Raw genomic sequence first — 72,089 nt, forward strand, 5'->3', positions numbered from 1 at the left:
TATTGGGGAAGCAGCGTGGCTCAGTGGAAAGAGCCCGGGCTTGGGAGTCAGAGGTCATGGGTTCAAATCCCAGCTCTGCCACTTAGCTGGGTGGCTTTGGGTGAGTCGCTTCACTTCTCTGGGCCTCAGTTCCCTCATCTGGAAAATGGGGATGAAGACTGGGAGCCCCCCCGTGGGACAACCTGATCGCCTTGTAACCTCCCCAGCACTTAGAACAGTGCTTTGCACATAGTAAGCGCTGAATAAATGCCAACATTATTATTATTATTATCTGGACAATGGGGATGAAGACTGTGAGCTCCCCGTGGGACAACCTGGTCACCTTGTAACCTCCCCAGTGCTTAGAACGGTGCTTTGCACAGAGTAAGCGCTTAATAAATGCCATCATTATTGGGGAAGCAGCGTGGCTCAGTGGAAAGAGCCCGGGCTCTGGAGTCAGAGGTCATGGGTTCAAATCCCAGCTCTGCCACTTAGCTGGGTGGCTTTGGGCGAGTCGCTTCACTTCTCTGGGCCTCAGTTCCCTCATCTGTCAAATGGGGATGAAGACTGGGAGCCCCCCCGTGGGACAACCTGGTCACCTTGTAACCTCCCCAGCGCTTAGAACAGTGCTTTGCACAGAGTAAGCGCTTAATAAATGCCGTCATTATTGGGGAAGCAGCGTGGCTCAGTGGAAAGAGCCCGGGCTTGGGAGTCGGAGGTCATGGGTTCAAATCCCGGCTCCTCCAATTGTCAGCTTGGCTTTGGGCAAGTCACTTCACTTCTCTGGGCCTCAGTTCCCTCATCTGGAAAATGGGGATGAAGACTGGGAGCCCCCCGTGGGACAACCTGATCACCTTGTAACCTCCCCAGCGCTTAGAACGGTGCTTTGCACATAGTAAGCGCCTAATAAATGCCAACATTATTATTATTATCTGGAAAATGGGGATGAAGACTGTGAGCCCCCCGTGGGACAACATGGTCACCTTGTAACCACCCCAGCGCTTAGAACAGTGCTTTGCACAGAGTAAGCGCTTAATAAATGCCGTCATTATTGGGGAAGCAGCATGGCTCAGTGGAAAGAGCCTGGGCTTTGGAGTCAGAGGTCATGGGTTCAAATCCCGCCTCCACCACTTGTCAGCTGTGTGACTTTGGGCAAATGGCTTCACTTCTCTGGGCCTCAGTTCCCTCATCTATAAAATGGTAATTAAGACTGTGAGCCCCCCGTGGGACAACCTCATCACCTTGTATCCTCCCCAGCGCTTAGAACAGTGCTTTGCACATAGTAAGCGCTTAATAAATGCTATCATTATTATTATTATTATCAGTCCATCACCGGCCCCCCCTTGGCGGGGCTCACCCGGCCAGAAGCCGCCTCTTACAGGCTGCCCCGTCCTCTTCTAATAATAATAATGGCATTTGATTAAGCGCTTACTATGTGCAAAGCACTGTTCTAAGCGCTGCGGAGGTTACAGCGTGATCAGGTTGTCTCACGGGGGGCTCAGAGTCAATTCCCACTTTACAGATGAGGTAACTGAGGCCCAGAGAAGCGAAGCGACTTGCCCAAAGCTAAGCGCTGGGGAGGTTACAAGGTGATCAGGCGGTCTCACGGGGGGCTCGCAGTCAATTCCCATTTTACAGATGCGGTAACTGAGGCCCAGAGAAGTGAAGCGACTGGCAGTCTCACTGGGGGCCCAGAGTCAATTCCCACTTTACAGATGTGGTAACTGAGGCACAGAGAAGTGAAGTGACTGACAATCTCACGGGAATCTCAGAGTCAATTCCCACTTTACAGATGCGGTAACTGAGGCCCAGAGAAGTGAAGTGACTTGCCCAAAGCTAAGCGCTGGGGAAGTTACAAGGTGATCAGGCTGTCTCACGGGGGGCTCACAGTCAATTCCCATTGTACAGATGCGGTAACTGAGGCACAGAGAAGTGAAGCGACTGACAATCTCACGGGGGGCTCAGAGTCAATTCCCATTTTACAGATGCGGTAACTGAGGCCCAGAGAAGTGAAGTGACTGACAATCTCATGGGGGGCTGAGAGTCAATTGCCATTTTACAGATGCGGTAACTGAGGCCCAGAGAAGTGAAGTGACTGATAATCTCACGGAGGGCTGAGAGTCAATTCCCATTTTACAGATGCGGTAACTGAGGCCCAGAGAAGTGAAGCGACTTGCCCAAAGCTAAGCACCAGGGAGGTTACACGGTGATCAGGCTGCCTCACGGAGGGGGGCTTGCAGTCCATTCCCACTTTACAGATGCGGTAACTGAGGCCCAGAGAAGTGAAGCGACTAGTAGTCTCATGGGGGGCTGAGAGTCAATTACCATTTTACAGATGCAGTAACTGAGGCCCAGAGAAGTGAAGTGACTGGCAGTCTCATGGTGGGCTCAGAGTCAATTCCCACTTTACGGATGCGGTAACTGAGGCCCAGAGAAGTGAAGCAACTTGCCCAAAGCTAAGCTCTGAGGAGGTTACACGGTGATCAGGCTGCCTCACGGTTGGGGGGGGGGCTCGCAGTCCATTCCCACTTTACAGATGCGGTAAATGAGGCCCAGAGAAGTGAAGCGACTGACAATCTCACGGGGGGCTGAGAGTCAATTCCCATTTTACAGATGCGGTAACTGAGGCCCAGAGAAGTGAAGCGACTGACAATCTCACGGGGGGCTCAGAGTCAATTCCCATTTTACAGATGCGGTAACTGAGGCCCAGAGAAGTGAAGTGACTGACAATCTCATGGGGGGCTGAGAGTCAATTGCCATTTTACAGATGCGGTAACTGAGGCCCAGAGAAGTGAAGTGACTGATAATCTCACGGAGGGCTGAGAGTCAATTCCCATTTTACAGATGCGGTAACTGAGGCCCAGAGAAGTGAAGCGACTTGCCCAAAGCTAAGCACCAGGGAGGTTACACGGTGATCAGGCTGCCTCACGGAGGGGGGCTTGCAGTCCATTCCCACTTTACAGATGCGGTAACTGAGGCCCAGAGAAGTGAAGCGACTAGTAGTCTCATGGGGGGCTGAGAGTCAATTACCATTTTACAGATGCAGTAACTGAGGCCCAGAGAAGTGAAGTGACTGGCAGTCTCATGGTGGGCTCAGAGTCAATTCCCACTTTACGGATGCGGTAACTGAGGCCCAGAGAAGTGAAGCAACTTGCCCAAAGCTAAGCTCTGAGGAGGTTACACGGTGATCAGGCTGCCTCACGGTTGGGGGGGGGGCTCGCAGTCCATTCCCACTTTACAGATGCGGTAAATGAGGCCCAGAGAAGTGAAGCGACTGACAATCTCACGGGGGGCTGAGAGTCAATTCCCATTTTACAGATGCGGTAACTGAGGCCCAGAGAAGTGAAGCGACTGACAATCTCACGGGGGGCTCAGAGTCAATTCCCATTTTACAGATGCGGTAACTGAGGCCCAGAGAAGTGAAGCGACTGACAATCTCACGGGGGGCTGAGAGTCAATTCCCATTTTACAGATGCGGTAACTGAGGCCCAGAGAAGTGAAGCGACTGACAATCTCACGGGGGGGCTGAGAGTCAATTCCCATTTTACAGATGCGGTAACTGAGGCCCAGAGAAGTGAAGCGACTGACAATCTCACGGGGGGGCTGAGAGTCAATTCCAACTTTACAGATGCAGTAACTGAGGCCCAGAGAAGTGAAGCGACTGACAATCTCACGGGGGGCTGAGAGTCAATTCCCATTTTACAGATGCGGTAACTGAGGCCCAGAGAAGTGAAGCGACTGACAATCTCACCGGGGGGGGGGCTCAGAGTCAATTCCCATTTTACAGATGCGGTAACTGAGGCCCAGAGAAGTGAAGCGACTGAGAATCTCACGGGGGGGCTGAGAGTCAATTCCCACTTTACAGATGCGGTAACTGAGGCCCAGAGAAGTGAAGCGACTTGCCCAAAGCTAAGCGCCGGGGAGGTTACACGGTGATCAGGCTGCCTCATGGAGGGGGGCTTGCAGTCCATTCCCACTTTACAGATGCGGTAACCGAGGCCCAGAGAAGTGAAGCGACTAGCAGTCTCACGGCGGGCTGAGAGTCAATTACCATTTTACAGATGCAGTAACTGAGGCCCAGAGAAGTGAAGTGACTGGCAGTCTCACGGTGGGCTCAGAGTCAATTCCCACTTTACAGATGTGGTAACTGTGCTTGGTCCCCTTCTGTTCTCAATCTACACTCACTCCCTTGGTGACCTCATTCGCTCCCACGGCTTCAACTATCACCTCTACGCTGATGACACCCAGATCTACATCTCTGCCCCTGCTCTCTCCCCCTCTCTCCAGGCTCGCATCTCCTCCTGCCTTCAGGACATCTCCATCTGGATGTCCGCCCGCCACCTAAAGCTCAACATGTCGAAGACTGAGCTCCTTGTCTTCCCTCCCAAACCTTGTCCTCTCCCTGACTTTCCCATCTCTGTTGACGGCACTACCATCCTTCCCGTCTCACAAGCCCGCAACCTTGGTGTCATCCTCGACTCCGCTCTCTCATTCACCCCTCACATCCAAGCCGTCACCAAAACCTGCCGGTCTCAGCTCCGCAACATTGCCAAGATCCGCCCTTTCCTCTCCATCCAAACCGCTACCCTGCTCATTCAAGCTCTCATCCTATCCCGTCTGGACTACTGCACTAGCCTTCTCTCTGATCTCCCATCCTCGTGTCTCTCTCCACTTCAATCCATACTTCATGCTGCTGCCCGGATTATCTTTGTCCAGAAACGCTCTGGACATATCACTCCCCTCCTCAAAAACCTCCAATGGCTACCGATCAATCTGCGCATCAGGCAGAAACTCCTCACCCTGGGCTTCAAGGCTCTCCATCACCTCGCCCCCTCCTACCTCACCTCCCTTCTCTCCTTCTCCAGCCCAGCCCGCACCCCTCCGCTCCTCCACCACTAATCTCCTCACTGTACCTCGCTCTCGCCTGTCCCGCCATCGACCCCCGGCCCACGTCATCCCCCGGGCCTGGAATGCCCTCCCTCTGCCCATCCGCCAAGCTAGCTCTCTTCCTCCCTTCAAGGCCCTGCTGAGAGCTCACCTCCTCCAGGAGGCTTTCCCAGACTGAGCCCCTCCTTCCTCTCCCTCTCCCCCCTCCATCCCCCCCGCCTTACCGCCTTCCCCTCCCCACAGCACCTGTATATATGTATATATGGTTGTACATATTTATTACTCTGTTTATTTATTTATTTATTCATTTTACTTGTACATTTCTATCCTACTTGTTTTATTTTGTTGGTATGTTTGGTTCTGTTCTCTGTCTCCCCCTTTTAGACTGTGAGCCCACTATCGGGTAGGGACTGTCTCTATGTGATGCCAATTTGTACTTCCCAAGCGCTTAGTACAGTGCTCTGCACATAGTAAGCGCTCAATAAATACGATTGATTGATTGATTGATTGAGGCACAGAGCAGTGAAGCGACTGGCAGTCTCATGGTGGGGCTCAGAGGCTGCCTCACGGTGGGGGGGGCTCGCAGTCCATTCCCACTTTACAGATGCGGTAACTGAGGCCCAGAGAAGTGAAGCGACTGACAATCTCATGGGGGGGCTGAGAGTCAATTCCCACTTTACAGATGCGGTAACTGAGGCCCAGAGAAGTGAAGCGACTTGCCCAAAGCTAAGTGCCGGGGAGGTTACACGGTGATCAGGCTGCCTCACGGAGGGGGGCTCGCAGTCCATTCCCACTTTCCAGATGCGGCAACTGAGGCCCAGAGAACCCTGCCCAACGGGCGGCGCCGGGATTTGAACCCACAGCCTCCGACTCCAAAGCCCGGGCTCTTTCCACCACGCCGCTTCTCCTCCCCCCCGTCCCCCTCCCCGGTTCCCTCGGCGCTGTTGGGGCCTGTTTCGGTCCCCACCCCGGGGCCCCGGGGCCAAGCGGGTGCCGCAGGAAAACCAGCCGGGCAAGTGTAAAACAGACTTTACTGGACGCCGGGTGGGTGGGGTGATGGGGTGGCCTCCCCCGTCAGATGGGGGTGGTGCTCTGGCCCGAAGCGGGGGGCTGCAGGGCCTCCAGCTGGCTGAGGAGGGGCCGCACGTGGGGCCGGGCCTGGGGGTCCACCGTCAGCATGGACGACAGCAGCCGGCGCAGGGGCGGCGAGTACCTGCGGGACGGACGGACGGTTGAGGCGGGCCGGAGCCGGGGGGGCGTCTCCCCCATCCCCCACTCCGCTCTCTCATTCTCCCCTCCCATCCAAGCCGTCACCAAAACCTGCCGGTCTCAGCTCCGCAACGTTGCCATGATCCGCCCTTTCCTCTCCATCCCAACCGCTCCCCTGCTCATTCAAGCTGTCATCCTGTCCCGTCCGGACTACTGCATCAGCCTTCTCTCTGATCTCCCATCCTCGTGTCTCTCTCCACTTCAATCCATACTTCATGCTGCTGCCCGGATTATCTTTGTCCAGAAACGCTCTGGGCCTATCACTCCCCTCCTCAAAAATCTCCGGCGGCTCCCAATCAATCTGCGCATCAGGCAGAAACTCCTCACCCTGGGCTTCCAGGCTGTCCATCCCCTGGCCCCCTCCTCCCTCACCTCCCTTCTCTCCTTTTACAGCCCAGCCCGCACCCTCCGCTCCTCCGCCGCTAATCTCCTCACTGTACCTCGTTCTCGCCTGTCCCGCCATCGACCCCCGGCCCACATCATCCCCCGGGCCTGGAATGCCCTCCCTCCCAACATCCGCCAAGCTGGCTCTCTTCCTCCCTTCAAGGCCCTGCTGAGAGCTCACCTCCTCCAGGAGGCCTTCCCACACTCAGCCCCTTCCTTCCTCTCCCCCTCGTCCCCCTCTCCATCCCCCCATCTTACCTCCTTCCCTTCCCCACAGCACCTGTATATATGTTTGTACATATTTTTTACTCTATTTGTACATATCTATTCTATTTATTTTATTTTGTCAGTACGTTTGGTTTTGTCCTCTGCCTCCCCCTTTTAGACTGTGAGCCCACTGCTGGGTAGGGACTGTCTCTAGATGTTGCCAATTTGTACTTCCCAAGCGCTTAGTCCAGTGCTCTGCACATAGTAAGCGCTCAATAAATACGATTGATGATGATGATGATCTGCGCATCAGGCAGCAACTCCTCCCTCTGGGCTTCCAGGCTGTCCATCCATCCATCCATCCATCCCCTGGCCCCCTCCTACCTCTCCTCCCTTCTCTCCTTCTCCATCGCAGCCCGCACCCTCCGCTCCTCCGCCGCTAATCTCCTCCCCATTAGGCCTCGTTCTCTCACCTGTCCCACCATCGACCCCCAGCCCCCGTCCTCCCCGGGGCCTGGAAAGCCCCCAATCCCTGCCCCTCTGCCAAGCTAGCTCTCTTCCTCCCTTCAAGGCCCTGCTGAGAGCTCACCTCCTCCAGGAGGCCTTCCCACACTCAGCCCCTTCCTTCCTCTCCCCCTCGTCCCCCTCTCCATCCCCCCATCTTACCTCCTTCCCTTCCCCACAGCACCTGGATATATGTATGTACATATTTTTTTACTCTAATTTATTTGTACATATCTATTCTATTTATTTTATTTTGTTAGTACGTTTGGTTTTGTTCTCTGTCTCCCCCTTTTAGACTGTGAGCCCACTGTTGGGTAGGGACTGTCTCTAGATGTTGCCAATTTGTACTTCCCAAGCGCTTAGTCCAGTGCTCCGCACATAGTAAGCGCTCAATAAATACGATTGATGATGATGATGATGATGATCCCCCCCGTGGCCCGCGGCTCACCTGGGCACCTGGGGGACGTCGAGCGGGCTCTGCACGGCCAGGGCCACGCTGTCGCCCTTCTGGAACACGGGGTCGAAGGGGCCTTCGCCGAACATCATGGCGTACAGGACGCAGCCTAGGGACTGGGCGGACGCCCCCGCCGCCGCCGCGCCCCCCGTCACGTCTTCCCGGGGCCCGGGCGGGGAGCGGGGCCGCCTCAGACACGGGAGAACCGTCCCCCCCCCAACCCCCAGTCCCCCCCGGGGGGGGGTCCTCCACATCCCCCCCACCCTTCCACCTTGGGGGGGGGGGTCCTCCACACCGTCAGCTCGCAGGGGGCCGGGGACGTGTCTGGTACTACTCGGTCAATCAGTCGTATTTATTGAGCGCTTACTGCGCGCAGAGCACCGGACTGAGCGCTTGGGAAGTCCAAGTTGGCAACATATAGGCAGTCCCTATCAATCAATCAGTCGTATTTATTGAGCGCTTACTGTGTGCAGAGCACTGGACTGAGCGCCTGGGAAGTGCAAGTTGGCAACACATAGAGACGGTCCCTATCAATCAATCACCAAACAATCATATTTATTGAGCGCTTACTGTGCGCAGAGCACCAGACTAAGCACTTGGGAAGTCCAAGTTGGCAACATATAGAGACGGTCCCTATCGATCAATAGTATTTATCGAGCGCTTACTGCGCGCAGAGCACCGGACTGAGCGCTTGGGAAGTCCAAGTTGGCAACGTATAGAGACGGTCCCTATCAATCAATCATCAATCAATCGTATTTATTGAGCGCTTACTGTGCGCACAGCACCAGACTATGCGCTTGGGAAGTCCAAGTTGGCAACATATAGAGACGGTCCCTATCGATCAATCAATCGTATTTATTGAGTGCTTACTGTGTGCAGAGCACTGGACTAAGCACTTGGGAAGTCCAAGTTGGCAATGTATAGAGATGGTCCCTATCGATCAATCAATCATATTTATTGAGCGTTTACTGTGTGCAGAGCACTGGACTAAGTGCTTGGGAAGTACAAGTCGGCAACACATAGAGACGGTCCCTATCAATCAATCATCAAACAATCGTATTTATTGAGCGCTTACTGTGTGCAGAGCACTGGACTAAGGGCTTGGGAAGTACAAGTTGGCAACATATAGAGACGGTCCCTATCAATCAATCAATCAATCGTATTTATTGAGCCCTTACTGTGTGCAGAGCACTGGACTGAGCGCTTGGGAAGTACAAGTTGGCAACATAGAGAGACAGGCTCTATCAATCAATCGTATTTATTGAGTGCTTACTGTGTGCAGAGCACTGGACTAAGCGCTTGGGAAGTCCAAGTTGGCAACATCTAGAGACGGTCCCTATCAATCAATCGTATTTACTGAGCGCTTACTGTGTGCAGAACACTGGACTAAGCGCTTGGGAAGTCCAAGTTGGCAACATATAGAGATGGTCCCTATCAATCAATCAGTCAATCGTATTTATTGAGCGCTTACTGTGTACAGAGCACTGGACTAAGCGCTTGGGAAGTCCAAGCTGGCAACATATAGAGACGGTCCCTATCAATCAATTGTATTTATTGAGCGCTTACTGTGTGTGGAGCACTGTACTAAGCACTTGGGAATTCCAAGTTGGCAACGTATAGAGACAGTCCCTATCAATCATATTTATTGAGCGCTTAGACTTACAGCGGTAAGCGCTCCGTAAATACGACTGGATGAAGTCTTCTAGATTGTGAGCCCACTGTCGGGTAGGGACCGTCTCTATATGTTGCCAACTTGGACTTCCCAAGCGCTTAGTCCAGTGCTCTGCACACAGTACGTGCTCAATAAATACGATTGATTGACTGATTGATTGATTGGGGAAGTCACAACTTCTCTGGGCCTCAGCTACCTCATCTGGAAAATGGGGATTAGACTGTGAGCCCCACGGGGGACAACCTGATCACCTTGTAACCTCCCCAGCGCTTAGAACAGTGCTTGGCACATAGTAAGCGCTTAACAGATGCCATCATTATTATTATTATTACAACAGAACAATAGGCGGTGACATTCCCTGCCCAGGACGAGTCATACTAATGATAATAATAATAATAATGATGGTATTTGTTAAGCGCTTACTATGTGCAAAGCACTGTTCTAAGCGCTGGGGGGGATACAAGGTGATGAGATCGTCCCATGTGGGGCTCACAGTCTTAATCCCCATTTTACAGCTGAGGGAACTGAGGCTCAGGGAAGTTAAGTGACTTGCCTTAATGATGGTACTTCTTAAGCGCTTACTCTGGGCCAAGCACTGTTCTAAGCACTGGGGTAATAATAATAGTAATGATGGCATTTATTAAGCGCTTACTATGTGCAAAGCACTGTTCTAAGCGCTGGGGAGGTTACAAGGTGATCAGGTTGTCATTCATTCATTCAATCGTATTTATTGAGCGCTTACTGTGTGCAGAGCACTGGACTAAGCGCTTGGGAAGTAGAAGTTGTCACACGGGGAGCTCACAGTCTTCATCCCCATTTTCCAGATGAGGTCACTGAGGCCCAGTGAAGTGAAGTGACTTGCCCAAAGTCACCCAGCTGACAATTGGCGGAGCCAGGATTTGAACCCATAATAATAATAATAATGATGGTATTTGTTAAGCGCTTACTATGTGCAAAGCCCTGTTCTAAGCACCGGGGAGGTTACAGGGTGATCAGGTTGTCCCACGGGGGGCTCACAGTCTTAATCCCCATTTTACAGATGAGGGAACTGAGGCCCAGAGAAGTGAAGTGACTTACCCAAAGTCACCCAGCTGACAATTGGCAGAGCCAGGATTTGAACCCATAACAATAATAATAATAATAATGGTATTTGCTAAGTGCTTACTATGTGCAAAGCACTGTTCTAAGCGCTGGGGAGGTTACAGGGTGATCAGGTTGTCCCACGGGGGGCTCCCAGTCTTCATCCCCATTTTACAGATGAGGGAACTGAGGCCCAGAGAAGTGAAGTGACTTGCCCAAAGTCACCCAGCTGACAGTTGGCAGAGCTGGGATTCGAACCCATGACCTCTGACTCCAAAGCCCGGGCCCTTTCCACTGAGCCATGCAGTGATTGTCAGACAGTAAGCGCTCAATAAATATGACTGAATGAATGAACAATAATTGTGGTATTTGTGTGCTTACTCTGGGCCAAGCACCATTCTAAGCGCTGGGGTGATCATAATAAGCGCTTAGTACAGTGCTTGGCACACGGTAAGCGCTCAATAAATACGATTGAACGAATGAACAATAATTGTGGCATTTGTGTGCTTACTCTGAGCCGAGCACCGTTCTAAGCGCTGGGGTAATAATAATAATAAGCGCTTAGTACAGTGCTTGGCACACGGTAAGCGCTCAATAAATACGATTGAATGAATGAACAATAATTGTGGCATTTGTGTGCTTACTCTGAGCCGAGCACCGTTCTAACCACTGGCGTAATAATAATAAGTGCTTAGTACAGTGCGTGGCACACGGTAAGCGCTCAATAAATACGATTGAATGAATGAACAATAATTGAGGCATTTGTGTGCTTACTCTGAGGCTGAGCACCGTTCTATGCACTGGGGTAATAATAATAAGTGCTTAGTACAGTGCTTCGCACACGGTAAGCGCTCAATAAATACGATTGAATGAATGAACAATAACTGTGGCATTTATGTGCTTACTCTGAGCCGAGCACTGTTCTAAGCGCTGGGGTGATAATAATAAGTGCTTAGTACAGTGCTTGGCACATAGTAAGTGCTCAATAAATACGACTGAACGAATGAATGAACAATAATTGTGGCATTTATGGGCTTACTCTGAGCCGAGCACCGTTCTAAGCGCTGGGGTAATAATAATAATAAGTGCTTAGTACAGTGCTTGGCACACGGTAAGCGCTCAATAAATACGACTGAATGAATGAACAATAATTGTGGCATTTGTGGGCTTACTCTGAGCCGAGCACTGTTCTAAGTGCTGCGGTAATAATAATAAGTGCTTAGTACAGTGCTTGGCACACAGTAAGCGCTCAATAAATACAACTGAATGAATGAACAATAATTGTGGCATTTGTGTGCTTACTCTGAGCCGAGCACCATTCTAAGCGCTGGGGTAATAATAATAAGCGCTTAGTACAGTGCGAGGCACAAGGTAAGCGCTCAATAAATACGATTGAATGAATGAACAATAATTGCGGTATTTGTGTGCTTACTCTGAGCCGAGCACCGTTCTAAGCGCTGGGGTAATAATAAGCGCTTAGTACAGTGCTTGGCACACGGTAAGCGCTCAATAAATACGATTGAATGAATGAACAATAATTGTGGCATTTGTGGGCTTACTCTGAGCCGAGCACCGTTCTAACCGCTGGGGTAATAATAATAAGCGCTTAGTATAGTGCGTGGCACACGGTAAGCGCTCAATAAATACGATTGAATGAATGAACAATAATTGTGGCATTTGTGTGCTTACTCTGAGCCGAGCACCGTTCTAAGCGCTGGGGTAATGATAATAAGCGCTTAGTATAGTGCTTGTTGCCAACTTGTCCTTCCCAAGGGCTTAGTCCAGTGCTCTGCACACAGTAAGCGCTCAATAAATACGACTGAATGAGTGAATGAATAAATACGATTCAATGAAGGACTAATAATTGTGATATTCATTAAGCGCTTACTCTGGGCCAAGCACTGTTCTAAGCGCTGGGGTAATAATAATAAGCGCTTAGTACAGTGCTTGGCACGTGGTAAGCGCTCAATAAATACGATTGAATGAATGAACAATAATTGTGGCATTTGTGGGCTTACTCTGAGCCGAGCACCGTTCTAAGCGCTGGGGTAATGATAATAAGCGCTTAGTACAGTGCTTGTTGCCAACTTGTCCTTCCCAAGCGCTTAGTCCAGTGCTCTGCACACAGTAAGCGCTCAATAAATACGTCTGAATGAATGAATGAATAAATACGATTCAATGAAGGACTAATAATTGTGATATTCGTTAAGCGCTTACTCTGGGCCAAGCACTGTTCTAAGCGCTGGGGTAATAATAATAAGCGCTTAGTACAGTGCTTGGCACACGGTAAGCGCTCAATAAATACAACTGAATGAATGAATAATAATTATGGTATTTATGTGCTTACTCTGAGCCAAGCACCGTTCTAAGCGCTGGGGTAATAATAATAAGCGCTTAGTACAGTGCTTGGCACACGGTAAGCGCTCAATAAATACGATTGAATGAATGAACAATAATTGTGGCATTTGTGTGCTTACTCTGAGCCGAGCACCGTTCTATGCGCTGGGGTAATGATAATAAGCGCTTAGTACAGTGCTTGGCACACAGTAAGCGCTCAATAAATACGACTGAATGAATGAATGAACAATAATTGTGGCATTTATGGGCTTACTCTGAGCCGAGCACCGTTCTAAGCACTGGGGTAATAATAATAATAAGCGCTTAGTACAGTGCTTGGCACACGGTAAGCGCTCAATAAATACGATTGAATGAATGAACAATAATTGTGGCATTTGTGGGCTTACTCTGAGCTGAGCACTGTTCTAAGCGCTGGGGTAATGATAATAAGCGCTTAGTACAGTGCTTGTTGCCAACTTGTCCTTCCCAAGCGCTTAGTCCAGTGCTCTGCACACAGTAAGCGCTCAATAAATAAGATTGAATGAATGAATGAATAAATAAGATTCAATGAAGGACTAATAATTGTGATATTCATTAAGCGCTTACTCTGGGCCAAGCACTCTTCTAAGCGCTGGGGTAATGATAATAAGCGCTTAGTACAGTGCTTGGCACACGGTAAGCGCTCAATAAGGGAAGCAGCGTGGCTCCGTGGAAAGAGCATTGGAGCCAGAGGTCGTGGGTTCGAATTCCGGCTCCGCCCCTTGTCAGCTGGGTGACCTTGGCCAAGTCACTTCGCTTCTCTGGGCCTCAGTTTCCTCAGCTGGCAAGTCACTGAACTTATTTGTGCCTCAGTTACCTTCTAGGCCGTGAGCCCGCTGTCGGGGAGGGACCGTCTCTAGATGTTGCCAACTTGTACTTCCCAAGCGCTTAGTCCAGTGCTCCGCCCACAGGAAGCGCTCAATAAATGCCATTGAATGAATGAATGAACGCCGGGGGGGCTCCCAAGGAGATCGGGTTGGACGAAGGCCTCGTCCCGCAGCGGGCTCTTACCATGTGTATTACTTTTCTTTTTCTTTCTTTCTTTCTTTTTCTTTCTTTCTTTCTTTCTTTCTTTCTTTCTTGCTTGCTTGCTTGCTTGCTTTCTTGCTTTCTTGTTTTCTTTCTTTCTTTCTTGCTTGCTTGCTTTCTTTCTTTCTTTCTTTTTCTTTCTTTCTTGCTTTCTTTCTTGTTTTCTTGCTTGCTTTCTTTCTTGCTTTCTTTCTTTTTGCTTGCTTTCTTTCTTGCTTGCTTGCTTGCTTTCTTGCTTTCTTTCTTGTTTTCTTGCTTGCTTGCTTGCTTGCTTTCTTTCTTGCTTTCTTTCTTTCTTGCTTGCTTTCTTTCTTTCTTTCTTTCTTTCTTTCTTTCTTGCTTTCTTTCTTTCTTGCTTTCTTGCTTGCTTTCTTGCTTGCTTTCTTGCTTGCTTTCTTTCTTGCTTTCTTGCTCTTTCTTGCTTTCTTTCTTTATTTCTTTCTTGCTTTCTTTCTTGTTTTCTTGCTTTCTTGCTTTCTTGCTCTCTTTCTTGCTTTCTTTCTTGCTTTCTTTCTTGCTTGCTTTCTTGCTTGCTTGCTTGCTTGCTTGCTTGCTTGCTTTCTTACTTGCTTGCTTTCTTTCTTGCTTGCTTTCTTGCTTGCTTTCTTGCTTTCTTTCTTGCTTTCTTTCTTTCTTGCTTTCTTTCTTTCTTGCTTTCTTTCTTGCTTTATTTCTTTCTTGCTTGCTTTCTTTCTTGTTTTCTTGCTCTTTCTTGCTTTCTTGCTTTCTTGCTTGCTTTCTTACTTGCTTGCTTTCTTTCTTGCTTGCTTTCTTTCTTGCTTTCTTTCTTGCTTTCTTTCTTGCTTTCTTTCTTTCTTGCTTTCTTTCTTGTTTTCTTGCTCTTTCTTGCTTTCTTGTTTGCTTTCTTGTTTTCTTGGTTCCTTCCTTCTTTCTTCTTTCTTTCTTTCTTTCTTCTTTCTTTCTTTCTTTTTATTTATTTATCTATTTATTTATCTATTTATTTATTTATCTATCTATCTATCTTATATTACTCTTTATTTACTTATTTTATTTGTACATGTTTATTCTATTTATTTTATTTCGTTAATATGTTTTGTTTTGTTCTCTGTCTCCCCCTTCTAGACTGTGAACCCACTGTTGGGTAGGGACCGTCTCTACCTGTTGCCGATTTGTCCTTCCCAAGCGCTCAGTACAGTGCTCTGCACACAGTAAGCGCTCAATAAGTACGATTGAATGAATGAATAAATACGACTGATTGATTGATTGATCTGTAAAATGGGGATGGAGACTGTGAGCCCCCCCGTGGGACAGGGACTGTGGTCCAACCCGATGGAGGCCCAGAGACGGGAAGCAACTTGCCCAAGGTCCCCCAGCAGACAAGTTGTTGGGTAGAGAAGCAGCGTGGCTCGGTGGAAAGAGCCCGGGCTTTGGAGTCCGAGGTCGTGGGTTCAAATCCCGGCTCCGCCAACCGTCAGCTGGGTGGCTTTGGGCAAGTCACTTCTCTGGGCCTCAGTTCCCTCATCTGGAAAATGGGGATTAAGACTGTGAGCCCCCTGTGGGACAACCTGATCCCCTTGTAACCTCCCCAGCGCGTAGAACAGTGCTTTGCACATAGTAAGCGCTTCAAAAATACCATCATTATTATTATAAGTCACTTCTCTGGGCCTCAGTTCCCTCATCTGGAAAATGGGGATTAAGACTGTGAGCCCCCGTGGGACAACCTGATCACCTTGTAACCTCCCCAGCGCGTAGAACAGTGCTTTGCACATAGTAAGCGCTTAATAAATGCCATCATTATTATTATAAGTCACTTCTCTGGGCCTCAGTTCCCTCATCTCGAAAATGGGGATGAAAGCCTGTGAGCGCCCCCCGGTGGGACAACATGATCACCTTGTAACCTCCCCAGCGCGTAGAACAGTGCTTTGCGCATAGTAAGCGCTTAATAAATGCCATCATTATTATTATAAGTCACTTCTCTGGGCCTCAGTTCCCTCATCTGGAAAATGGGGATGAAAGCCTGTGAGCGCCCCCCGGTGGGACAACTTGATCACCTTGTGACCTCCTCAGCGCTTAGAACAGTGCTCTGCACGTAGTAAGCGCTTAATAAATGCCATCATCATTATTATTAGTATTAGGGACCGTCTCTATCTGTTGCCGATTTGTCCTTCCCAAGCGCTTAGTCCAGCGCTCTGCACCCAGTCAATGCTCAATAAATACGACTCGATGAATGAATGAAAGCGGCGGGGCCGGGATTAGAACCCGGGTCCTTCTGGCTTCCGGGCCCATGCTCTGTCCACTTGAGAAGCAGCGTGGCTCAGTGGGAAGAGCCCGGGCTTTGGAGTCAGAGGTCATGGGTTCGAATCCCGGCTCCGCCACTTGTCAGCTGGGTGACTTTGGGCAGGTCGCTTCTCTGGGCCTCAGTTCCCTCATCTGGAAAATGGGGATTAAGACTGTGAGCCCCCTGTGGGACAACCTGATCACCTTGTAACCTCCCCGGCGCTTAGAACAGTGCTTTGCACATAGTAGGCGCTTAAAAAATACCATCATTATTATTAAAAGTCACTTCTCTGGGCCTCAGTTCCCTCATCTGGAAAATGGGGATGAAGACTGTGAGCCCCCTGTGCGACAACCTGATCCCCTTGTAACCTCCCCAGCGCATAGAACAGTGCTTTGCACATAGTAAGCGCTTAATAAATACCATCATTATTATTATGTCACTTCTCTGGGCCTCAGTTCCCTCATCTGGAAAATGGGGATGAAAGCCTGTGAGCGCCCCCCGGTGGGACAACTTGATCACCTTGTGACCTCCTCAGCGCTTAGAACAGTGCTCTGCACGTAGTAAGCGCTTAATAAATGCCATCATTATTATTATTATTAGGGACCGTCTCTGTTGCCGATTTGTCCTTCCCAAGCGCTTAGTCCAGCGCTCTGCACGCAGTCGATGCTCAATAACTACGACTGGATGAATGAATGAAAGCGGCGGGGCCGGGATTAGAACCCGGGTCCTTCTGGCTTCCGGGCCCATGCTCTGTCCACTAGAGAAGCAGCGTGGCTCAGTGGGAAGAGCCCGGGCTTTGGAGTCAGAGGTCACGGGTTTGAATTCCGGCTCCACCACAAGTCTGCTGTGTGACCTTGGGCAAGTCACTTCATTTCTCTGGGCCTCAGTGACCTCATCTGGAAAATGGGGATGAAGATTGTGAGGCCCCCGTGGGACAACCTGATCACCTTGTAACCTCCCCAGCACTTAGAACAGCGCTTGGCACATAGTAAGCGCTTAACAAATGTCATCATTATTATTATTATTATTTTTTTTTTTACTGTAAGCGCTTAATAAATGCCTTCATTATTATTATTAGGGACCGTCTCTGTTGCCAATTTGTCCTTCCCAAGCGCTTAGTCCAGTGCTCCGCACGCAGTCGATGCTCAATAACTACGACTGGATGAATGAATGAAAGTGGCGGAGCCGGGATTAGAACCCGGGTCCTTCTGGCTTCCGGGCCCATGCTCTGTCCACTAGAGAAGCAGCGCGGCTCAGTGGGAAGAGCCCGGGCTTTGGAGTCAGAGGTCACGGGTTCGAATTCCGGCTCCACCACAAGTCTGCTGTGTGACCTTGGGCAAGTCACTTCATTTCTCTGGGCCTCAGTGACCTCATCTGGAAAATGGGGATGAAGACGGGGAGCCCCCAGAGGGACAACCTGATCACCTTGTAACCTCCCCAGTGCTTAGAACAGTGCTTTGCACATAGTAATAATAATAATAATAATAATGATGGCACTTGTTAAGCGCTTACCAATAATAATAATAATGATGGCATTTGTTAAGCACTTACTACTAATAATAATAATGATGGCATTTGTTAAGCCCTTACTACTAATAATAATGACTGCATTTATTAAGCGCTTACTACTACTAATAATAATGATGGCATTTGTTAAGTGCTTACTACTACTAATAATAATAATGATGGCATTTATTAAGTGCTTACTACTAATAATAATGGCATTTGTTAAGCGCTTACTACTACTAATAATAATAATGATGGCATTTATTAAGCGCTTACTACTAATAATAATGATGGCATTTGTTAAGCGCTTACTACTACTAATAATAATAATAATGGCATTTATTAAGCGCTTACTACTACTACTTCTAATAATGATGGCGTTTGTTGAGCGCTTACTACTACTACTAATAATAATAATGGCATTTATTAAGCACTTACTACTACTACTAATAATAATGATGGCATTTGTTAAGCGCTTACTACTAATAATAATAATAATGATGGCATTTATCAAGTGCTTACTACTAATAATAATGATGGCATTTGTTAAGTGCTTACTAAAAATAATAATGATGGCATTTATTAAGTGCTTACTAATAATAATAATATGATGGCATTTGTTAAGCGCTTACTAATAATAATAATGATGGCATTTGTTAAGTGCTCACTAATAATAATAATAATAATGATGGCATTTATTAAGCGCTTACTACTACTAATAAAAATGGTGGCATTTGTTAAGCGCTTACTACTACTACTAATAATAATAATGATGGCATTTATTAAGCGCTTACTGATAATAGTAATAAAGATGGCATTTATTAAGCGCTTACTACTACTAATAATAATGATGGTGGCATTTATTAAGCGCTTACTACTACTACTAATAATAATAATGGCATTTGTTAAGCGCTCACTAATAATAATAATGATGGCATTTACTAAGCGCTTACTACTAATAATAATAATGATGGCATTTGTTAAGCGCTTCCTAATACTAATAATAATGATGGCATTTATTAAGCGCTTACTACTACTAATAATAATGATGGCATTTGTTAAGCGCTTACTACTACTAATAATAATGATGATGGCATTTATTAAGCACTTACTACGTGCAAAGCACTGTTCTAAGCGCTCGGGAGGTTACAAGGTGATCAGGTTGTCCCACAGGGGGGCTCACAGAATTCATCCCCATTTGACAGATGAGGTCACTGAGGCCCAGATAATGATAATAATAATAATAATGGCATTTATTAAGCGCTTACTACGTGCCAAGCACTGTTCTAAGTGAAGTGACTCGCGCAGAGTCACCCAGCTGACCACTGGCGGAGCCGGGGCTTGAACCCACGACCTCCGAGTCCAAAGCCCGGGCTCTTTCCACCGAGCCACGATAGTAGGCGCTTAATGAGTGCCATTATTACAGGCCACGCTCCTAAGCGCTCAGTACAGTGCTCGGCACGCGGGAAGCGCTCCCTAAGTACGACCGACTGGGAGTTGAGCGCCGAGGACGCGGCGCCTTGGCTCTGCCCCATTTCCCCCGCCCGGCCGTCGGCGTCCCGCGGTCGTCCAGCCCGTGAGCCCGCTGGCGGGATGGACGTCCCAGGCGCTTAGTCCAGTGCTCTGCGCAGCGTAGGCGCTCAGTAAGTACGACTGAATGAAAGAGGGGGCTTCGGGGGGTGGGGGGGTCGGGGTCCCAGGCCGCCCGGGGTCCTCACCCACACGTCGGTGCGCTCGTCGACGACGCAGTGGCTCGGCACGCAGAACAGTTCCGGGGCCCGGTAGGAGATGGTACAGCGCTGGGCCGCCCAGTCCTGGAAGGTGATGAGGATGATGAGGGCATTAATAATAATAATAATAATAATAATAATAATAATAATAATATCAATCAATCGTATTTATTGAGCACTTACTGTGTGCAGAGCACTGGACTAAGCACTTGGGAAGTACAAGTTGGTAACATATAGAGACAGTCCCTACCCAACAGTGGGCTCACAGGCTAATAATAATAATAATAATAATAATAATATCTATCCATCAATCAATCGTATTTATTGAGTGATAATAATAATAATAATAATATCTATCCATCAATCAATCATATTTATTGAGCGCTTACTGTGTGCAGAGCACTGGACTAAGCACTTGGGAAGTACAAGTTGGTAACATATAGAGACAGTCCCTACCCAACAGTGGGCTCACAGGCTAATCATAATCATCATAATAATAATGATAATAATATAATAATAATAATAATATCTATCCATCAATCAATCATATTTATTGAGCGCTTACTGTGTGCAAAGCACTGGACTAAGCGCTTGGGAAGTCCAAGTTGGCAACATCTAGAGACAGTCCCTACCCAACAGTGGGCTCACAGCTTAATCATAATCATCATAATAATAATGATAATAATAATAATAATGATAATAATAATAATAATATCTATCCATCAGTCAATCGGATTTATTGAGCGCTTACTGTGTGCAGAGCACTGGACTAAGCGCTTGGGAAGTCCAAGTTGGCAACATATAGAGACAGTCCCTACCCAACAGTGGGCTCACAGTCTAATAATAATAATGATAATAATAATAATGATAATAATAATAATAACAATAATAATATCTATCAATCAATCAATCATATTCATTGAGCTCTTACTGTGTGCAGAGCACTGGACTAAGCACTTGGGAAGTACAAGTTGGCAACATATAGAGACAGTCCCTACCCAACAGTGGGCTCCCAGTCCAATAATAATAATAATACTAATAATAATAATGTCGCCAACTTGCACTTCCCAAGCGCTTAGTCCAGTGCTCTGGATAATAATAATAATCATCATAATGTTGCCAACTTGGACTTCCCAAGTGCTCAGTCCAGTGCTCTGCACACAGTAAGCGCTCAATCAATCAATCAATCAATCAATCGTATTTATTGAGCGCTTACTGTGTGCAGGGCACTGGACTAAGCACTTGGGAAGTACGAGTCGGCAACACATAGAGACGGTCCCTACCCAACAGCGGGCTCACAGTCTAGAAGGAAAATACGATCCGATAAGTAAAAACCATTTATAAATAGGTATAAATACGTATATTTATAAATATAAATCGTATTTATAAAAATGATTGACTGATTGATAATGACGACATTTGTTAAGCGCTTACTATGTGCGAAGCACTGTTCTAAGCACTGGGGGGGGACACAAGGTGATCAGGTTGTCCCACGGGGGACTCACAGTCTTCATCCCAACTTGTACTTCCCAAGCGCTTAGTCCAGTGCTCTGCACACAGTAAGCATTCAATAAATACGATTGATTGATTGATTGATTAATAATGACAGCATTTGTTAAGCGCTTACTACGTGTGAAGCACTGTTCTAAGTGCTGCGGGGGGGGACACAAGGCCATCAGGTTGTCCCACATGGGGCTCACAGTCTTCATCCCCATTTTATGGAAGAGGTCACTGAGGCTCAGAGAATAATAATAATGATGGCATTTGTTAAGTGCTTACTATGTGCAAAGCACTGTTCTAAGCGCTGGGGGGGATACAAGGTGATGAGGTTGTCTCACTGGGGGCTCACAGTCTTAATCCCCATTTTACAAATGAGGGAACTGAGGCTCAGAGAAGTTAAGGGACTTGCCCAAGGTCATACAGCAGACATGTGGCAGAGCCAGGATTCAAACCCATGACCTCTGACTCCAAAGCCCGGGCTCTTTCCACTGAGCCGCGCTGCTTCTCTGAGCGCTTACTATGTGCAAAGCCCTGTTCTAAGCGCTGGGGAGGTTACAAGGTGATCAGGTTGTCCCACGGGGGGCTCAGTCAATCCCCATTTTCCAGATGAGGTCACTGAGGCCCAGAGAAGTGAAGCGACTTGCCCCAAATCACCCAGCTGACAGTTGGCGGAGCTGGGATTCGAACCCATGACCTCCGACTCCAAAGCCCGGGCTCTTCCCACTGAGCCACGCTGCTTCTCTAGTGGACAGAGCATGGGCCCGGAAGCCAGAAGGACCCGGGTTCTAATCCCGGCCCCGCCGCTTTCATTCATTCATCCAGTCGTATTTATTGAGCTTCGACTGGGTGCAGAGCGCTGGACTAGGCGCTTGGGAAGGACAAATCGGCAACAGATAGAGACGGTCCCTAATACTAATAATAATGATGATGGCATTTATTAAGCGCTTACTATGTGCACAGCACTGTTCTAAGCGCCGCGGAGGTCACAAGGTGATCAAGTTGTCCCACCAGGGGCTCACAGTCTTTAATTTTTTATTACTCTGTTGTTTATTTATTTATTTTACTTGCACATATCTATTCTATTTATTTTATTTTGTTAATATGTTTGGTTTTGTTCTCCGTCTCCCCCTTCTAGACTGTGAGCCCGCTGTTGGGTAGGGACTGTCTCTAGATGTTGCCAATTTGTACTTCCCAAGCGCTTAGTACAGTGCTCTGCACACAGTAAGCGCTCAATAAATACGACTGATTGATTGATTGAATCCCCATTTTCCAGATGAGGGAACTGAGGCCCAGAGATGTGAGAAGCAGCGTGGCTCAGTGGAAAGAGCCCGGGCTTTGGAGTCAGAGGTCATGGGTTCGAATCCCAACTCCCCCATATGTCTGCTGTGTGACCTTGGGCAAGTCACTTAACTTCTCTGCACCTCAGTTCTCTCATCTGTAAAATGGGGATTAAGACTGTGAGCCCCATGTGGGACAACTTGATCACCTTGTATCCCCCCCCCCCACCGCGCTTAGAACAGTGCTCTGCACATAGTAAGCGCTTAACAAATGCCATCATTATTATTATTATGTGAAGCGACTTGCCCGAGGTCACCCAGCTGACAGTTGGCAGAGCAGGGATTCGAACCCGTGACCTCTGACTCCAAAGCCCGGGATCTTTTCCCCACCTAGACTGTGAGCCCACTGTTGGGTAGGGACTGTCTCTATATGTTGCCAACGTGGACTTCCCAAGCGCTCAGTCCAGTGCTCTGCACACAGTAAGCGCTCAATAAATACGGCTGATTGATTGATTGATGGGGACCGTCTCTAGGCGTTGCCAACTTGGACTTCCCAAGCGCTTAGTACAGTGCTCTGCACACAATAAGTGCTCAATAAATACGATTGAATGATTGATTGATAGGGACCGTCTCTGTACGTTGCCAACTTGGACTTCCTAAGCGCTCAGTCCAGTGCTCTGCACACAGAAAGCGCTCAATAAATATGACTGATTGATAGATTGATAGGGACCGTCTCTATATGTTGCCAACTTGGACTTCCCAAGCGCTCAGTCCAGTGCTCTGCACACAGTAAGCGCTCAATAAATATGATTGATTGATTGATTGATAGGGACCGTCTCTATATGTTGCCAACTTGGACTTCCCAAGTGCTCAGTCCAGTGCTCTGCACACAGTAAGTGCTCAATAAATACAATTGATTGATTGATTGATAGAGACCGTCTCTATACATTGCCAATTTGGACTTCCCATACACACAGTAAGCGCTCAATAAATACGACTGATTGATTGATAGGGACCATCTCTATATGTTGCCAACTTGGACTTCCCAAGGGCTTAGTCCAGTGCTCTGCACTCAGTAAGCGCTCAATAAATACGATTGATTGATAGGGACCGTCTCTATATGCTGCCAACTTGTCCTTCCCAAGCGCTCAGTCCAGTGCTCTGCACACAGTAAGCGCTCAATACAATTGATTGATTGATAGGGACCGTCTCTATACATTGCCAACTTGGACTTCCCACGCACACAGTAAGCGCTCAATAAATACGATTGATTGATTGATTGATAGAGACCGTCTCTATATGTTGCCAACTTGGACTTCCCAAGGGCTTAGTCCAGTGCTCTGCACACAGTAAGCGCTCAATAAATACGATTGATTGATAGGGACTGTCTCTATATGTTGCCAACTTGGACTTCCCAAGCGCTTAGTCCAGTGCTCTGCACAAAGTAAGCGCTCAATAAATACGATTGATGATTGATTGATAGGGACCGTCTCTATATGTTGCCAACTTGTACTTCCCAAGCGCTTAGTCCAGTGCTCTGCACACAGTAAGCGCTCAATAAATACGATTGATGATTGATTGATAGGGACCATCTCTATATGTTGCCAACTTGGACTTCCCAAGCGCTCAGTCCAGTGCTCTGCACACAGTAAGCGCTCAATAAATACGGCTGACTGATTGATAGGGACCGTCTCTATACGTTGCCAACTTGGACTTCCCGAGCGCTCAGTCCAGTGCTCTGCACAGAGTAAGTGCTCAACAAATACAATTGATTGATTGATTGATAGGGACCGTCTCTATATGTTGCCGACTTGGACTTCCCAAGCGCTCAGTCCAGTGCTCTGCACACAGTAAGCGCTCAATAAATACGATTGATTGATTGATAGGAACCGTCTCTATACGTTGCCAACTTGGACTTCCCAAGCGCTCCGTCCAGTGTTCTGCACACAGTAAGTGCTCAATAAATATGATTGATTGATTGGTTGATAGGGACCATCTCTATCTGTTGCCAACTTGGACTTCCCAAGCACTCAGTCCAGTGCTCTGCACACAGTAAGCGCTCAATAAATACGATTGATTGATTGGTAGGGACCGTCTCTATATGTTGCCAACTTGGACTTCCCAAGTGCTTAGTCCAGTGCTCTGCACACAGTAAGCGCTCAATAAATACGATTGATGATTGATTGATAGGGACCGTCTCTATATGTTGCCGACTTGGACTTCCCAAGTGCTCAGTCCAGTGCTCTGCACACAGTAAGCGCTCAATAAATACGATTGATTGATTGATTGATAGGAACCGTCTCTATATGTTGCCAACTTGGACTTCCCAAGCGCTCAGTCCAGTGCTCTGCACACAGTAAGCGCTCAATGAATACGGCTGATTGATTGATTGATAGGGACCGTCTCTATATGTTGCCAACTTGGACTTCCCAAGCGCTCAGTCCAGTGCTCAGCACACAGTAAGCGCTCAATAAATATGATTGATTGATTGATTGATAGGGACCGTCTCTATACGTTGCCAACTTGGACTTCCCAAGCGCTCAGTCCAGTGCTCTGCACACAGAAAGCGCTCAATAAATACAATTGATTGATTGATTGATAGGGACCGTCTCTATATGTTGCCAACTTGGACTTCCCAAACGCTCAGTCCAGTGCTCTGCACACAGTAAGCGCTCAATAAATACGGGTGATTGATTGATTGATAGGGACCGTCTCTAGATGTTGCCAACTTGGACTTCCCAAGCGCTCAGTCCAGTGCTCAGCACACAGTAAGCGCTCAATAAATATGATTGATTGATTGATTGATAGGGACCGTCTCTATACGTTGCCAACTTGGACTTCCCAAGCGCTCAGTCCAGTGCTCTGCACACAGAAAGCGCTCAATAAATACAATTGATTGATTGATTGATAGGGACCGTCTCTATATGTTGCCAACTTGGACTTCCCAAACGCTCAGTCCAGTGCTCTGCACACAGTAAGCGCTCAATAAATACGGGTGATTGATTGATTGATAGGGACCGTCTCTAGATGTTGCCAACTTGGACTTCCCAAGTGCTCAGTCCAGTGCTCTGCACACAGTAAGCGCTCAATAAATACAATTGATTGATTGATAGGGACCGTCTCTAGATGTTGCCAACTTGGACTTCCCAAGCGCTCAGTCCAGTGCTCTGCACACAGTAAGCGCTCAATAAATACAATTGATTGATTGATAGGGACCGTCTCTAGATGTTGCCAACTTGGACTTCCCAAGCGCTCAGTCCAGTGCTCTGCACACAGGAAGCGCTCAATAAATATGATTGATTGATTGATTGATCAAATGCCATCAAAAAAAATGCCATCATTATAATAAGCGCTTAACAAATACCAACATAATTATCTTCTAGACTGTGAGCCCATTGTTCGGTAGGGACCATCTCTGTTGCCGATTTGTACTTCCCAAGCGCTTAGTACTGTGCTCTGCACACAGTAAGCGCTCAATAAATACAATTGAATGAATGAATGAATGAATTGATGGGGACCATCTCTATACGTTGCCAACTTGGACTTCCCAAGCGCTCAGTCCAGTGCTCTGCATGCAGTAAGCGCTCAATAAATACGATTGATTGATTGATTGATAGGGACCGCCTCTATACGTTGCCAACTTGGACTTCCCAAGCGCTCAGTCCAGTGCTCTGCACACAGTAAGTGCTCAATAAATGATTGATTGATTGATTGATCAAATGCCATCAAAAAAAATGCCATCGTTATAATAAGCGCTTAACAAATACCAACATAATTATCTTCTAGACTGTGAGCCCATTGTTGGGTAGGGACCATCTCTGTTGCCGATTTGTACCTCCCAAGCGCTTAGTCCAGTGCTCTGCACACAGTAAGCGCTCAATAAAAACGACTGAATGAATGAATGAATGAATGGATAGGGACCGTCTCTAGATGTTGCCAACTTGGACTTCCCAAGCGCTCAGTCCAGTGCTCTGCACGCAGTAAGCGCTCAATAAATACGATTGATTGATTGATTGATAGGGACCGCCTCTATACGTTGCTAACTTGGACTTCCCAAGCGCTCAGTCCAGTGCTCTGCACACAGTAAGCGCTCAATAAATATGATTGATTGATCAAATGCCATAAAAAAAATGCCATCATTATAATAAGCGCTTAACAAATACCAACATAATAGACTGTGAGCCCATTGTTGGGTAGGGACCATCTCTGTTGCCGATTTGTACCTCCCAAGTGCTTAGTCCAGTGCTCTGCACACAGTAAGCGCTCAATAAAAACGATTGAATGAATGAATGAATGAATGGATAGGGACCGTCTCTATACGTTGCCAACTTGGACTTCCCAAGCGCTCAGTCCAGTGCTCTGCACGCAGTAAGCGCTCAATAAATACGATTGATTGATTGATTGATAGGGACCGTCTCTATGTGTTGCCAACTTGGACTTCCCAAGCGCTCAGTCCAGTGCTCTGCACATAGTAAGTGCTCAATAAATGATTGATTGATTGATTGATCAAATGCCATCAAAAAAAATGCCATCGTTATAATAAGCGCTTAACAAAGACCAACCTAATTATCTTCTAGACTGTGAGCCCATTGTTGGGTAGGGACCATCTCTGTTGCCGATTTGTACCTCCCAAGCGCTTAGTCCAGTGCTCTGCACACAGTAAGCGCTCAATAAATACGATTGAATGAATGAATGAATGAATGGATAGGGATCGTCTCTATACGTTGCCAACTTGGACTTCCCAAGCGCTCAGTCCAGTGCTCCGCACGCAGTAAGCGCTCAATAAATACGACTGATCGATTAATTGATTTTCCACTGAGTTACGAGGGGACGATTGGGTGGTGGGGGGGACGCCCCCCGGCCGCCCGCCACCCCCTCCCGGGCCCGGTTCCTACCTGGAGGGCCAGGGCCTGACGTGAGTCGTCCACCTGGATGCGCGCCCGGTTCATGGAGCCGAGGTCCATGAGCACTGGCTGACCCGTCTCCCCGAGCAGGATGTTGGTCGGCTTCAAGTCCCTGGGAGGGAGCGGGGAAAAGTAGGGAAGGGGGCACCGGGTGAGGACTATTCTATTTATTTTATTTTGTTAATATGTTTGGTTTTGTCCTCGGTCTCCCCCTTTTAGACTGTGAGCCCGCTGTTGGGTAGGGACCGTCTCCTCCTTCCCCACAACACCTGTAGATATGTATATATGTTTGTACATATTTGTTACTCTGTTTATCTTGTGCATATCTATTCTATTTATTTTATTTTGTTAGTATGTTTGGTTTTGTTCTCGGTCTCCCCCTTTTAGACTGTGAGCCCGCTGTTGGGTAGGGACCGTCTCTAGATGTTGCCAGCTTGTACTTCCCAAGCGCTTAGTCCAGTGCTCTGCACATAGTAAGCGCTCAATAAATACGATTGATGATGATGATGATGACTGGGGGCGTCTCCCCTCGCCCGGGATGCCCCCGAGAACGACCCTCGGCCGGGTGGTCAGTCGGATTCAAAATCTAGCCCGTGAGCCCGCTGTTGGGTGGGGACCGTCTCTAGATGTTGCCGACTTGGACTTCCCAAGCGCTTAGTCCAGTGCTCTGCACACAGTAAGCGCTCAATAAATACGATTGAATGAATGAATGAATGAATGGAGGAGGCAGGATTTGAACCCGTGACCTGTGACTCCAAAGCCCGGGCTCTTTCCACTGAGCCACGCTGCTTCGCTGCTTCTCGGGATTAGAGGGATTATAGAGAAGCAGCGTGGCTCAGTGGAAAAGAGCCCGGGCTTTGGAGTCAGAGGTCGTGGGTTCGAATCCCGGCTCTGCCAATTGTCAGCCGTGTGACTTTGGGTAAGTCACTTCACTGGGCCTCAGTTCCCTCATCGGTAAAATGGGGATTAAGACTGTGAGCCCCACGTGGGACAACCTGATCCCCTTGTATCCCCCCCAGCGCTTAGAACAGTGCTTTGCACATAGTAAGCGCTCAATGAATACGATTGAATGAATTGTCAGCTGGGTGACTTTGGGTAAGTCACTTCACTTCTCTGGGCCTCAGTGACCTCATCTGGAAAATGGGGATGAAGACTGGGAGCCCCCGTGGGACAACCTGATCACCTTGTAACCTCCCCAGCGCTTAGAACAGTGATTTGTGTATAGTAAGCACTTAATAAATGCCATTATTATCATTATTATCCCGGTGCTTAGAACATTGCTTGACACTTAGTAAGCACTTAATAATAATAATAATTGTGGTATTTGTTAAGCGCTTACTATGTGCCTAGCACAGTTCTAAGCTCCAGGGGAGATACAAGGTTATCAGGTTGTCTCACGTGGGGCTCCCGGTATATATTTATACCATGTATATGGGCCATATATTTACGGGCCTCAGTCACCTCATCTGTCAAATGGGGTTGAAGACTGCGAGCCCCCCGTGGGACCACCTGATCACCTTGTATCCCCCCAGTGCTTAGAACAGTGCTTTGCACATAGTAAGCACTTAATAAATACCATCAGTATTATTATTATTATTGTAACCTCCCCAGCGTTTAGAACAGTGCTTTGCACATAGTAAGCACTTAATAAATACCATCATTATTATTATTATTATTGTAACCTCCCCAGCGTTTAGAACAGTGCTTTTCACATAGTAAGCACTTAATAAATACCATCATTATTATTATTATTATTGTAACCTCCCCAGCGCTTAGAACAGTGCTTTGCACATAGTAAGCGCTTAGCAAATACCATCATTATTATTATTATTGTAACCTCCCCAGCGCTTAGAACAGTGCTTTGCACATAGTAAGCGCTTAACAAATTCCATCATTATCATTATTGTAACCTCCCCAGCACTTAGAACAGTGCTTTGCTCATAGTAAGTGCTTAACAAATACCATCATCATTATTGTAACCTCCCCAGCGCTTAGAACAGTGCTTTGCACAGAGTAAGTGCTTAATAAATACCATCATCATTATTGTAACCTCCCCAGCGCTTAGAACAGTGCTTTGCACAAAGTAAGCGCTTAATAAATGCTATCATTATTATTATTAGATGGGGGGATAATAATGATAATAATGATGGTGTTTATTAAGCGCTTACTATGGGCCAAGCACTGTTCTAAGCGCTTGTGGGGGGGGGTAACAAGGTGATCAGGTTGTCCCATGGGGGGCTCACAGTATTCATCCCCATTGATAGATAGATAGATAGATAGATAGATAGATAGATAGATAGATAGATAGATAGGCAGACAGATAGATATTGGTATTTGTTAAGTGCTTACTATGTGCCAGCACTGTTCTAAGCACTGGGGGAAATACAAGGTGATCAGGCTGTCCCACGTGGGGCTCACAGTCTTCATCCCCATTTAGATAGAAAGATAGATAGATAGATAGATAGATAGATAGATAGATAGATAGATAGATAGATAGATATTGGTATTTGTTAAATGCTTACTATGTGCCAAGCACTGTTCTAAGCGCTGGGGGAGATACAAGGTGATCAGGTTGATCCCACATGGGGCTCACAGTCTTCATCCCCATTTAGATAGATAGATAGATAGATAAATATAGATAGATAGAGAGATAGATAGACAGATAGATAGATATTGGTATTTGTTAAGTGCTTACTATGTGCCAAGCACTGTTCTAAGCACTGGGGGAGGTTACAAGGTGATCAGGTTGTCCCACGAGGGGCTCACAGTCTTCATCCCCATTTAGATAGAGAGATAGACAGACAGATACATATTGGTATTTGTTAAGTGCTTACTATGTGCCAAGCACTGTTCTAAGCACTGGGGGAGATACAAGGTGATCAGGTTGGCCCATGGGGGGCTCACAGTCTTCATCCCCACTTAGATAGATAGATAGAGAGACAGATAGATAGATGATAGATAGACAGATAGATAGATATTGGTATTTGTTAAGTGCTTACTATGTGCCAAGCACTGTTCTAAGCACTGGGGGAGATACAAGGTGATCAGGTTGTCCCACGGGGGGCTCACAGTCTTCATCCCCATTTAGAAAGATAGATAGATAGATAGATAAATAGATAGATCATCATCATCATCAATCGTATTTATTGAGTGCTTACTGTGTGCAGGGCACTGTACTAAGCGCTTGGGAAGTACAAATTGGCAACATATAGAGACAGTCCCTACCCAACCGGGGGCTCACAGTCTAAAAGATAGATAGATAGATAGATAGATAGATAGATATTGGTATTTGTTAAGCGCTTACTATGTGCCAAGCACTTTTCTAAGCACTGGGGGAGATACAAGGTGATCAGGTTGTCCCACGTGGGGCTCACGGTCTTCATCCCCATATAGATAGATAGATAGATAGATAGATAGATAGATAGACAGATATTGGTATTTGTTAAGTGCTTACTATGTGCCAAGCACTGGGGGAGATACAAGGTGATCAGGTTGTCCCACGTGGGGCTCACAGTCTTCATCACCATTTAGATAGATAGATAGATAGATAGACAGACAGATAGATATTGGTATTTGTTAAGCGCTTACTATGTGCCAAGCACTGTTCTAAGCACTGGGGGGGATACAAGGTGACCAGGTTGTCCCACATGGGGCTCACGGTCTTCACCCCCATTTTAATAATAATAATGATGGTATTTGTTAAGTGCTTACTATGTGACAGACACTGTTCTAAGCACTGGGGGAGATACAAGGTGATCAGGTTGTCCCTCGTGGGGCTCACGGTCTTCATCCCCATTTTACAGAGGAGGGAACTGAGGCCCAGAGAAGTGAACTGATTTGCCCAAAGTTCCCCGGCTGACAAGTGGCCGGGCCAGGATTAGAATAATAATAATAATAATCATAATAATAATAACAATGATGGCATTTGTTAAGTGCTTACTATGTGCACAGCACCGTTCTAAGGGCTGGGGAGGATACAAGGTGATCAGGTTCTCCCACGGGGGCTCACAGTCTTAATCCCCATTTTACAGATGAGGTCACTGAGGCTCAGAGAATAATAATAAATGCCAAATAATGGCATTTGTTAAGCGCTTACTATGTGCAACGCACTGTTCTAAGCGCTGGGGGGGATACAAGGTGATCAGGTTGTCCCACGGGGGGGGGGGGGGAGGCGGTCACAGTCAATCCCCGTTTTCCAGATGAGGTCACTGAGGCTCAGAGAAGTGAAGTGACTTGCCCAAAGTCACCCAGCTGACAAGTGGCGGAGCCGGGATTTGAACCCACGACCTCTGACTCCGAAGCCCGGGCTCTTTCCCCTGAGCCACACTGCTTCTCTCATTCATTCATTCAGTTGTACTTATTGTGCAGAGCACTGGACTAAGCGCTTGGGAAGTCCAAGTCGGCAACAGATAGAGATGGTCGCTACCCGACGACGGGCTCACGGTCTAGCTCACAGTCCAGTGCTCTGCACAGAGTAAGCGCTCAACAAATACGACTGAATGAATGAATGAACGAACACCAACATTATTATTAGTACTGTGTGCGGAGTAATAATAATAATGATGGCATTTATTAAGCGCTTACTATGTGCAAAGCACTGTTCTAAGTGTAATGTAATGTAATAATGGCATTTGTTAAGCGCTTACTATGTGCAAAGCACTGTTCTAAGCGCTGGGGGGGATACAAGGTGATCAGGTTGTCCCACGTGGGGCTCACAGTCTTAATCCCCGTTTTACAGATGAGGGAACTGAGGCTCAGAGAAGTTAAGTGACTTGCCCAAGGTCACACAGCAGATATGTGGCGGAGCCGGGATTCGAACCCATGACCTCTGACTCCCAAGCCCGGGCTCTTTCCACTGAGCCACGCTGAGGTTATAAGGTGATCAGGTTGTCCCACGGGGGGCTCACAGTCAATCCCCATTTTCCAGATGAGGTCACTGAGGCCCAGAGAAGTGAAGTGACTTGCCCGAAGTCACCCAGCTGACAAGTGGCGGAGCCAGCATTTGAACCCACGACCTCTGACTCCAAAGCCCAGGCTCTTTCCCCTGAGCCACGCTGCTTCTCTCATTCATTCATTCAATCGTACTTATTGTGCAGAGCACTGGACTAAGCGCTTGGGAAGTCCAAGTCGGCAACAGATAGAGACGGTCCCTACCCGACGACGGGCTCACGGTCTAGCTCACAGTCCAGTGCTCTGCACATAGTAAGCGCTCAACAAATACGACTGAATGAATGAACTCCAACATTATTATTAATAATAATTATTATTATTAATTATTATTAATTATTATTAATAATACTCCGTATTAATAATAGTACTCCGTACTGTGTGCGGAGTAATAAGAATAATAATGATGGCATTTATTAAGCGCTTACTATGTGCAAAGCACCATTCTAAGCGCTGAGAAGCAGCGCGGCTCAGTGGAAAGAGCCCGGGCTTTGGAGCCAGAGGTCATGGGTTCGAATCCCAGCTCCCCCACGTCTGCTGTGTGACCTTGGGCAAGTCACTTCACTTCTCCGAGCCTCAGTTCCCTCATTGGTAAAACGGGGATTAAGACTGTGAGCCCCATGTGGGACACCCTGATCACCTTGTATCCCCCCCAGCGCTTAGAACAGTGCTTGGCACATAGTAAGCACTTAACAAATGCCATCATTACCATTATTACAAGGTCATCAGGTTGTCCCCCTTTTAGACCGTGAGCCCACTGTTGGGTAGGGACTGTCTCTCTATGTTGCCAATTTGTACTTCCCAAGCGCTTAGTCCAGTGCTCTGCACATAGTAAGCGCTCAATAAATACGATTGATGATGATGATGATGTCAATCAATCAATCAATCAATCAATCGTATTTATTGAGCGCTTACTATGTGCAGAGCACTGTACTAAGCGCTTGGGAAGTACAAACTGGCATGTCCCACGGGGGGCTCCCAGCCTTCAACCCCCTTTTCCAGATGAGGCCACTGAGGCCCAGAGAAGTGAAGTGGCTCGCCCGAAGTCACCCGGCTGACGAGTGGCGGAGCCGGGATTTGAACTCACGACCTCTGACTCCAAAGCGCGGGCTCTTTCCACTGGGCCACGCTGCTTCTCTGTACTATACTGAGCGCTTAGGGGAGGACGATAGGAGAATAAGGGTCTCCCCCCGGGGTCTCCCGGCCACCCGGTCCCCCGGGGCCGCCCCCCGGCCGCCCGGGCCGGTGCCCACTGACCTGTGGGCGTAGCCCTGGGCGTGAATGGCCTCCAGGCCTCGGCAGATGCCCAGCAGCAGCAGCAGGATGCGGTCCTCCGACAGGAAGCTGCCTCTGTCCCTCAGCCCCTCCACCTCGCTCCACAGCGTGCCTCCCTGCAAGACCCCCCGCCCCGGGCCGGACCGTGAGCCCGCTGGCGGGCAGGGACCCTCCCTAGATGGTGCCAACTTGGACTTCCCAAGCGCTCAGTACAGTGCTCTGCACCACTGATTGATTGACCGACCCCCGGCCCCCGTCCTCCCCCGGGCCCGGAATGCCCCCAATCCCTCCGCCCATCCGCCAAGCTGGCTCTCTTCCTCCCTTCAAGGCCCTGCTGAGAGCTCACCTCCTCCAGGAGGCCTTCCCAGACTGAGCCCCTTCCTTCCTCTCCCCCTCATCCCCCTCTCCTTCCCCCTATTTATTACTCTATTTATTTTACTTGTACATTTCTATCCTATTTATTTTATTTTGTTGGTACGTTTGGTTCTGTTCTCCGTCTCCCCCTTTTAGACTGGGAGCCCACTGTTGGGTAGGGACTGTCTCTATGTGTTGCCAATTTGTACTTCCCAAGCGCTTAGTACAGTGCTGTGCACATAGTAAGCGCTCAATAAATACGATTGACTGATTGATTGGTTGATTGACTGACTGAAAGTCTCAGGGCCCCCTCCTCTCCCCCACCCCGACAGAGGGGGGCCGGCCGGACCCCGCTTCAGTGCCCGCCTTCTGGTCACCAGCCCCAGTCTGTCACCCCCCAGATGGATGGGGGTCCCCCCCCCAACCCCTCTTCAGTGACCACCACCTGCTCCCCAAGCCTGGCCTGTCCCCCCTGGACCCCTCTTCAGTGACCACCATCTGGTCACCAGCCCCGGCCCGTCACCCCCCACAAAGAGGGGGTCCCCCCAACCCCCCCTTCGGTGACCACCATCTGCTCCCCAAGCCTGGCCTGTCCCCCCTGGGATGGAGGGGACCCCCGGATCCCTCTTCAGTGACGGGCATCCGATCACCAGCCCCAATCCATCACCCCCCGGATAGATGGGGTTCCCCCCAATGCCCCCTTTAGGAGACCACCATCCGCTCCCCAAGCCTGGCCTGTCCCCCCCAGACAGAGAGGACCCCCGGACCCCTCTTAGTGACTGCCATCCGGTCACTAGCCCCGGCCCATCATCCCCCACACAGATGGGGTCCCCCCAATCCCCCCTTCGGTGACCACCAGCTGCTCCCCAAGCCTGGCCTGTCCCCCCACAGACGGAGGGGGCCCCCAGACCCCTTTTCAGTGCCCACCATCCAGTCACCAGCCCCAATCCATCACCCCCCGGATAGATGGGGTTCCCCCCAAGTCCCCCTTTGGCGACCACCACCTGCTCCCCAAGCCTAGCCTGTCCCCCCGGGCCGGAGGGGGCCCCTGGACCCCTCTTCAGTGACCACCATCCGGTCACCAGCCCCAATCCATCATCCCCTGGATAGAAGGGGTACCCACAAGTCCCCCGTCGGTGACCACCATCCGCTCCCCAAGCCTGGCCTGTCCCCCCAGGGCGGAAGGGGCCCCCGGATCCCTCTTCAGTGACTGCCATCCAGTCACCAGCCCCAATCCATCCAGACAGATGGGATTCCCCCCAAGTTCCCCTTCAGTGACCACCATCCGCTCACCAGCCCCAATCCATCATCCCCTGGATAGAAGGGGTACCCCCCAAGTCCCCCGTCGGTGACCACCATCCGCTCCCCAAGCCTGGCCTGTCCCCCCAGGACGGAAGGGGCCCCCGGATCCCTCTTCAGTGACTGCCATCCAGTCACCAGCCCCAATCCATCCAGACAGATGGGATTCCCCCCAAGTTCCCCTTCAGTGACCACCATCCGCTCCCCAAGCCTAGCCTGTTCCCCCCGGATGGAAGGGGCCCCCGGACCCCTCTTCAGTGCCCACCATCCGGTCACTAGCCTCAATTCATCACCCCCCGGATAGATGGGGTTCCCCCCAAGTCCCCCTTCGGTGACCACCATCCGTTCCCCAAGCCTGGCCTGTCCCCCCCCCGGAGGGAGGGGGCCACGGTACCCCTCTTCAGTGCCCACCATCCGGTCACCAGCCCCAATCCATCACGCCCCGGATAGATGGGGTTCCCCCCAAGTCCCCCGTCGGTGCCCATCATCCGCTCCCCAAGCCTAGCCTGTCCCCCCCAGACGGAGGGGGCCCCTGGATCCCTCTTCAGTGACCGCCATACAGTCACCAGCCTCAATCCATCACCCCCCGGATAGATGGGATTCCCCCCAAGTCCCCCTTCGGGAAGGGGCCCCGGGATCCCTCTTCAGTGACCACCATCCAGTCACCAGCCCCAGCCTGTCACCCCCTGGATAGATGGGGATCCCCCCAAGTCCCCCTCTGGCGACCACCACCTGCTCCCCAAGCCTGGCCTGTCCCCCCCCAGACAGAGGGGGCCCCCGGACCCCACTTCAGTGCCCACCATCCGGTCACCAGCCCCAATCCATCACCCCTCGGATAGATGGGGTTCCCCCCAAGTCCTCCTTCGGCGACCACCACCTGCTCCCCAAGCCTGGCCTGTCCCCCCAGGGACGGAGAGGGCCCCCGGACCCCTCTTCAGTGCCCACCATCCGCTCACCAGCCCCAAACCATCACACCCCAGATAGATGGGGTTCCCCCCAAGTCCCCCTTTCGGTGACCACCACCCGCTCCCCAAGCCTGGCCTGTCCCCCCCCAGAGGGAAGGGGCCCCCTGACCCCTCTTCAGTGCCCACCATCCGCTCACCAGCCCCAATAAATCACCCCCCAGATAGATGGGGTTCCCCCCAAGCCCCCCTCTCAGTGACTACCATCCGCTCCCCAAGACTGGCCTGTCCCTCTGGGACGGAGGGGGCCCCCAGACCCCTCTTCAGTGCCCACCATCCGCTCACCAGCCCCAATCCATCACCCCCCGGATAGATGGGGTTCCCCCCAAGTCCCCCGTCAGTGACCATCATCTGCTCCCCAAGCCTAGCCTTCCCCCCCAGAAGGAAGGGGCCCCCGTACCCCACTTCAGTGCCCAACATCCGGTCACCAGCCCCAATCCATCACCCCCCGGATAGATGGGGTTCCCCCCAAGCCCCCTTTCGGTGGCCACCATCCGTTCCCCAAGCCTGGCCTGTCCCCCCAGGACGGAAGGGGCCCCCGGATCCCTCTTCAGTGACTGCCATCCAGTCACCAGCCCCAATCCATCCAGACAGATGGGATTCCCTCCAAGTTCACCTTCAGTGACCACCATCCGCTCCCCAAGCCTAGCCTGTCCCCCCCGGATGGAAGGGGCCCCCAGACCACTCTTCAGTGACCACCATCCGGTCACCAGCCCCAATCCATCACCCCCCGGATAGATGGGGTTCCCCCCAAGTCCCCCTTTGGCGACCACCACCTGCTCCCCAAGCCTGGCCTGTCCCCCCCAGACAGAAGGGGCCCCCGGACCCCTCTTCAGTGCCCACCATCCGGTCACCAGCCCCAATCCATCACGCCCCGGATAGATGGGGTTCCCCCCAAGTCCCCCGTCGGTGACCACCATCCGCTCACCAAGCCTGGCCTGTCCCCCCTGGACGGAAGGGACCCCTGACTCCCTCTTCAGTGCCCACCATCCAGTCACCAGCCCCAATCCATCACCCCCCGGATAGATGGGGTTCCCCCCAAGCCCCCCTTCAGTGACCACCACCTGCTCCCCAAGCCTGGCCTGTCCCCCCAGGGACGGAGAGGGCCCCCGGACCCCTCTTCAGTGCCCACCATCCGCTCACCAGCCCCAATCCATCACCCCCCGGATAGACCACCCCCCGCTCCCCAAGCCCGGTCCGGGGCCCCAGTAGACACCCCCCCCCTCCATCCGGGGGCCCCCCGGGGGGTTCCCGCGCCCACCTTGAGGAAGGGGAGCAGCAGCCAGGCTTCGTGCTTGGGTCCGCGCTCCACCAGGCAGTAGGCCTCGAGGGGCAGGATGTTGGGGTGCCGGAAGAGGCGATGCATGTCGGCCTCGTGCTGGGCGTCCTCCCGGTCCCGCCGCTCGTGGCACACGATCCGCTTCAGGGCGTAGAATCGCCCGTCCTGCACCCCTTCCACCAGGTCCACGAAACTGAACCCCCTGCCCGCGGGGCGGGGGGCGGGAGACAGTCGTTAAACCCACCCCAAACACCATCATCATCATCATCATCATCATAATAATAATGTTGGTATTTGTGAAACACCATCCTCATCATCATCATCATAATAATAATTTTTAGACTGTGAGCCCACTGTTGGGTAGGGACTGTCTCTATATGTTGCCAATTTGTACTTCCGAAGCGCTTAGTACAGTGCTCTGCACATAGTAAGCGCTCAATAAATACGATTGATGATGATGATGAATAATGTTGGTATTTGTGAAGCACTTACTATGTGCCAAGCGCTGGGGGAGATACAAAATACTATCATTCAATCAGTCGTATTTATTGAGCGCTTACTGGTGTGCAGAGCACCGGCCTAAGCGCTTGGGAAGTCCAAGTTGGCAACATCTAGAGGCGGTCATCATCATCATCATCATCATCATCAATCGTACTTATTGAGCGCTTCCTGTGTGCAGAGCACTGGACTAAGCGCTTGGGAAGTACAAATTGGCAACACACAGAGACGGTCCCTACCCAACAGTGGGCTCACAGTCTAAAAGGGGGGAGACAGAGAGCAAAACCAAACGTACTAACAAAATAAAATAAATAGAACAGATAGGTACAAGTAAAATAAATAAATAGAGTAATGATAGAGTAATAAATAGAGTTGTTAAACCCACCACAAACACAATAATAATAATAATAATAATGTTGGTATTTGTGAAGCGCTTACTATGTGCCAAGCGCTGGGGGAGATACCAAATACTATCAATCAATCAATCGTATTTATTGAGCGCTTACTGGTGTGCAGAGCACTGGACTAAGCACTTGGGAAGTCCAAGGTGGCAACAGATAGAGACGGTCCCTACCCAACAGTGGGCTCACAGTCTAAAAGGGGGGAGACAGAGAACAAAACAAAACACACTAGCAAACTAAAAGAAATAGAATAGATAGGTACAAGCAAAATAAATAAATAAATAAATAAATAAATAAATACAGTAATAATAGAGTAATAAATAGAGTTGTTAAACCCACCACAAACACAACAATAATAATAATAATAATAATAATGTTGGTATTTGTGAAGCGCTTACTATGTGCCAAGCGCTGGGGGAGATACAAAATGCTATCAATCAATCGTATTTATTGAGCACTTACTGGTGTGCAGAGCACTGTGCTAAGTGCTTGGGAAGTCCAAGTTGGCAACATCTAGAGACGGTCCCTACCCCACAGTGGGCTCACAGTCTAAAAGGGGGGAGACAGAGAACAAAACCAAACACACTAACAAAATAAAATAAATAGAATAGATAGGTACAAGTAAAATAAATAGAGTAATAATAGAGTAATAAATAGAGTTGTTAAACCCACCGCAAACACAATAATAATAATAATAATAATGATAATAATGTTGGTATTTGTGAAGTGCTTACTATGTGCCAAGCGCTGGGGGAGATACAAAATACTATCAATCAATCAATCGTATTTATTGAGCACTTACTGGTGTGCAGAGCACTGGACTAAGTGCTTGGGAAGGACAAGTTGGCAACATAGAAAAGCAGTGTAGCTCAGTGGAAAGAGCCCGGGCTTTGGAGTCAGAGGTCATGGGTTCGAATCCCGGCTCCGCCACTTGTCAGCTGGGTGACTTTGGGCAAGTCACTTCACTTCTCCGGGCCTCAGTTCCCTCATCTGGAAAATGGGGATTAAGACTGTGAGCCCCCTGTGGGACAACCTGATTGCCTTGTAACCTCCCCAGCGCTTAGAACAGTGCTTTGCACAGAGTAAGCGCTTAATAAACGCTATCAAAAAAAACCAAAACCACAAAGAGACGGTCCCTACCCAACAGTGGGCTCACAGTCTAAAAGGGGGAGACAGAGAACAAAACCAAACGTACTAACAAAATAAAATAAATAGAATAGATAGGTACAAGTAAAATAAATAAATAGAGTAATAATAGAGTAATAAATAGAGTCGTTAAACCCACCGCAAACACCATAATAATAATAATAATAATAATGTTGGTATTTGTGAAGCGCTTACTATGTGCCAAGCGCTGGGGGAGATACAAAATACTAATAATGACGGTATTTGTTAAGCGCTTACTGAGCAGCGTGGCTCAGTGGAAAGAGCCCGGGTTTTGGAGCCAGGGGTCATGGGTTCAAATCCCGGCTCTGCCAATTGTCAGCTGTGGGACTTTGGACAAGTCACTTCTCTGTGCCTCAGTGACCTCATCTGTAAAATGGGGATGAAGACTGTGAGCCCCCCGTGGGACAACCTGATCGATCACTCAATCAATCGCATTTATTGAGCGCTTACTGTGTGCAGAGCACTGTGCTAAGCCCTTGGGAAGTCCAAGTTGGCAACATCTAGAGACGGTCCCTACCCAACAGCGGGCTCACAGGCTAGAAGGGGGAGACAGAGAACAAAACCAAACATATTAACAAAATAAAATAAATAGAATAGATATGTACACGTAAAATAAATCAATAAATAGGGAAATAAATATGTACAAACATATATACAGGACATATATACATATATACACCTGATATAACCTGCTCATCTGTAAAATGGGGATTAAGACTGTGAGCCCCACGAGGGACAACTTGATCACCTTGTATTCCCCCCAGTGCTTAGAACAGTGCTCTGCACATAGTAAGCACTTAACAAATGCCATTATTATTATTATTATTATTATTAAAGAGCCCGGGCTTTGGAGTCAGAGGTCATGGGTTTGAATCCCGACTCCGCCACATGTCTGCTGTGTGACCTTGGGCAGGTCACTTCACTTCTCGGAGCCTCAGTTCCCTCAGCTGTAAAATGGGGATGAAGACTGTGAGCCCCCCCATGGGACAACCTGATCACTTTGTATCCCCCGCAGCGCTTAGAACAGGGCTTTGCACACAGTAAGCGCTTAACAAAGGCCACCATTATTATTATTATTATTATTATTATTATAAAGACGATTGAATGAGTGAATGAATAAATGAATGCTTCTCCAATGGGGATGAAGACTGTGAGCCCTGCTGTGGGAAAGGGACTGTGTCCAGCCTGATGATAATAATAATAATAATAATAATAATAATAATAACCTTTATTAAGCGCTTACTGTGTGCCAAGCACTGTTCTAAACACTGGGGAGGTTACAAGGCGATCAGGTGGTCCCACAGGGGGCTCACAGTCTTCATCCCCATTTTCCAGATGAGGTCACTGAGGCCCAGAGAAGTGAAGTGACTTGCCCAGCGTCACACAGCTGACAAATGGCAGAGCCGGAATTTGAACCCATGACCTCCGACTCCAAAGCCCTGGCTCTTGCCACTGAGCCATGCTGCTTCTCTGATCACCCTGTATCCACTCCGGTGCTTAGAACAGCGCTTGACACAGAGTAAGCGCTTAACAAATACCACCATTATTATTATTATTATTTTATAAAGACGATTGAATGAACGAATGAATGTTTCTCCAATGGGGATGAAGACTGTGAGCCCTACTGTGGGAAAGGGATTGTGTCCAGACTGATGGCCTTGTATCCACTCCGGCGCTTAGAACAGCGCTTGGCACAGAGTAAGCGCTTAACAAATACCGTCATTATTATTATTATTCATTTATTCATTCATTCAATCGTATTTATTGAGCGCTTACTGTGTGCAGAGCACTGGACTAAGTGCTTGGGAAGTGCACGTCAGCAACATATAGAGACGGTCCCTACCCAACAGCAGGCTCACAGTCTAGAAGGGGGAGACAGACAACAAAACAACACATATTAACAAAATAAAATAAATAGAATAGTAAATATGTACAAGAAAATAGTAAATATGTACAAGATCTTTATTAATTTTACTTATTATTTATCTTTATTATTATAAAGATGATTGAATGAACGAATGAATGCTTCTCCAACAGGGATGAAGACTGTGAGCCCTACTGTGGGAATGGGATTGTGTCCAGCCTGATGGCCTTGTATCCAGTCCGGCACTTAGAACAGCGCTTGGCACAGAGTAAGCGCTTAACCAATACCCTCATTATTATTATTATTATTTTATAAAGACGATTGAATGAACGAATGAATGTTTCTCCAATGGGGATGACGACTGTGAGCCCTACTGTGGGAAAGGGACTGTGTCCGGTCTGATGGCCTTGTATCCACTCCGATGCTTAGAACAGCGCTTAGCACAGAGTAAGTGCTTAACAAATACCGTCATTATTATTATTATTCATTCACTCATTCATTCAATCGTATTTATTGAGCGCTTACTGTGTGCAGAGCACTGTACTAAGTGCTTGGGAAGTACGTGTAGGCAACATATAGAGACGGTCCCTACCCAACAGCGGGCTCACAGTCTAGAAGGGGGAGACAGACAACAAAACAACACATATTAACAAAATAAAATCAATAGAATAGTAAATATGTACAAGAGAATCGTAAATACGTACAAGATCTTTATTATTTATTATTATTTATTATTTATCTTTATTATTATAAAGATGACTGAATGAATGAATGAATGCTGCTCCAATGGGGATGAAGACTGTAAGCCCTCTGTGGGAAAGGGATTGTGTCCAGCCTGATGGCCTTGTATCCACTCCGGCACTTAGAACAGTGCTTGGCACAAAGCAAGTGCTTAAATTCCGTCATTATTATTATTATTATTTTATAAAGACAATTGAATGAACGAATGAATGTTTCTCCAATGGGGATGACGACTGTGAGCCCTACTGTGGGAAAGGGACTGTGTCCGGCCTGATGGCCTTGTATCCACTCCGGCGCTTAGAACAGCGCTTGGCACAGGGTAAGCGCTTAACAAATACCCTCATTATTATTATTATTATTATTATTATTTTATAAAGACGATTGAATGAATGAATGAATGTTTCTCCAATGGGGATGAAGACGCCCTACTGCGGGAAAGTGATTGTGTCCAGCCTGATGGCCTTGTATTCACTCCAGCGCTTAGAACGGCGCTTGGCACAGAGTAAGCGCTTAACAAATACCCTCATTATTATTATTATTATTTTATAAAGACGACTGAATGAACGAATGAAAGCTTCTCCAATGGGGATGACGACTGTGAGCCCTACTGTGGGAAAGGGACTGTGTCCGGCCTGATGGCCTTGTATCCACTCCGGCGCTTAGAACAGCGCTTGGCACAGAGTAAGCGCTTAACAATACCTTCATTATTATTATTATTATTTTATAAATCAATCAATCGTATTTATTGAGCGCTTACTATGTGCAGAGCACTGTAAAGACGATTGAATGAACGAATGAATGCTTCTCCAATGGGGATGACGACTGTGAGCCCTACTGTGGGAAAGGGACTGTGTCCGGCTTAATGGCCTTGTATCCACTCCGGCGCTTAGAACGGCGCTTGGCACAGCGTAAGTGCTTAACAAATACCCTCATTATTATTATTATTATTTTATAGAGAAGATTGAATGATCATTATTATTATTATTATTTTATAAAGACGATTGAATGCTCAACAAATACCGTCATTACCATTACTAAGCGCTTGGCCGGTACAATCCAACAGGCTGAGCGGACACGCTCTCTGCCCGCGGTGAGCCGACAGTGAACGCTCCGCACGTAGTAAGCGCTTAATAAATGCCGTTATCGTTATTATTTGCGACCAGGTCCAGCCCGATAGACACCCCCGCCCCGGGCGGCGGGCACTCACCCCTCTCCGAGCTTCTGGATGAAGAGGTAGCGCTTGTTGTCGATGGTGACGGTGCCCCGGGAGCAGATGCACAGAGCGTGGCCCATAGCGCCGCGGGCATCCTCGGCCTAGAAGCGACGGGAGGGCGGGCGGGCGCGCGTCCGGGCACAGTGCGTTCCTTGAGAGAGTATATATATATATACACTATAGTAAGCGCTTATAGATATATGCGTTCCTTGAGAGAGTATATATATACCATAGTAAGCGCTTTGATATATAAGCGTTTTATATATGATATAAATATAATATAAATATAAAGCGACGGGAGGGCGGGCGGGCCGGCCGGGCACAGTGCGTTCCTTGAGAGAGTATATATATATATACACTATAGTAAGCGCTTATAGATATATGCGTTCCTTGAGAGAGTATATATATACCATAGTAAGCGCTTTGATATATAAGCGTTTTATATATGATATAAATATAATATAAATATATATTTATATAAATATATATGTATATATAAATATGTATGTGTGTATATATATACATATATGTTTATATATACATATATATTTATATATATAAAATATATTATATATATTATATATAATATATGTTATATAATATATGTTATATAATATATGTTATATATTATATATGCATTTATAATATATATAAATATTATATATATTTATTATATATTATATAAGCACATACATACTATGTGCTCTGCACATACTAAGCGCTCAATAAATACGATTGATGATGATATATATATAATGTGTATATATATATATATATACAATCCTTCTAATAATAACAATAACAGCATTTGTTAAGCGCTTACTATGTGCCAGGCACTGTTCTAAGCGCTGGGGAGGTTACAGGGTGATCAGGTTGTCCCACATGGGGCTCACAGTCTTCATCCCCATTTTACAAATGAGGGAACTGAGGCCCAGAGAAGAAGAATAACAATAATGATGGCGTTTATTAAGCGCTTACTATATGCCAGGCACTGTTCTAAGCACTGGGGGGGATACAGGGTGATCAGGTTGTCCCCCGGGGGGCTCACAGTCTTCATCCCCATTTGACAGATGAGGTCACTGAGGCCCAGAGAAGAAGAAGAACAATAATGATGGCGTTTATTAAGCGCTTACTATGTGCCAGGCACTGTTCTAAGCGCTGGGGAGCTTACAGGGTGATCAGGTTGTCCCACATGGGGCTCACAGTCTTCATCCCCATTTTACAAATGAGGGAACTGAGGCCCAGAGAAGAAGAATTACAATGATGATGGCGTTTATTAAGCGCTTACTATGTGCCAGGCACTGTTCTAAGCGCTGGGGGGGATACAGGGTGATCAGGTTGTCCCACATGGGGCTCACAGACTTCATCCCCAGTTTACAGATGAGGTCACTGAGGCCCAGAGAAGAAGAAGAACAATAATGATGGCGTTTATTAAGCGCTTACTATGTGCCAGGCATTGTTCTAAGCGCTGGGGGGGGATACAGGGTGATCAGGTTGTCCCACGGGGAGCTCACAGACTTCATCTCCAGTTTACAGATGAGGTCACTGAGGCCCAGAGAAGAAGAAGAACAATAATGATGGCGTTTATTAAGCGCTTACTATGTGCCAGGCACTGTTCTAAGCGCTGGGGGGGATACAGGGTGATCAGGTTGTCCCACGGGGGGCTCACAGTCTTCATCCCCATTTGACAGATGAGGTCACTGAGGCCCAGAGAAGAAGAATAACAATAATGATGGTGTTTATTAAGCACTTACTGTGTGCCAGGCACTGTTCTAAGCGCTGGGGGGATACAGGGCGATCAGGTTGTCCCACGGGGAGCTCACAGACTTCATCCCCAGTTTACAGATGAGGTCACTGAGGCCCAGAGAAGAAGAACAATAATAATGATGGCGTTTATTAAGCGCTTACTATGTGCCAAGCACTGTTCTAAGTGCTGGGGGAGATACAAGGTGATCAGGTTGTCCCACGGGGGGCTCACAGACTTCATCCCCAGTTTACAGATGAGGTCACTGAGGCCCAGAGAAGAAGAACAATAATAATGATGGCGTTTATTAAGCGCTTACTATGTGCCAAGCACTGTTCTAAGTGCTGGGGGAGATACAAGGTGATCAGGTTGTCCCACGGGGGGCTCACAGACTTCATCCCCATTTTACAGATGAGGGAATTGAGGCCCAGAGAAGTGAAGTGACTTGCCCAAAGTCACACAGCAGACCAGGGGCAGAGCCGGGATTTGAACCCACGACCTCTAACTCCAAAGCCCGGGCTCTTTCCACTGAGCCACGCTGTACTAAGCACTGGGGTTCGTACACAATCAACAGGTTGGACGCAGTCCTTGTCCCACGTGGGGCTCACAGTCTTCCCCTATGATAATAATAATAATAATGATGGCATTTATTAAGCGCTTACTATGTGCAAAGCACTGTACTAAGCGCTGGGGAGGATACAAGGTGATCAGGTTGTCCCACGGGGGGCTCACAGTCTTCATCCCCATTTTCCAGATGACGTAACTGAGGCCCGGAGAAGTGAAGTGACTTGCCCAAAGTCACCCAGCTGACAGTTGGCGGAGCCGGGATTTGAACCCATGACCTTTGACTCCAGAGCCCGGGCTTTTTCCACTGAGCCACGCTGCTTCTCCTATGAGGGAAAGCGCTTAGTACAGTGCTCTGCACACAGTAAGCGCTCAATAAATACGATTGATGATGATGAGGGAAAGGAGGCCCAGAGAAGTGAAGTGACTTGTCCAAGGTCACACAGCAGACAAGGGGCAGGGCCGGGATTAGAACCCAGGCTTTTGGGGGTTTTTTTAAATGGTACTGGTTAAGAAGCAGTAGAGAAGCAGCGTGGCTCTGTGGAAAGAGCCCGGGCTTTGGAGTCAGAGGTCATGGGTTCGAATCCCAGCTCTGCCACATTCATTCATTCATTCAATCATATATATTTATTTTTTTATGACATTTATTAAGCGCTTACTATGTGCAAAACACTGTTCTAATAATAATAATAATAATAATGATGACATTTAAGTGCTTACTATGTGCGAAGCACTGTTCTAAGCGCTGGGGAGGTTACAAGGTGATCAGGTTGTCCCCCGGGGGGCTCGCAGTCTTCATCCCCATTTTACAGATGAGGGAACTGAGGCTCAGAGAAGTGAAGTGACTTGCCCAAAGTCACCCAGCTGACAAGTGGCGGAGCCGGGATTCGAAGCTGGGATTTACTAAGCGCTTCCTGTGTGCACAGCAGTGGACTAAGCGCTTGGGAAGTACAAGTTGGCAACATCTAGAGACGGCCCCTGCCCGACAGTGGGCTGTGTGACCTTGGGCAAGTCACTTCACTTCTCTGAGCCTCAGTTCCCTCATCTGTCAAATGGGGATGAAGACTGGGAGCCCCCCGTGGGGCAACCTGATCACCTTGTATCCCCTCCAGCGCTTAGAACAGTGCTTGGCACATAGTAAGCACTTAAAAAATGCCATCATTATTATTATTATTATTATTATTATCATTATTATTAAGCCCTTAGCTCATGCCAGGCATGGCACCAAACGCTGGGGCAGATCTTTTAGACTGTGAGCCCACTGTTGGGTAGGGACCGTCTCTATATGTTGCCAACTTGGACTTCCCAAGCGCTTAGTCCAGTGCTCTGCACACAGGAAGCGCTCAATAAATACGATTGATTGATTGATTGATTGAAATGAATGACCACTGACTGATGATGATGAACGGGTTGGATGATTGATGACGATGATGATGAACGGGTTGGAAATGTCAATTAATCTGGCATTTACTGTCAGATCATTGTGGGCAGATCAGCGTGGCTCAGTGGAAAGAGCCCGGGCTTTGGAGTCCGAGGTCATGGGTTCAAATTCCGGCTCCGCCAACTGTCAGCTGGGTGACTTTGGGCAAGTCACTTCACTTCTCCGGCCCTCAGTGACCTCATCTGTAAAATGGGGATTGACTGTGAGCCCCCCGAGGGACAACCTCATCACCTCGTTTCCCCCCAGCGCTTAGAACAGTGCTTGGCACATAGTAAGTGCTTAATAAATGCCATCATTATTATTATTTGGGCAAGTCACTTCACTTCTCTGGGCCTCAGTTTCCTCATCTGTAAAATGGGGATTGAGACTGTGAGCCCCCCGTGGGACAACCTGATCACCTTGTAACCTCCCCAGCGCTTTGAACAGTGCTTTGCACATAGTAAGCGCTTAATAAATGCCATCATTATTATTATTATTGTACCGTCTAAGCTTTGAACAGAACAGTGCTTGGCACATAGTAAGCGCTTAACAAACACCATCATTATTATTATTATTATTATTATTATTTGTGAAGCGCTGACTTTGTGCCAAGCGCTGTCCTGAGCGCTGGAGTGGATACAAGAGAAGCCGTGTGGCTCAGTGGAAAGAGCCCGGGCTTTGGAGTCCGAGGTCGTGGGTTCAAATTCTGGCTCCGCCAACTGTCAGCTGGGTGACTTTGGGCAAGTCACTTCACTTCTCTGGGCCTCAGTTCCCTCATCTGTAAAATGGGGATTGACTGTGAGCCCCCCGAGGGGCAACCTCATCACCTTGTAACCTCCCCAGCGCTTAGAACAGTGCTTGGCACATAGTAAGCGCTTAACAAATGCCATCATTATTATTATTATTATTATTTGTGAAGCGCTTACTTTGTGCCAAGCACTGTTCTAAGCGCTGGAGTGGATACAAGAGAAGCCGGGTGGCTCAGTGGAAAGAGCCCGGGCTTTGGAGTCAGAGGTCGTGGGTTCAAATCCCGGCTCCGCCAACTGTCGGCTGGGTGACTTTGGGCAAGTCACTTCACTTCTCTGGGCCTCAGTTATCTCATCTGGAAAATGGGGATGAAGACTGTGAGCCCCCACTGTGGGACAACCTGATCACCTTGTAACCTCCCCAGCGCTTAGAACAGTGCTTGGCACGTAGTAAGCACTTAATAAATGCCATCATTATTATTATTATTATTGTACCATCTAAGCGCTCAGTAATAGTAATGACGGTATTTGTGAAGCGCTTACTTTGTGCCAAGCACTGCTCTAAGCGCTGGAGTGGATACAAGAGAAGCCGTGTGGCTCAGTGGAAAGAGCCCGGGCTTTGGAGTCAGTGGTCATGGGTTCAAATCCCGGCTCCGCCAACTGTCAGCTGGGTGACTATGGGCAAGTCACTTCACTTCTCCGGGCCTCAGTGACCTCATCTGTAAAATGGGGATTGACTGTGAGCCCCCCGAGGGACAACCTCATCACCTCGTTCCCCCCCAGCGCTTAGAACAGTGCTTGGCACATAGTAAGTGCTTAATAAATGCCATCATTATTATTATTTGGGCAAGTCACTTCACTTCTCTGGGCCTCAGTTTCCTCATCTGTAAAATGGGGATTGAGACTGTGAGGCCCCCGTGGGACAACCTGATCACCTTGTAACCTCCCCAGCGCTTTGAACAGTGCTTTGCACATAGTAAGCGCTTAATAAATGCCATCATTATTATTATTATTGTACCGTCTAAGCTTTGAACAGAACAGTGCTTGGCACATAGTAAGCGCTTAACAAATGCCATCATTATTATTATTATTATTATTATTATTATTATTATTTGTGAAGCGCTTACTTTGTGCCAAGCACTGTTCTGAGTGCTGGAGTGGATACAAGAGAAGCCGCATGGCTCAGTGGAAAGAGCCCGGGCTTTGGAGTCAGTGGTCATGGGTTCAAATCCCGGCTCCGCCACTTGTCAGCTGGGTGACTTCGGTCAAGTCACTTCACTTCTCTGGGCCTCAGTTCCCTCATCTGTAAAAGGGGGATGAAGACTGGGAGCCCCCCGTGGGACAACCTGATCACCTCGTTTCCCCCCAGCGCTTAGAACAGTGCTTTGCACAGAGTAAGCGCTTAATAAATGCCATCATTATTATTATTATTGTACAATCTAAGCGCTCAGTAATAGTAATGACAGTACCCCAGCGCTTAGAACAGTGCTTGGCACATAGTAAGCGCTTAACAAATGCCATCATTATTATTATTATTATTTGTGGAGCAGTTACTTTGTGCCAAGCACTGTCCTAAGCGCTGGAGTGGATACAAGAGAAGCCGCGTGGCTCAGTGGAAAGAGCCCGGGCTTTGGAGGCAGAGGTCGTGGGTTCAAATCCCGGCTCCGCCAACTGTCAGCTGGGTGACTTTGGGCAAGTCGCTTCACTTCTCCGGGCCTCAGTTACCTCATCTGTAAAATGGGGATGAAGACCGTGAGCCCCCCGAGGGACAAGCTGATCACCTTGTAACCTCCCCAGCGCTTAGAACAGTGCTTGGCACATAGTAAGTGCTTAATAAATGCTATTATCATTATTATTATTATTACAAGACTTTGAGCAAGTCACTTCACTGCTCTGTGCCTCGTTACCTCATCTGTAAAATGGGAATGCCCCCAATCCCTCTGCCCATCCGCCAAGCTCGCTCTCTTCCTCCCTTCAAAGCCCTACTGAGAGCTCACCTCCTCCGGGAGGCCTTTCATTCATTCAATCGTATTTATTGAGCGCTTACTGTGTGCAGAGCACTGTACTAAGCGCTTTCTGAGCCCCCTTTTTCCTCTCCCCCTCCCCATCCCCCCCGCCCTACCTCCTTCCCCTCCCCACAGCACCTGTCTAAATGTTTGTCCAGATTTATTACTCTATTTATTTTACTTGTCCATATTTACTATTCTATTTATTTTATTTTGTTAATATGTTTTGTTTTGTTCTCCGTCTTCCCCTTCTAGCCCGTGAGCCCGCTGTCGGGTAGGGACCGTCTCTAGATGTCACCGACTTGGACATCCCGAGCGCGTAGTACAGTGCTCTGCACACAGTAATCAATCAATCAATCAATCAATCGTATTTATTGAGCGCTTACTATGTGCAGAGCACTGTACTAAGCGCTTGGGAAGTACAAATTGGCATCACATAGAGACAGTCCCTACCCAACAGTGGGCTCACAGTCTAAAACACAGTAAGCGCTCAATAAATACGATTGATTGACTGAGCTCCCTCCTTCCTCTCCCCCTCCCCCCCGCCTTACCTCCTCCCCGTCCCCACAGCACCTGTATAGATGTTTGTACAGATTTATTACTGTATTTAGTTATTTTACTTGTACATATTTATTCTATTTTGTTAGTATGTTTGGTTTTGTCGTCTGTCTCCCCCTTCAAGACTGTGAGCCCGCTGTTGGGTAGGGACCGTCTCTATAAGTTGCCAATTTGGACTTCCCAAGCGCCTAGTACAGTGCTCTGCCACACAGAAAGCGCTCAATAGATACGATTGAATGAATGAATGTATATATGTTTGTACATATTTATTACTCTTCTAGACTGTAAGCCCACTACTGGGTAGGGACCGTCTCTAGATGTTGCCAACTTGGACTTCCCAAGCGCCTAGTACAGTGCTCTGCCACACAGAAAGCGCTCAATAGATACGATTGAATGAATGAAGGTATATATGTTTGTACATATTTATTACTCTTCTAGACTGTGACCCACTACTGGGTAGGGACCGTCTCTAGATGTTGCCAACTTGGACTTCCCAAGCGCCTAGTACAGTGCTCTGCCACACAGAAAGCGCTCAATAAATACGATTGAATGAATGAATGTACATATGTTTGTACATATTTATTACTCTTCTAGACTGTGACCCACTACTGGGTAGGGACCGTCTCTAGATGTTGCCAACTTGGACTTCCCAAGCGCCTAGTACAGTGCTCTGCCACACAGAATGCGCTCAATAAATACGATTGAATGAATGAATGTATATATGTTTGTACATATTTATTACTCTTCTAGACTGTGACCCACTACTGGGTAGGGACCGTCTCTAGATGTTGCCAACTTGGACTTCCCAAGCGCCTAGTACAGTGCTCTGCCACACAGAAAGCGCTCAATAAATACGATTGAATGAATGAATGTATATATGTTTGTACATATTTATTACTCTTCTAGACTGTGACCCACTACTGGGTAGGGACCGTCTCTAGATGTTGCCAACTTGGACTTCCCAAGCGCCTAGTACAGTGCTCTGCCACACAGAAAGCGCTCAATAAATACGATTGAATGAATGAATGTATATATGTTTGTACATATTTATTACTCTTCTAGACTGTGACCCACTGTTGGGTAGGGACTGTCTCTATATGTTGCCAACTTGGACTTCCCAAGTGCCTAGTACAGTGCTCTGCCACACAGAAAGCACTCAATAAATACGACTGAATGAATGAATGTATATATGTTTGTACATATTTATTACTCTATTTTACTTGTACATATCTATTCTATTTATTTTATTTTGTTAATATGTTTGGTTTTGTTCTCTGTCTCCCCCTTCTAGACTGTGAGCCCGCTGTCGGGTAGGGGCCATCTATAGATGTCACCAACTTGGACTTCCCAAGCGCTTAGTACAGTGCTCTGCACACAGTAAGCGCTCAATAAATACAATTGAATGAATGAATGAATTGACTGTGAGCCCCCCGTGGGACAACCTGATCACCTTGTAGCCTCCCCAGCGCTTAGAACAGTGCTTTGCACATAGTAAGCGCTTCCCCCTTCTAGCCTGTGAGCCCGCTGTTGGGTAGGGACCGTCTCTATATGTTGCCGACTTGTACTTCCCAAGCGCTTAGTACAGTGCTCTGCACACAGTAAGCGCTCAATAAATATCAATCAATCGTATTTATTGAGCACTTACTGTGTGCAGAGCACTGGACTAAGCGCTTAGCACTGTACTAAATAAATATGATACTAAATGTGATATGTACTAAATATGATTGAATGAATGAATGAACAAATGCCATTATTATTATTATTATTATTATTATTATTATTATTATTATTATTATTATTATTATTACAAGGCCATCAGGCTGGACATGGTCCCTTTCCCACAGAGGGCTCACAGTCTTCATCCCCACTGGAGAAGCAGCGTGGCTCAGTGGAAAGAGCCCGGGCTTTGGAGTCAGAGGTCATGGGTTCAAATCCCGGCTCCGCCACTTGTCAGCTGGGTGACTTTGGGCAAGTCACTTCACTTCTCTGGGCCTCAGTTCCCTCATCTGGAAAATGGGGATGAAGACTGGGAGCCCCCCGTGGGACAGGGGCTGTGTCTGACCCGATTTGCTTGTCTCCACCCCAGCGCTTAGTACAGTGCCGGGCACGCAGTAAGACTGACCCCACCTTAAAGGTGACCCCGGTTCATTCATTCATTCAATCGTATTTATTGAGCGCTTACTGTGTGCAGAGCACTGGACTAAGCGCTTGGGAAGGACAAGTTGGCAACATAGAGAGACGGTCCCGACCCAACAGTGGGCTCCCGGTTATAGAGAAGCAGCATGGCTTGGTGGAAAGAGCCCGGGCTTGGGAGTCAGAGGTCATGGGTTCGAATCCTGACCCCGCCGCTTGTCAGCTGGGTGACTTTGGGCAAGTCACTTCACTTCTCTGAGCCTCAGTTCCCTCATCTGTCAAGTGGGGATGAAGACCGTGAGCCCCACGTGGGACAACCTGATCACCTTGACCCCCGCCGCAGTGCTCAGAACGGCGCTTGGCACATAGTAAGTGCTTAACAAATGCCATCATTATCATTATTATCTCCTCCAGGAGGCCTTCCCAGACTGAGCCCCTTCTTTCCTCTCCCCCTCGTCCCCCTCTCCATCCCCCCCTCCTTACCTCCTTCCCTTCCCCACAGCACCTGTATATATGTATATATGGTTGTACATATTTATTACTCTATTTATTTATCTTACTTGTACATTTCTATCCTACTTATTTTATTTTGTTGGTATGTTTGGTTCTGTTCTCTGTCTCCCCCTTTTAGACTGTGAGCCCACTATCGGGTAGGGACTGTCTCTATGTGATGCCAATTTGTACTTCCCAAGCGCTTAGTACAGTGCTCTGCACATAGTAAGCGCTCAATAAATACGATTGATTGATTGATTGATTGATAGTAAGTGCTTAACAAATGCCATCATTATCATTATTATTATTATTATTAAGACTGTGAGCCTCATGTGGGACAACCTGATCACCTTGTATCCTCCCCAGCGCTTAGAACAGTGCTTGGCACATAGTAAGCGCTTAACAAATACCAACATTATTATTATTATTATTAAAATGGTGCGCTGTTGGGTAGGGACTGTCTCTATATGTTGCCGACTTGTACTTCCCAAGCGCTTAGTCCAGTGCTCTGCACACAGTAAGCGCTCAATAAATACGATTGATTGATTGATTGATGTAGACTGCGGGCCCCACGTGGGACAACCTGGAGACCTTGTATCCCCCCCAGCGCTTAGAACAGTGCTTGGCACATAGTAAGCGCTTAACAAATACCATCACTATTATTATTATTATTATTATTATGAAAATGGGGATGAAGACCGTGAGCCCCACAGTGGACAACCTTGCCGACTTGTACTTCCCAAGCGCTTAGTACAGTGCTCTGCACACAGTAAGTGCTCAATAAATATGACTGAATGAATGAATCACCTTGTATCCTCCCCAGCGCTTAGAGCAGTGTTTGGCACATAGTAAGCACTTAACAAATACCAAAATTATTATTATTATTATTAAAATGGGGATGGAGACTGGGAGCCCCATGTGGAACAACCTGATGACCTTGTATCCCCCCCCCCAGTGCTTAGAGCAGCGCTTGGCACATAGTAAGTGCTTAACAAATACCAACATTATTATTATGATGAAAATGGGGATGGAGACTGGGAGCCCCCCGCCGTGGGACAACCTGATCACCTTGTATCCTCCCCCACAGTGCTTAGAACAGTGCTTGGCACATAGTAAGCGCTTAACAAATACCAACATTATTATTATTATTCTTATTATTAAAATGGGGATGGAGACTGTGAGCCCCGCCGTGGGACAACCTGATCACCTTGGAACCTCCCCCAGCGCTTAGAACAGGGCTTGGCACATACTAAGCGCTTAACAAATACCAACATTATTATTATTATTATTAAAATGGGGATGGAGACTGAGCCCCGCCGTGGGACAACCTGATCACCTTGGAACCTCCCCCAGCGCTTAGAACAGTGCTTGGCACATACTAAGCGCTTAACAAATACCAACGTTATTATTATTATTAATAACATGGGGATGGAGACTGTGAGCCCCCCCCGTGGGACAACCTGATCACCTTGTAACCTCCCCCAGCGCTTAGAACAGTGCTTGGCACATACTAAGCGCTTAACAAATACCAACATTATTATTATTATTATTATTATTATTATTATTATTAAAATGGGGATGGAGACTGTGAGCCCCCCCATGGGACAACCTGATCACCTTGTAACCTCCCCCAGCGCTTAGAACAGTGCTTGGCACATACTAAGTGCTTAACAAATACCAACATTATTATTATTATTATTAAAATGAAGATTGAACAGTGGCACATAGTAAGCGCTTAACAAATACCAACATTATTATTATTATTATTAAAATGGGGATGGAGACTGTGAGCCCCCCCCATGGGACAACCTGATCACCTTGTAACCTCCCCCAGCGCTTACAACAGTGCTTGGCACATAGTAAGCGCTTAACAAATACCAACATTATTATTACTATTATTATTAAAACGGGGATGGAGACTGTGAGCCCCCCCCATGGGACAACCTGATCACCTTGTAACCTCCCCCAGCGCTTAGAACAGTGCTTGGCACATACTAAGCGCTTAACAAATACCAACATTATCATTATTATTATTAAAATGAAGATTGAACAGTGGCACATAGTAAGCGCTTAACAAATACCAACATTATTATTATTATTATTAAAATGGGGATGGAGACTGTGAGCCCCACCTGGCACAACCTGATCACCTTATAACCTCCCCCAGTGCTTAGAACAGTGCTTGGCATATACTAAGCGCTTAACAAATACCAACATTATTATTATTATTATTATTTAAATGGGGATGGAGACTGTGAGCCCCCCCGTGGGACAACCTGATCACCTTGTAACCTCCCCCAGCGCTTAGAACAGTGCTTGGCACATACTAAGCGCTTAACAAATACCAACGTTAGTATTATTATTATTAAAATGGGGATGGAGACTGTGAGCCCTCCCCCGTGGGACAACCTGATCACCTTGTAACCTCCCCCAGCGCTTAGAACAGTGCTTGGCACATACTAAGCGCTTAACAAATACCAACATTATTATTATTAAAATGGGGATGGAGACTGTGAGCCCCCCCACCATGGGACAACCTGATCACCTTGTAACCTCCCCCAGCGCTTAGAACAGTGCTTGCCATATACTAAGCGCTTAACAAATACCAACATTATTATTATTATTATTATTATTAAAATGGGGATGGAGACTGTGAGCCCCCTCTATGGGACAACCTGATCACTTTGTAACCTCCCCCAGCGCTTAGAACAGTGCTTGGCACATACTAAGCGCTTAACAAATACCAACATTATTATTATTAAAATGAGGATTGAACAGTGGCACATAGTAAGCGCTTAACAAATACCAACATTATTATTATTATTAAAATGGGGATGGAGACTGTGAGCCCCCCCGTGGGACAACCTGATCACCTTGTAACCTCCCCCAGCGCTTAGAACAGTGCTTGGCACATACTAAGCGCTTAACAAATACCAATATCATTATTATTATTATTATTATTATTATTATTATTAAAATGGGGATGGAGACTGTGAGCCCCCCCCCCCGTGGGACAACCTGATCACCTTGTAACCTCCCCCAATGCTTAGAACAGTGCTTGGCACATACTAAGCGTTTAACAAATACCAACATTATTATTATTATTATTAAAATGAAGATTGAACAGTGGCACATACTAAGCGCTTAACAAATACCAACGTTAGTATTATTATTATTAAAATGGGGATGGAGACTGTGAGCCCCCCCGTGGGACAACCTGATCACCTTGTAACCACCCTCAGCGCTTAGAACAGTGCTTGGCACATAGTAAGCGCTTAACAAATACCAACATTATTATTATTATTAAAAGGGGGATGGAGACTGTGAGCCCCCCGGGGGACAACCTGATCACCTTGTATCTCCCCCAGCGCTTAGAACAGTGCTTGGCACATAGTAAGCGCTTAGCAAATCCCATCACTATTATTATTATTGCTATTATGAAAACGGGGATGAAGATTTTGAGCCCCACGGGGGACAACCAGCAGCGTGGCTCAGTGGCAACAGCCCGGGCTTTGGAGTCCGAGGTCACGGGTTCAAATCCCGCCTCCACCAAGTGTCAGCTGGGTGACTTCGGGCAAGTCACTTCACTTCTCTGGGCCTCAGTTCCCTCATCTGGAAAATGGGGATGAAGCCTGTGAGCCCCCCCGGGGGACAACCTGATCACCTCGTAACCTCCCCAGCGCTTAGAACAGTGCTTTGCACATAGTAAGCGCTTAACAAATGTCATAATTATTATTATTATTATTGTATCCCCCAGCGATTAGAACAGTGCTTTGCACACAGTAAGCGCTTAACAAATACCATAATTATTATTACTATTATTGTATCCCCCCCAGCCCTTAGAACAGTGCTTTGCACATAGTAAGTGCTTAACAAATACAATCACTATTATTATTATTATTATTATTATTGTATCCCCCCAGCCCTTAGAACAGTGCTTTGCACATAGTGAGTGCTTAACAAATACAATCATTATTATTATTATTATTATTATTGTTATTGTATCCCCCAGCGATTAGAACAGTGCTTTGCGCATAGTAAGTGCTTAACAAATACAATCATTATTATTATTATTATTATTATTATTATTATTGTATCCCCCAGCGATTAGAACAGTGCTTTGCACACAGTAAGCGCTTAACAAATACCATAATTATTATTACTATTATTGTATCCCCCCAGCCCTTAGAACAGTGCTTTGCACATAGTAAGTGCTTAACAAATACAATCATTATTATTGTTATTATTATTATAATTGTATCCCTCCAGCCCTTAGAACAGTGCTTTGCACATAGTAAGTGCTTAACAAATACAATTATTATTATTATTATTATTATTATTGTATCCCCCAGCGATTAGAACAGTGCTTTGCACACAGTAAGCGCTTAACAAATACCATAATTATTATTACTATTATTGTATCCCCCCCAGCCCTTAGAACAGTGCTTTGCACATAGTAAGTGCTTAACAAATACAACCATTATTATTATTATTATAATTGTATCCCCCCAGCCCTTAGAACAGTGCTTTGCACATAGTAAGTGCTTAACAAATACAATTATTATTATTATTATTATTATTATTATTATTATCATTACTGTATCCCCCCCAGCGCTTAGAACAGTGCCTGGCACATAGTAAGCGCTTAACAAATTAATAATACTAATAATGATGGCATTTATTAAGCTACTTTGTGGAAAGCACTGTTCTAAGCATCATCATTATTATTATGAAAATGGGGATGGAGACGCTGAGCCTCCCCGTGGGACAACCTGATCACCTTGTATCCCCCCCAGCGCTTAGAACAGTGCCTGGCACATAGTAAGCGCCTAACCAATTAATAATAATAATGATGGCATTTATTAAGCGCTTACTATGTGGAAAGCACTGTTCTAAGCATCAGCATGGCTCAGTGGAAATAATAATAATAATAATGGTATTTTTTAAGCACTTACTATGTGCAAAGCACTGTTCTAAGCGCTGAAAGTTAGTATGTTTGGTTTTGTTTCCCCCTTTTAGACTGTGAGCCCACTGTTGGGTAGGGACTGTCTCTATATGTTGCCAATTTGTACTTCCCAAGCGCTTAGTACAGTGCTCTGCACACAGTAACCGCTCAATAAATACGATTGATGATGATGATGATGATGATGAAAGAGCCCGGACTTTGGAGTCCGAGGTCATGGGTTCTAATCCCGGCTCTGCCACTTGTCAGCTGGGGGACTTTGGGCAAATCACTTCACTTCTCTGTGCCTCAGTTCCCTCATCTAGAAAATGGGGATGAAGACTGTGAGCCCCCCGGGGGACAACCTGATCACCTTGTAACCTCCCTGATGCCTAGAACAGTGCTTGGCACCGAGTAAGCGCTTAATAAATGCCATCATTATGACAATTTCTCTGTGCCTCAGTTCCCTCATCTAGAAAATGGGGATGAAGACTGTGAGCCCCCCGGGGGACAACCTGATCACCTTGTAACCTCCCCAGTGCTTAGAACGGCGCTTTGCACATAGTAAGCACTTGATAAATGCCATCATTATCACTTAATTTCTCTGGGCCTCAGTTCCCTCATCTGTCAAATGGGGATGGAGACTGTGAGCCACCCGGGGGACAAGCTGATCACCTTGTAACCTCCCCAGCGCTTAGAACGGTGCTTTGCACATAGTAAGCGCTTAAAAAATGCCACCATTATCACTTAACTTCTCTTAGAACAGGGCTTGGCACATAGTAAGCGTTTAATAAATGCCATGATTATAATGATGATGAAAACGGGAATGGAGCCGGTGAGCCCCACGTGGGCCTTGGCCTAGGCCCAACCGGATGTGGCCGTGTGGCCCCAGGTTATCACCTGACAACCTCCCCAGCGCTTAGAACAGGGCTTGGCACATAGTAGGCACTTAATAAATGCCATTATTATTATTATAATGATGATGAAAATGGGGACGGAGCTGGTAGGCCCCACGTGGGCCTCAGCCTAGGGCCAACCAGATGTGGCTGTGGGGCCCCAGGTTATCACCTGACAACCTCCCCAGCGCTTAGAACAGTACTTGGCACACAGTAAGTGCTTAATAAATGCCATTATTACTATTATCATTATAATGATGATGAAAATGGGGAACCATTATTATTATGAAAATGGGGATGGAGCCCGTGAGCCCCACATGGGCCTCAACCTAAGCCCAACCAGATGTGGCCGTGTGGCCCCAGGTTATCACCTGACAACCTCCCCAGCGCTTAGAACAGGGCTTGGCACATAGTAGGTGCTTAATAAATGCCATTATTATTACTGTAATCACTATAATGATGATGAAAATGGGGATGGAGCCGGTGGGCCTAAGCCTAGGCCAACCGGATGTGGCTGTGTGGCCCAGGTTATCACCTGAGAACCTCCCCAGTGCTTAGAACAGGGCTTGGCACATAGTAAGTGCTTAATAAATGCCATTATTACTATTATTATTATAATGATGATGAAAATGGGGAACCATTATCATTATGAAAATGGGGATGGAGCCGGTGAGCCCCACGTGGGCCTCAACCTAAGCCCAACCGGATGTGGCCGTGGGGCCCCAGGTTATCACCTGACAACCTCCCCAGCGCTTAGAACAGGGCTTGGCACATAGTAGGTGCTTAATAAATGCCATTATTATTATTATAATCATTATAATGATGACGAAAATGGGGGTGGAGCCGGTGGGCCTCGGCCTAGGCCAACCGGATGCGGCTGTGTGGCCCCAGGTTATCACCTGACAACCTCCCCGGCGCTTAGAACAGGGCTTGGCACATAGTAGGTGCTTAATAAATGCCATTATTACTATTACTATTATAATGATGATGAAAATGGGGAACCATTATTATTATGAAAATGGGGATGGAGCCGGTGAGCCCCACATGGGCCTCAACCTAAGCCCAACGGATGTGGCTGTGGGGCCCCAGGTTATCACCTGAGAACCTCCCCAGCGCTTAGAACAGGGCTTGGCACATAGTAAATGCTTAATAAATGCCATTATTATTATTATAAGCATTATAATGATGATGAAAATGTGGATGGAGCCGGTGGGCCTCGGCTTAGGCCAACCGGATGTGGCTGTGTGGCACCAGGTTATCACCTGATAACCTCCCCAGCGCTTAGAACCGGGCTTGGCACATAGTAAGTGCTTAATAAATGCCATTATTACTATTATTATTATAATGATGATGAAAATGGGGAACCATTATTATTATGAAAATGGGGATGGAGCCGGTGAGCCCCACGTGGGCCTCAACCTAAGCCCAACCGGATGTGGCTGTGGGGCCCCAGGTTATCACCTGAGAACCTCCCCAGCGCTTAGAACAGGGCTTGGCACATAGTAAACACTTAATAAATGCCATTATTATTATTATAATCATTATAATGATGACGAAAATGGGGGTGGAGCCGGTGGGCCTCGGCCTAGGCCAACCGGATGTGGCTGTGTGGCCCCAGGTTATCAACTGATAACCTCCCCAGCACCTAGAACAGGGCTTGGCACAAAGTAGGCGCTTAATAAATGCCATTATTATTATAATAACCATTATAATGATGATGAAAATAGGGAGCCACTATTATTATAATCATTATAATGATGATGAAAATGGGGATGGAGCCAGTGGGCCTCGGCCTAGGCCAACCGGATGTGGCTGTGTGGCCCCTGGTTATCACCTGATAACCTCCCCAGCGCTTAGAACAGGGCTTGGCACGTAGTAGGCACTTAATAAATACCATTATTATTATAATAATCATTATAATGATGATGAAAATGAGGATGGAGCCGGTGGGCCTCGGCTTAGGCCAACCGGATGTGGCCGTGTGGCCCCTGGTTATCACCTGATAACCTCCCCAGCGCTTAGAACAGGGCTTGGCACATAGTAGGTGCTTAATAAATGCCATTATTATTATAATAACCATTATAATGATGATGAAAATGGGGAGCCACTATTATTATAATCATTATAATGATGATGAAAATGAGGATGGAGCCGGTGGGCCTCGGCCTAGGCCAACCGGATGTGGCTGTGTGGCCCCAGGTTATCACCTGACAACCTCCCCAGCGCTTAGAACAGGGCTTGGCACATAGTAAACGCTTAATAAATGCCATTATTATTATTATAATCATTATAATGATGACGAAAATGGGGATGGAGCCAGTGAGCCTCGGCCTAGGCCAACCGGATGTGGCTGTGTGGCCCCAGGTTATCACCTGACAACCTCCCCGGCGCTTAGAACAGGGCTTGGCACGTAGTAGGCGCTTAATAAATGCCATTATCATTATTATAATCATTATAATGATGATGAAAATGAGGATGGAGCCGGTGGGCCTCGGCTTAGCCCAACCGGATGTGGCTGTGTGGCCCCAGGTTATCACCTGACAACCTCCCCAGCGCTTAGAACAGGGCTTGGCACATAGTAGGTGCTTAATAAATGCCATTATTACTATTACCATTATAATGATGATGAAAATGGGGAACCATGATTATTATGAAAATGGGGATGGAGCCGGTGAGCCCCACATGGGCCTCAACCTAAGCCCAACGGATGTGGCTGTGGGGCCCCAGGTTATCACCTGATAACCTCCCCAGCGCTTAGAACAGGGCTTGGCACATAGTAAACTATTAATAAATGCCATTATTATTATTATAACCATTATAATGATGACAAAAATGGGGATGGAGCCGGTGGGCCTCGGCCTAGGCCAACCGGATGTGGCTGTGGGGCCCCAGGTTATCACCTGACAACCTTCCCAGCGCTTAGAACAGGGCATGGCACATAGTAGTCGCTTAATAAATGCCATTATCATTATTATAATCATTATAATGATGATGAAAATGGGGAGCCACTATTATTATAATCATTATAATGATGATGAAAATGGGGATGGAGCCGGTGGGCCTCGGCCTAGGCCAACCGGATGTGGCTGTGTGGCCCCAGGTTATCACCTGATAACCTCCCCGGCGCTTAGAACAGGGCTTGGCACATAGTAGGCGCTTAATAAATGCCATTATTATTATTATAATCATTATAATGATGACGAAAATGGGGATGGAGCCGGTGAGCCTCGGCCTAGGCCAACCGGATGTGGCTGTGTGGCCCCAGGTTATCACCTGACAACCTCCCCGGCGCTTAGAACAGGGCTTGGCACATAGTAGGTGCTTAATAAATGCCATTATTACTATTACCATTATAATGATGATGAAAATGAGGAGCCATTATTATTATGAAAATAGGGATGGAGCCGGTGAGCCCCACGTGGGCCTCAACCTAAGCCCAACCGGATGTGGCTGTGGGGCCCCAGGTTATCACCTGATAATAATAATGATGGCATTTGATAACCTCCCCAGCGCTTAGAACAGGGCTTGGCACATAGTAGGCGCTTAATAAATGCCATTATTATTATTATAATCATTATAATGACGATGAAAATGGGGATGGAGCCGGTGGGCCTCGGCTTAGGCCAACCGGATGTGGCTGTGTGGCCCCAGGTTATCACCTGACAACCTCCCCAGCGCTTAGAACAGGGCTTGGCACATAGTAGGCGCTTAATAAATGCCATTATTATTATTATAATCATTATAATGACGATGAAAATGGGGATGGAGCCGGTGGGCCCCACGTGGGCCTCAACCTAGGCCCAACCGGATGTGTCGGTGTGTCCCCAGCGCTTAGCACAGCCCAGGGGTTCCCCGCCCCCCGGACTAGCAGGGGGATATGGATGAGGAGGAGGAGGATGATGATGATGATGGCGATGAAGATGATGATGGCGGCGGTTGCGGTGTGTGGGGCCCTGCCCCTCCCCCTCCCCCTCAGAACCGCCCTGGGGTGGGGGGGGGAGGGGCGCCTCACTGACCTCGCCTCAGCGCCGGCGATGCGGCGCCCACCGGAAGTGGTGGTGACGTCATCGACGCGCGCCGCGCCTCCCCTCCGGAGGCCGCCGGTCTCCTAGCAACGGGCGCGCGCCGAGCCTCCCTTCGGGCGGCCGCCGGTCTCCTAGCAACGGGCGCGCGCCGGCGCGCTGAGGCCCCCCCCCCCTCCAAGCTGGGCCCTCCAGGGGGCGCTGTGCGGCGCCGGTCTCCTAGCAACGGGCGCGCTGAGGCCCCTCCCCGCTGGGCCCTCCCTCATCAATCGTATTTATTGAGCGCTTACTGTGTGCAATAAATACGATTGATTGAGACTGTGAGCCCACTGTTGGGTAGGGACTGTCTCTATGTGATGCCAATTTGTACTTCCCAAGCGCTTAATACAGTGCTCTGCACATAGTAAGCGCTCAATAAATACGATTGATTGATTGATTGATTGATTGCAGTGCACTGTACTAAGCGCTTGGGAAGTACAAATTGGCAACATCTAGAGACAGGCCCTACCCAACATCATCATCAATCTTATTTATTGAGCGCTTACTGTGTGCAGAGCACTGTACTAAGCGCTTGGGAAGTACAAATTGGCAACATATAGAGACAGGCCCTACCCAACATCATCATCAATCGTATTTATTGAGCGCTTACTGTGTGCAGAGCACTGGACTAAGCGCTTGGGAAGTACAAATTGGCAACATATAGAGACAGGCCCTACCCAACATCATCATCAATCGTATTTATTGAGCGCTTACTGTGTGCAGAGCACTGGACTAAGCATTTGGGAAGTACAAATTGGCAACATAGAGAGACAGGCCCTACCCAACATCATCATCAATCGTATTTATTGAGCGCTTACTGGGTGCAGAGCACTGGACTAAGCGCTTGGGAAGTACAAATTGGCAACATATAGAGACAGGCCCTACCCAACATCATCATCAATCGTATTTATTGAGCGCTTACTATGTGCAGAGCACTGTACTAAGCGCTTGGGAAGTACAAATTGGCAACATATAGAGACAGGCCCTACCCAACATCATCATCAATCGTATTTATTGAGCGCTTACTGTGTGCAGAGCACTGTACTAAGCGCTTGGGAAGTATAAATTGGCAACATATGGAGACAGGCCCTACCCAACATCATCATCAATCGTACTTATTGAGCTATTACTGTGTGCAGAGCACTGGACTAAGCGCTTGGGAAGTACAAATTGGCAACATACGGAGACAGGCCCTACCCAACAGTGGGCTCACAGTCTCAATCGATCAATCGTATTTATTGAGCGCTTACTGTGTGCAGAGCACCGGACTAGGCGCTTTGGGAAGTCCAAGTTGGCAACATCTAGAGACGGTCCCTACCCAACAGTGGGCTCACAGCCTAAAAGGGGGAGACGGAGAACAAAAACCGCACATACTAACAAAATAAAATAAATAGAATAGATAGGTACAAGTAAAATAAATAAATAAATAAACAGAGTAATAAATCGGTACAAACATATATACAAATATACAGGTGCTGTGGGGAAGGGAAGGAGGTAAGATGAGGGGGATGGAGAGGGGGACGGCGCCGGTCTCCTAGCAACGGGAGCGCGCCTGCGAGCTGAGGCCCCTTCCCGCTGGGCCCTCCAGGGGGCGCTGTGCGGCGCCGACTAGTCATTCATTCATTCAGTCATTCATTCATTCAATTGTATTTATTGAGCGCTTACTGTGTGCAGAGCACTGGACTAAGCGCTTGGGAAGTACAAGTCGGCAACAGATAGAGACGGTCCCCACCCAACAGGGGGCTCACAGTCTAAAAGGGGGAGACAGACGACAAAACAAAACATATTAACAAAATAAAATACATAGAATAAATATGTACAAGTAAACTAAATAAAGAGTAATAAATATGTACAAACATGTGCTTGTATATATACATATATATACCTGTATATATGTATATAAATACATATAATAATAATAATAATAATGGCATTTGTTAAGCACTTACTATGTGCAAAGCACTGTTCTAAGCGCCGGGGAGGGGAAACAAGGTAATGAGGTTGTCCCACGTGGGGCTCACAGTCTTCACCCCCATTTTACAGGTGAGGGAACAGAGGCTCAGAGAAGTTAAGTGACTTACCCAAGGTCACACAGCAGACATGTGGCAGAGCTGGGATTCGAACCCATGATCTCTGACTCCAAAGCCCGGGCTCTTTCCACTGTCACAATGTTTCTCCTATATGTACATGTATACATATATACATATAAATACATATATATACACATATATTCTGTCAGTCATTCATTCAATCATATTTATTGAGCGCTGACTGTGTGCAGAGCACTGGACTAAGCGCTTGGGAAGTACACGTCGGTAACAGATAGTGATGGTCCCTACCCACTTATTCATTCAATCGTATTTCTTAATAATGATAATAAAATACTTCTCTGTGCCTCAGTTACCTCATCTGTAAAATGGGGATTGACTGTGAGCCCCCCGTGGGACAACCTGATCACCTTGTAATCTCCCCAGCGCTTAGAACAGTGCTTTGCACACAGTAAGCGCTTAATAAATGCCATCATTATTATTAATAAAGCATAATAAAGCATAAATATTATTATTATATAATAATGTATGCTTTATATATTTATGCTTTATGTAATGATGCATAAATTATAAATAGTATAATAAATAATAATGAGAAGCAGCGTGGCTCAGTGGAAAGATCCCGGGCTTGGGAGTCAGAGGTCATGGGTTCAAACCCCGGCTCCGCCAACTGTCAGCTGTGTGACGTTGGGCAGGTCACTTCACTTCAATGGGCCTCAGTTCCCTCATCTGTAAAATGGGGGTTATTGTTATTATTATTATTTTGGTGTTTGTTAAGCACTATGTGCAAAGCACTGTTCTAAGTGCTGGGGGGATACAAGGTGATCAGTCTTCATCCCCACTTTACAGATGAGCTCACTGAGGCCCAGAGAAGTGAAGTGACTTGCCCAAAGTCACACAGCCGACAACAATAATAATTATAATGTTGGTATTTGTTAAGCGCTTACTATGTGCAAAGCCCTGTTCTAAGCGCCGGGGAGGTTACAAGGTGATCAGGTTGTCCCACGGGGGGCTCCCAATCTTCATCCCCACTTTACAGACGAGGTCACTGAGGCTCAGAGAAGTGAAGTGTCTTGCCCAGGGTCACACAGCTGACAATAATAATAGCAATAATGTTGGTATTTGTTAAGCGCTTACTATGTGCAAAGCACTGTTCTAAGCGCTGGGGGGTTACAAGGTCATCAGGTTGCCCCACGGGGGGGTCACCATCTTAATTCCCATTTTACAGATGAGGCGAACTGAGGCCCGGAGAAGTGAAGTGACTGGCCTAGGGTCACACAGCTGACAATAATAATAATTATATGTTTTGTTCCCTCAGTGTTTTGTTTTGTAATATGTTTTGTTTTGTTCTCTGTCTCCCCCTTCTAGACTGTGAGCCCACTGTTGGGTAGGGACTGTCTCCATATGTTGCCAACTTGTACTTCCCAAGCGCTTAGTACAGAGGCTCTGCACACAGTAAGCGCTCAATAAATACGATTGATTGATTGATTGAATTATAATGTTGGTATTTGTGAAGCACTGACTATGTGCAAAGCACTGCTCTAAGCGCCGGGGGGATACAAGGTCATCAGGTCATCAGAGAAGCAGCGTAGCCAGAGAAGCAGCGTAGCTCAGTGGAAAGAGCCCGGGCTTTGGAGTCAGAGGTCATGGGTTCGAGTTCCAGCTCCACCACTTGTCAGCTGTGTGACTTTGGGCAAGTCACTTAACTTCTCTGTGCCTCGGTTCCCTCATCTGTAAAATGGGGATTAAGACTGTGAGCCCCCTGTGGGGCAACCTGATTGCCTTGTAATCTCCCCAGCGCTTAGAACAGTGCTTTGCACATAGTAAGCGCTTAATAAATGCTATTATTATTATTATTATCAGGTTGTCCCATGGTGGGGGGTCACAATCTTCATCCCCATTTTACAGAGGAGGCAAACTGAGGCCCGGAGAAGTGAAGTGACCCACCCAAAGTCACACAGCTGGCAAGTGGGGGAGCGCTTACTGTGTGCAGAGCACTGGACTAAGCGCTTGGGAGAGCACAGGTTGGCAACAAAGAGAGATGGTCCCTGCCCAACAATGGGCTCACGGCCTAGACGGGAGGTGACGGACAAGCAGCATGGCTCAGTGGAAAGATCCCGGGCTTTGGAGTCAGAGGTCATGGGTTCAAATCCCGGCTCCACCACTTGTCAGCTGTGTGACTTTGGGCCAGTCGCTTCACTTCTCTGGGCCCCAGTTCCCTCATCTGTAAAATGGGGATGAAGACTGTGAGCCCCACTTCACTTCTCTGGGCCCCAGTTCCCTCATCTGTAAAATGGGGATGAAGATTGTGAGCCCCACGTGGGACAACCTGATTACCTTGTATCTCCCCCAGCGCTTAGAACAGTGCTTGGCACATAGTAAGCGCTTAACAAATACCAACATTATTATTATTATTATTCTCTGGGCCCCAGTTACCTCATCTGTAAAATGGGGATGAAGACTGGGAGCCCACTGTGGGACAACCTGATCACCTTGTAACCTCCCCAGCGCTTAGAACAGTGCTTTGCACATAGCAAGCTCTTAAGAAATACCATCATCATCACCATCAACAAAACAAGTAGACGGGCGTCAATACCATCGGAATAAATAGAATTATAAGTACACATAATTAATATAAACATGAGTATGTACAAATATAAACAAGTGCTGTGGGGAGGGGAAGGACAAGGGCGGTGATGGGGAGGGGAGGTGGAGGAGGAGGAGAGGAAAAAGGGGGCTGAGTGTGGGAAGGCCTCCTGGAGGAGGTGAGCTCTCAGTAGGGATTTGAAGGGAGGAAGAGAGCGAGCTTGGCGGATGGGCGGAGGGATTGGGGGCATTCCGGGCCAGGGGGAGGACGTGGTCCGGGGATGGACAGCAGGACGGGCGATAGACTCTGTTCAGCCCTGACTATGGGCCACACACTGGACTATTTATGTATTTATATTACTTACACTATATCACTTATATATTACTTATTACTATAATCACATTTTATTTACATTAAAGTAATATAATATAATACAATATAATATAATTCTATTTATTTATATTATTTATTTTTATATAGTATATATCATTTCACATTATTATTCCTATCAATAATTATATTATTATAAATACTTAATATAATATAATATAATATTATAATTTATATTATAATTTATAATATTATATATTATATTATATGATTACTATTATTCGAGAAGCAGCGTAGCTCAGTGGAAAGAGCCCGGGCTTTGGAGTCAGAGGTCACGGGTTCGTATCCCAGCTCTGCCAATTGTCAGCTGTGTGACTTCGGGCAAGTCACTTCACTTCTCTGGGCCTCAGTTACCGCATCTGTAAAATGGGGATTAAGACTGTGAGCCCCCGGTGGGACAACCTGATTACTATGTAACCTCCCCAGCGCTTAGAACAGTGCTTTGCACATAGTAAGCGCTTAATAAATACCATTATTATTATAATATAATATAATATAATATAATAATATAATATAATATAATATAATATAATATAATATAATATAATATAATATAATATAATATAATATAATATAACATAATATAATATAATATTTATGTATGTATGCAAACATATTAAATATGTTTTTATTATTTCAATTAATAATCATATTATTAATGATTTATGTATTGAGTATTATATTATTATAGATATAGATATTTTATTGCATTTCATCATTTTAGTATTATATTATTATTTATGCTTTGTATATGAATTATTAATTTATATTACTTGTTTATTATTACTCTATTTATTTATTATTGCTCTATTTATTTATTATTACTCTATTTATTTATTTATATTGCTCTATTTATTTATTTACTATTACTCTACTTATTTATTTTACTTGTACAGATCTATTTATTTTATTTTGTTAATATGTTTTGTTTCGTTCTCTGTCTCCCCCTCCTAGACTGTGAGCCCACTGTTGGGTAGGGACCGTCTCTCGATGTTGCCAACTTGGACTTCCTAAGCGTTTAGTCCGGTGCTCTGCACACAGTAAGCGCTCAATCAATACGATCGATTGATTGATTGACTAACCGCTGGGAGAAATCACAAGAACTACAGTATTTGTTAAGCGCTTCATTCATTCATTCAATCGTGTTTATTGAGCGCTTACTGTGTGCGGAGCACCGGACTAAGCGCTTGGGAAGTACAAGTTGGCAACATTCATTCATTCAATCGTATTTATTGATCGCTTACTGTGTGCGGAGCACCGGATTAAGTGCTTGGGAAGTACAAGTTGGCAACATTCGTTCATTCAATCGTATTTATTGAGCGCTTACTGTGTGCGGAGCACTGTACTAAGCGCTTGGGAAGTACAAGTTGGCAACATTCATTCATTCAACCTTATTTATTGAGCGCTTACTGTGTGCGGAGCACCGGACTAAGCTCTTGGGAAGTACAAGTTGGCAACATTCGTTCATTCAATCGTATTTATTGAGTGCTTACTGTGTGCGGAGCACTGTACTAAGCGCTTGGGAAGTCCAAGTTGGCAACGTATAGAGACGTTCCCTACCCAACAGTGGGCTCACAGTCTAGAAGACTTACTATCACTGTTCTTTTAGACTGTGAGCCCACTGTTGGGTAGGGACCGTCTCTATACGTTGCCAACTTGGACTTCCCAAGCGCTTAGTACAGTGCTCCGCACACAGTAAGCGCTCAATATATACGATTGATTGATTGATTGATTGATTGTTCTGTGATGGGATAGAAACGAGGTCATCAGGTTGTCCTAAGTGCTGGGGGAGCTACGAGGTCATCAGGTTGTCCCCCGTGGGGCTCACGGTCTTCACCCCCATTTTACAGATGAGGGAACTGAGGCCCAGAGAAGTGAGGTGGTTTGCCTGAGGTCACACGGCAGACAACTGGCAGAGCCGGGATTAGAACACTTTATTGAACTGTGTGCAGGGCACTGTACTAAGCGCTTGGGAGAGTCCGATAGAACAACAAACACATTTCCTGCCCACAAGGAGCTTCCAGTCTAGAGGGGGAGGCATTCAGTAAAGAGAAGCAGCGTGGCTCAGTGGAAAGAGCCCGGGCTTTGGAGTCAGAGGTCATGGGTTCGAATCCCAGCTCTCTCACATGTCTGCTGTGTGACCTTGGGCAAGTCACTTAACTTCTCTGAGCCTCAGTTACCTCATCTGTAAAATGGGGATTAAGACCGTGAGTCCCACATGGGACAATCTCATCACCTTGTATCCCCTCCCAGCGCTTAGAACAGTGCTTTGCACATAGTAAGCGCTTAATGAATACCATCCTTATTATTATTATAATAAATACGATTGAATGAATGAATGAAAGTCCATCCGAGGCCCGCGGCCAGAGTCCCGTCAGAAGCCCGGGGTCCGTCAGAGACCCGGGATCTGTCAGAGGCCCGCGGCCCGTCAGAGGCCTGAAGTCTGTCGGAGGCCCACGGTCCGTCGTTGGAGGTCCAGGATCCATCAGAGGCCTGGGGCCCGTCAGAGGCCTGCAGTCCGTCAGGTGCCTGCGGTCCATCAGAGGCCCGGAGGCCCGTCAAAAGCCCGGGGTCCGTCAGAGACCTGGGGTCCGTCCGAGGCCCAGAGTCCATCAGTAGGCCCGGGATCCATCAGAGACCCGGGATCTGTCAGAGTCCCGGAGTCCATCCGAGGCCAGCGGCCCATCAGAGGCCTGCGGTCCATCAGAGGCCTATGATCCGTCTGTAGGCCCGGGATCGGTCAGGAGCCTGGGGTCCGTCAGAGACCCAGGGTCCATCAGAGGCCCATAGTCTGTCAGCGGCCCGTAACCATCAGAGGCCCGCAGTCTGTCGGAGGCCTGTGGTCCGTCAGAGGCCCGGGGTCCGTCAGAGGCCCGGGATCTATCAGAGGCCCGGAGTCCGGCAGGATCCTGTGGTCCGTCAGGGGCCTGTGGTCCGTTAGAGACCCAGGATCCATCAGGGTCCCGGGATCTGTCAGAGGCCCGGAGTCCATCAGGGCCTGCGGTCCATCAGAGGCCCGGAATCCCGACAAAACCCCGGGATCCGCCAAAGGCCAGGAGTCCGTCTGAGGCCTGCAGCCTGTCAGAGACCCAGGATCCATCCGAGGCTTGGGGTCCGTCCGAGGCCTGCAGTCTGTCAGAGACCCAGGATCCGTCAGAGGCCCAGGATCCATCGGGGGTCCGGGATCTGTTTGAGGCCCGGAGTCCGTCAGGGCCTGTGGTCCATCAGAGGCCCGGGATCCCATCAGAAGACTGGAGTCTGTCAGAGATCTGGGATCTGTCAGAGGCCTGGGGTCCATCCGAGGCCTGCAGTCTGTCAGAGACCCAGGATCGGTCAGGGGCCCGGGATCTGGCAGAGGCCCGGGATCAGTCAGAGGCCCGGAGTCCGTCAGGGCCTGCGGTCCGTCAAAGGCCCGGGATCCCGTCAGAAGACTGGAGTCTGTCAGAGACCCGGGATTCGTCAGAGGCCTGGCGTCCGTCCGAGGCCCGCGGTCTGTCAGAGGCCTGGGGTCCGTCAGAGGCCTGCAGTCTGTGAGAGGCCTGAGGTCCATCAGAGGCCTGGGGTCCATCCAAGGCCTGCAGCCTGTCAGAGACCCAGGATCCGTCCGAGGCCTGGGGTCCGCCTGAGGCCTGCAGTCTGTCAGAGACCCAGGATAGGTCAGGGGCCCAGGATCTGTCAGAGGCCCGGGATCGGTCAGGGACCTGGGATCTGTCAGAGGCCCGGAGTCTGTCAGGGCCTGCGGTCCGTCAGAGGCCCGGAATCTGTCAGGGCCTGCGGTCCGTCAGAGGCCCGGAATCCCATCAGAAGACTGGAGTCTGTCAGAGACCCGGGATCCATCAGAGGCCTGGGGTCCATCAGAGGCCTGAGGTCCATCAGAGGCCTGGGGTCCATCAGAGGCCTGGGGTCTGTCCGAGGCCTGCAGTCTGTCAGTGACCCAGGATCTGTCAGGGGCCCGGGATCTGTTAGAGGCCCGGGGTCCATCAGGGCCTGCAGTCCGTCAGAGGCCTGGGATCCCATCGGAAGACTGGAGTCTGTCAGAGACCCGGGGTCCGTCAGAGGCCTGGGGTCCGTCCGAGGCCTGCAGTCTGTCAGAGACCCAGGATCCGTCAGAGGCCCAGTATCCATCAGAGGCCCGGAATCCCGTCAGAAGACTGGAGTCTGTCAGAGACCCGGGATCCGTCCGAAGCCTGGGGTCAGTTAAAGGCCTGGGATCCGTCTGAGGCCTGCAGTCTGTCAGAGACCCAGGATCCATCAGGGGCCCGGAATCCCGTCAGAAGACTGGAGTCTGTCAGAGACCCGGGATCCGTCCGAGGCCTGGGGTCCGTCAGAGGCCTGCAGCCTGTCAGAGGCCTGAGGACCGTCAGAGGCCTGGGGTCCGTCTGAGACCTGCAGTCTGTCAGAGACCCAGGATCCGTCAGAGGCCTGGGGTCCGTCCGAGGCCTGCAGTCTGTCAGAGACCCAGGATCCGTCAGAGGCCCAGGATCCATCAGAGGCCCGGAATCCCG

The 72,089-nt window shown here is 47.8% G+C and overlaps 1 protein-coding gene across 3 annotated transcripts; it reads right to left on the reverse strand.

The window, feature by feature from the left end:
* Positions 1-5,880: 5,880 nt before the first annotated feature.
* Positions 5,881-43,141, reverse strand: STK16 (serine/threonine kinase 16). Of its 3 annotated transcripts, none has more exons than XM_038746817.1 (7): positions 42,992-43,141; positions 37,096-37,315; positions 33,202-33,335; positions 26,989-27,109; positions 19,305-19,400; positions 7,679-7,800; positions 5,881-6,079 (listed from the first exon to the last, which is right to left on the reverse strand). In XM_038746817.1, the coding sequence occupies exons 1-7, from the start codon at positions 43,075-43,077 to the stop codon at positions 5,941-5,943; spliced, it is 918 nt and encodes a 305-aa protein (XP_038602745.1). In that variant the 5' UTR covers positions 43,078-43,141; the 3' UTR covers positions 5,881-5,940. The 3 variants fall into 3 exon arrangements, with proteins under 3 accessions (XP_038602745.1, XP_038602754.1, XP_038602764.1); XM_038746836.1 differs by having other exon boundaries at positions 5,942-6,079; positions 7,679-7,760; XM_038746826.1 differs by lacking the exon at positions 7,679-7,800.
* Between the last annotated feature and the right edge of the window lie 28,948 nt (positions 43,142-72,089).

The sequence above is a fragment of the Tachyglossus aculeatus genome, chromosome 1, assembly GCF_015852505.1.
Source record: "Tachyglossus aculeatus isolate mTacAcu1 chromosome 1, mTacAcu1.pri, whole genome shotgun sequence".
Classification (NCBI taxonomy): Eukaryota; Metazoa; Chordata; class Mammalia; order Monotremata; family Tachyglossidae; genus Tachyglossus; species Tachyglossus aculeatus.

Excerpts from the sequence above, each read along its gene's own strand:
- STK16 (XM_038746817.1), bottom strand. The coding sequence starts at position 43,077 with ATGGGCCACGCTCTGTGCATCTGCTCCCGGGGCACCGTCACCATCGAC. Across the intron at positions 33,336-37,095 it reads TGCTGCTCCCCTTCCTCAAG|GGAGGCACGCTGTGGAGCGA; the intron begins GTGGGCGCGGGA and ends GGGGTCTTGCAG. Across the intron at positions 6,080-7,678 it reads GACGTCCCCCAGGTGCCCAG|GTACTCGCCGCCCCTGCGCC; the intron begins GTGAGCCGCGGG and ends TCCGTCCCGCAG.